Genomic DNA, 65166 nt, shown 5'->3' on the forward strand with positions numbered 1-65166 from the left:
ACAAATAAATAAATAAGTATATAAATAAATAAATAAATTACAGAAATTATATTATTGAAGGAAACAATGAAGGAATTGACAAAGTGATCGAAATAAAGATTACTTTTTTGCTGTTACTATGATACAACTGTTAGTTATTAGAGTGACATCGGATAACTTTGATAGGGCTTTAAGTCTGAATGTCGATACTTGATCTTCTACCAACTGTCATCAATATAACCTCTCTTTCATGTAAGAACACCAGCTATAAAGAGGTTTCCTTTCAAAATGAAGCAACGCCAGATAACTCAACTTGGTGTGTATTTTAGTCAGTTTTTATTGTATTCTAAATACCAATCGGCCCATAGACATTATCAAAGCACTGATAGTGCTTTATTGAGAGTTCAAAATGACTTTTTACGTGCCCTTGACAGTCATAAAGAAGTCATTCTCTCATTGCTTTATTTGACAGCAGAGTTCGATATACTATCAATCACAAGGTATTGTTGTATTGTTTAGAACACAGGTTTGGTATTAAGGGAAAGGCACTTGCCCGGTTTGAATCGTATTTATCTGATAGAATTCAGACTGTATGTATTGATGGTGTATTGTCAGAACCAAGTGATCTTGATTGTGGCGTTCCTCAGGGAAGTGGACTGGACCCGATACTTGTCAAACTGTATGCGGCACCATTACAGGACATAATAATTGAACATGCACTTGATCTAATGTTATTTGCCGATGACACGCAGCTGTATCTGACATGTGAGTGTGCTACTCGTCATTCATGGTTGAACACTGCATTGATGATATTCGCCAATGGATGATTGATAATCGGTTGGTTTTGAATGATGCCAAAACAGAAGTTGTTCACTTTCGTTCAAAGTTCAAGAAAACTGTCGATTTTCCATCTCTTCGAGTTGGGACCATTGATGTTACCACGTCTAAATCCGTTCGTGATCTTGGTGTTCATTTAAATCGCTGTGCAGATATGAGTACTCATATTTGAAATTATGTCAGTCTCTGTTGTCTATTTATTGTTAAGAACACGTATATTAAAATGCAGGTACTTTCTGACACCCATAGGCATAAACTCAGATCACATGAAACCTCTGTGTCAAATGTATCAACAGAAACATTATTTTTTTCTTTATAGAGCAGTACAAAGATTACAGTGAACTTGTGCTACTGCACAATATTTAGGATTTATGACACAGCCCATATTCTACATGTCTTTTATGTCTATCTGTCGCTGAATTTCCTTGTCATAAAGTGTAGCGAATAGTTTTAGACAAGCAATGACTTAGCAAGCCAATGCTTACAAAATATGATAACTGTAATATTTCTTTCATGTAGTTTCTGGGATAAAATATGAAAAGTAAGCATAATTTTACTATAAAAATTAACGTTATGTCTTCATTATTTTATCATACTGAACACGGAACAGTCGTCACAATTACCCATATTTTATGTAATATGCTCTGTACGTAATAAATGCCATTGAAGAAAAATTGAAGTCATATCTAGTGATTGGGTTTGTTGCGTAAACATGAGCCGCTGTTTTTAGTTTGAGTGCATGTATGCTTTAGTGTGTTCTTATAGAGTGGTATAGTGCATTATCGTTAGAAGATTAACGCACACACTGTGAATTCCAAGTTCTTATGTCAGTTATTTTATCTAGACAATAAATGATGACGTCATTCAAAATCACCGGAATAAACTTGCGCATAAAAGTTGGTCAGTTCGAAGTGATTTAATATCTGTACTCTCTTCCATGAAGTCTATTGACCTTATGTTATATTGTGCAAAGATATATAAAGATCAGCTTTAGTCAATTACCACCCCCCCCCTCTTCATTCAATGAACCGGTCCCTCGCGGGTGGAGGGACTGTAAATAAACAAATCCGGGATTCCATTTTGTTATAGAGGGCGTCGTGTTAAGGTAAGTACAGTTTTAAATTTGCAGAGTTAATCCAACTGCTTCGATCATGTTCATTGATACGCCAAACCCGTGCCATGGTGCACCGAACAATCAAGTCATTCAGGCACGAAATAGAATTGTTTATCGGTTTTTACATTCGTGTACCGGTATAATGTATACGGTATTAACATAGGGTTCGTTTCACTTCTGATCTATGATGAGGATAAGGAGCTAGACCTGCTGAGCTTCATTAACACATATTGACGTAAATGCATATTTTCCATGTTATCCGAGCCGTTTCTCATTTAGTCGTCGCAATTATGTAACATGTTAAAGCAAGTTAAATACAAATACATGTATATCGTGAAAAACGGATGAGACATTAACATTGAAGACCTAATGTAAATTCGCACAAAGGACTCATCAGTTTGTACAGCCGGGGGAGGGGGCTGATGGATCAATGGAGATAACCCTGTATTTGACCTGATGATGGGGAGTCACCGTGTAATGGGGGTAAGTGTGTTTTTACACTATCATCTCACAATTGTATAAAATTAATTAAACTAGCCGCGAATTGCATCATCCAGTCATAGTTTTGGGCGCGCCCTTCGGGACGTAACGTTACAGTATCAGAGATAAACATATGAGAGATATCTGATTTTTGTAACTTGAAGGTTTGTTTGCTAAGCATCATAACAGATTCAAATTGCATAATTCAATTGCAGTTTGACGTGCCGTTTTATTTTTTTTCAAGAGGTGTTAGCTAAATTTCGATGTCCCAAGCACGACAAAACAGCACAATATCCATCATTGAATTCAGGACGGGTCACGGTCATGTGACTTTTCACAGAAAATACGTTTGCTGTTTTCGTGAGCATTTTTATTGGATAGATTTGCGATTTAACATGCATTCTGCTTAGCAGTTGTTCCGACATTACAGGCGTATATATGTAAGAATGTTTTGTACACATGGAAATCTGTTGATTATCTGTTGAATGTCCGCGGTGAATAATGCAGTGTAACCGAAACTAATGAAGTGTTCATCTTTTTTTTTCAATACGATGGATCGAGGAGCAGCCACATTATGCCAGTGACTATATGATAATTCGCCAGTCAAACTGGACGTGCTTAACCCCAATTAAAGTTGACACGGACATTCATGGAATGTGTATTTAATTGTGCTGCAATTTTTCAAGTTATGCTAGTTAATTTCCTTAAGGGCCTTCTACAAGTCGAGAGTTCGTCATCGATACAGCAGACATTCAGCTCAGTGTGCTTGCTAGTAGATCGCACTTGTTATTCCAGTGATCAACTCGATTGAAATATGATCGTGAGATTTTGTAACTAGTAGTACAATCGCCAATTTATTCATCAAGTCATCAAAAGAAATACCTCTGTAAACCTGATAATTATCATAATCTATACACATCGGCAAGTTATCTCTAAAAATGGATCCACTAGAAGATATTTTGTGTATCCATGAATGTCTGATTCAAGACTATTCAGGGATATTTTCGATCCCTTCTGAGTAAAAATGTATCTTCAGTAAACAAAACACAACCTTTCTAAGGAGATGTTTTGCATATCCAGAAAAAAAACCGGGATACAATACTATCATCGGATATTTTCGACCCATTCAGAGTAAAGCGGGATACAAATGCGGTATACATACATACATCCATACATACATACATCCATACATTCCTGCATACATACATACATACATACATACATACATACATACATACATACATACATACTGTATATTGTGTGTAGAGGTGTGTGTGTGTGTGTGTGTGTGTGTGTGTGTGTGTTTGTGTGTACGTGTATGTGAGATGCATATAAATGCTAATAAGTAAATCAGTGTGCGTAATCACGTAAACATATGTGAATTCCAAGAACAGATTGTAATACACTACATTCGATTGAATTGTTCCTGTATGGAAGACCGGTCATGACATGCGACATGCGAGTTTTTAAACTGCGATCTGCGGTCAGGGTTAGGTTTTATCTGGTAAAAAGTTAGGGTTAGGGTTAGGGGTTAGGGTTAGGGTTAGGGGTAAGGGTAGGAATTGGGCTTAGGGTTAGGGTGAGGGGTTAGGGTTAGGGTTAGGGTAGGGTTAGTGTTAGGGTTAGTGTTAGGGTTAGGGTTAGGTCGCAGATCACAGTTTAAAGACGCAGGTCGCATGTCGCAGGTCGTGACCGGTCTTCCATATTCCTGTCATATTAAGAAAATATAAATAAAAGTAATCATTGTATAGGACTCGGACTCATATCTTCTTCATCCGAAAATAGCTTGCAAGGTTAGGGGTTAGGGTTAGGGGTAGGGGTAGGAATTGGGCTTAGGGTTAGGGGTAGGGGTAGGAGTTGGGGTTAGGGTTAGGGTTAGGGTAGGGGTAGGAGCTAGGGTTAGGGTGAAGGGTTAGGGTTAGGGTTAGGGTAGGGTTAGGGTTAGGGTTAGGGTTAGGTCGCAGATCACAGTTTAAAGACACAGGTCGCATGTCGCAGGTCGTGGCCTGTCTTCCATATTACTGTCATATTAAGAAAATATAAATAAAAGCAATCATTGTATAGGACTCGGACTCATATCTTCTTCATCCGAAAATAGCTTGCAAGGTTAGGGTTAGGGTTAGGGGTAGGAATTGGGCTTAGGGTTTGGGTTAGGGTTAGGGGTAGGAGTTGGGGTTAAGGGTAGGGGTAGGGGTAGGGGTAGGAATTGGGCTTAGGGTAGGGTTAGGGGTAGGGGTAGGAGTTGGGGCTAGGGTAGGGGTAGGGGTAGGGGTAGGAGTTAGGGTTAGGGTTAGGGTGAGAGGTTAGGAATTACACGTGCTGTGTTTTCATTTTCGCCTGATAATCCCTTGTCATGCAAGGCCTGGTTACTGTGAAAGTAGTCTTTTGTTGTTGTGTGATATTATTATTGCCCTTTATTTGACCTCTGTCTCTCTCTCTCTCTTTTTCACTGTCTGTCTGTCTGTCTGTCTGTCTGTTCGTCTGTCTGTCTGTTTGTCTCTCACTCAGACAAACCATAAACATACATGTTTTGTTTAGATGATCTTTGGAGCCAATTTTTAAAAAACCAAATACTCCATATGCTACTAAATGAGCCCCAAAAATCTATTAAAAAGGTTTGAGATTCCAAGTATCTGTCCCTGCAACGCACAGTGAAAAAAAAAACATCCCAAGTTACAGCTACTGTACCTATTCTTTATTTTATTTTATTTACAATAATGTTACATACATTAACAGTTGTCAGGTGACTTCGGCAAAGGTCGAACACACAAACTCAAAACGCGACCTGTTATACGAGTTTACTGTAAATTAAATGATGTCTTCTGTGTATGTCATAGAGTTTCATACAGGAATGTTCCTTTTATCAGCTATAATAATCGCCTATCATAAGACAAATTATAATATTTGATTTTTTTCCTAAAATTACGTTTGCTGATTTGAGTTGATATATATTTTCAGTCGTAGTTGCACGTTGAGAGTCTAGCATAGCATAGAGATATTCTTAAAGACCACAGACGTGTCCGAGGTTTGATTGTCAATGTTTAGGGTATGGACAGCTAATGCAAAGAAATTAACCTTAACGGTGATCGAGCCACTAAATTGTTTACTAACAATTTTCGTTATTTTTCTCTAACAGTTAGACTTAAATGTGAGGATGAGATTACGACCAAAAATCAATATGTCACCAGATTGATTTGGCAGCCTAGAAGGATTTGAAATACACCCACTTTATCCCATTTGAATGACAGAAATTATGAATCTCCCGTAAGCGTTGCCCAACCCGATATATTTACTTTCAGTTCCTTTCTAGAAATGCTGCACTTGTGTTAATTACTTGTGAACCACATTGAATAATAAATGAAAGTTTTAGCTATTTCTCCGCTGAAAATGTGCATAAGATTTTAAATTATCACTTTCAAAACAACAGTTAAAACTCTAGCAAATTTAAATGTAATGACCACACCTTATCCATGCTTTGTAGAATTATTTAGATTTCGAATCCAACAATTTTGTTTATTTTCATATAAATTATCGTTCAGATATTGCACATAATATGCATCAAATAAAAATTTACAATGCTACATCGATTAACATCACCCCTCCCCATATGTGAAATGGGAAAAATCACAATTTGATGAAAAATATGTCCCTTTTAAATTATTTTGTCGTGATTTTTAGAATACTTTGTAAATATATCAACATTCAAACATTTAAAACTTACAACTCGAAAAGCTAAGACAGTATGTTGTATGAAGATAAGTTCCCATCAAAACCACGGTGTAATTTTCACAGTGAGCACGGTCCCGTATAGTGGACGCGCGCGTCGTAGAGTGCGCGTTTTTTGTTTGCCGCTATGATGACGTAGCAAGTGACTCGATCACCCTTAAAGACAATCATTTGTGATAATGACGGTGTCTCGGCATGGAAATTTTGCCAAGATAAAGACAACATTAGAAACACTAGAAAACCCTAAGTTTTGGTTGATTGCTTTCGACTGATAATTAACATTCATTATCTATTGTCTTAAAACCAAATAAATATACTTTTTTCACGACTTAGAACAACAGCAGGACGTAACTTTACCCACGTGTCGTGTTTCATTGTTTAGCCGCCGTGCACGGAATATTCAGTGATCAGATCCGGATTATAAGCAAATGTCCAGGGCTGGATGGTGGAATTATTTTCACTTTTTATTTATTGCAAAACGAGTCTCTTCGTGAATGTACGGAACTTTCGTTTTCAATATTTTATCAACCATTCAAACACGAACATTTGCGGCGTAGGGCTGCCATATTTTCAGAGGTGGAAAATGTATCTCGTAGTCTGGATAATATTATTATGGTTGATAAAGTTATAGGTATTTGTAGGCAACATTCGATGTCGCGACTACGTTGCTATCGTAACAATCTTGATATCGTGACCAGCGCCGTGCTTCATAGTGCTCAGCTCAGTGTATATAATACTAAAAAAAATACAATTTGACAAAATTGCTTGAATTTAGGAAAATAACGCAGATTTTTTCAGATACAAAAACTAACCATGATGTGAATTGACCCATTTTGCTGACTACTCACAGGTACTCTTGCAAGGTTGGTTGTTAAATATGCAGCGTTAAAGGCAAAACCTAATCTTTTTTTATCACTTTCAATTGTTTAGAGAACTAGATGTAACTGCCCACTTGCAATGAGCAAACATAGAATAAGAACTGTGTGTTTACTCCAACGGTATATAGACGGCTTACATAGTACTCGCTCAAATTTGACTAGATGAAGCAGACATTATCACAATGATAAAAGGGAATGGAGAGACCATTGACAAAGCTGAAGTAGCTAGATATATTACGACGCTTGTTAGTGTGTCCCCGTGTGTCCTCCTGTTTGTGTCTTCCTGTTTGTGTCTGCCTCTCTCTCTCTCTCTCTCTCTCTCTCTCTCTCTCTCTCTCTCTCTCTCTCTCTCTCTCTCTCTCTCTCTCTCTCATTGCAAATCTACAATAACACTGATCATAATATGGAAACTTTCGATTTGGTGGTAGCTTTTTCTATTCTAAGATGATGACGTCACCATACTTTTGACAACATAAAGGATTCCATAAATTGTAAATACAGCAGCCCGATAGGACAAGGAAATGCGTTGAGATATCTTCTGGCCCGAGCCAAACTATCGTAGAAATCAACATGCAAAACTACAGCAACTTTTACTTTATTCACGTTGTATAAAAAAATTATTCTTTCGATTTGTAAATATCCCACAAAATATGCACTTCTTGTTACTATTACCTAAAATATACCAAGTATTCACAGGCGATTGCAAGAATCTTCTCTAGGGTTAAGATAGTACGCGTCTTGAAATTGGAAGTGTTCAACTTTTCTTCAAACTTTCGGTAAATAAACATTCAACCATTCCATTTGGAAATCAAGAATAAAAAATCAGTGGTCGCCGTACAAAATCTGGTTCTAGAGAAATACATTACGAATTATTTACTAACACTTGAAATTCAAAATGGCCGCCACCCTTGTATCAACTCTATGGAGAAAATTCCGATGAAAACTAGATTCATTCTATGAGTTAAAATGAGCTCACAAGTGGTAGACCAAAACAGAATTTTAAAAGTTTAAGAGTCCAAATATATGTCCGCATTCTATCTCAAAGTACTTATTGATTACTTTCGACATGTAAGCCTTGTGAAAGTCGTGTCACTGGTGACAAGGAACTCAAAACGAATGCTGGAAACACAAGTAGTGTGGCGTTAGACTAGAATACTTGTAACGAACATAAGCAGCGCTTTGCCATGATTGTTCTGGATATGACATCGGATATTCTCGTGAATTTTTTAAAAATCAACTCTGTGAACTTTCATGGGGCTTTGCCTGTGCAATTACTTCACTACAAGTTTCAATATCTATTAAAGCTACCACCAATCCATCAATGGAGAGTGGAAAAGGTTGGGATTATAGACAACAATATGGTAACACTATATAGTCGTTTGTGTTTCACAATGAGGTGGACACTGCAACTTAATCGATTGAAATCTACTTGTATTGGGATTAGGATAAGGTATGTGTATTACAAGTTCTTGTTTGTAATGGTAACAAACCCATACAAGTATTTCTCAAAAATAAAGAAATGCATTGCATGATTTTCAAAAGTTCAGAATTCAACACTGCCCTCACCGGCAGATAGTCAAATCACTCACGGTACCACTTAGGCTTAGATACAGTAACACACGTATTAACGTACTCAGTTGCTCGCTCGCGTTTTAGTTCACTTACACACTTTTAACTTACGAACTGCAATTTTACAAACACCAGCTGGAGATAACATATATTTCTTTATTGGTTACGTCATTCATTCAGATTGAAAATATACAAAAATCAGAAGTTTTTATACTGTTGAAACATTTTCACACATACGATGTCAACACTTCTGTTTCCACTGTTAATGAGTGCTAAATCGGTTTAATGTGTGTAAATGGTGTTCTTTTAGATGAACACGTTCACATGGACTGTATTTCACTGTGTTTTATAAGTAATACACTATTTTAACCGAGATTTTGATTCTGTGTCATTCAGTGCGATATCAAAGTAATGGTCCTGTAATTTTAGTCCAGAGATGACTGTGGTAGTCAACATCTACAAACACGTCCTCAGAGATTCTACCTTTTCCATACTACTTTCCAATTCCCTTTCACCTTTGCTTACGTTACTAATGTCTCCTGTGTCAAGTTTTTGAAGATTAAACAAATACATAACTTGGAAGTACAGAGGTGTTCCTTTTTGTACAACTGTAATTTATAAGACATTGTCAGAGTGAGAACAAATGTATGTTTGCGAATAAAGTTTTGTGCTCGCAACAAGGACCTTGTTATTTACTTTGATTGATTCTAAATGATGGATGGGGGTGATGTAAGCTCTTTGCAATGAAATATATAGAAATATACTTCGTTCAACCTATTAATGAAAGTGAAAACGAGAAATGTCGGGCGCAAGCAGTCATGGATCACCTCTCCTGCCATACATTTCCAAAACTTAGTACTTTCTACAAGTATTTCTTAATACCTGTAGACCTGGTTCAAATATGAATGACTTGTTGTATAGAGTACTTGTACATTATCGACTGTTTTTTCATCTTCAATGGACCTGTCAGATCTCCGGTTCAATCACTGTAATGCGTGCTATGTTCTATGATTAATGCCATGACTTGCGTGTCCACACACATATAATTGAATACTTATAGCGAGACATAACAATCCTTACAACCATTGACTTTTTGACGATCAGCTTCAAATCATGCAAGTGTTATGATTTAAGCCGTTGACAGTACCTGATGTAAATTGACTAACTTTAATATGTACTCTTATTAACGAAATTATATTTTAAAAGACACGAAAAATAGAGTCAACAGCCTTTTAAATTTACGTGTAACGTGCATAACATTATACTAGAGCGACGTTGGTTTGGTCGGAAATGTGAGCGTTCCCGTACATTACTGAATCTTTAAGGCGTTACGATAACAGAAGCAGAAACTATTGCCAATAATATAAATTGTCACATGATGCGTTTGACGCGTAGTACCTGAATGACGTCATTGCGAACGCCCTCAACGGATCGAGAATGTGGGACTTACGCACTTTCGTTTTGTTCTCCAGGAATGCACTAATTTTTAAAACAGACTATGACAGTATCTGTACATGCTTGCGAATCGCACTGAAATAAAAGCAAAATATCAATCACTGCCTCCGGCTGCTGATGGTAGAAATTATATTTATCAACGGTTATCGAAATCCGCTTTCATCTAAAGTCTATTGAGCATTTGAAAAATAATGAGAAAAATCCCGTTCAGGTAAGTACGTTAAAGAGCACGCAAAAATAGATGATCGTGTCTATAAGAAGCATTTTCCGTTTATTTGCAAGATGTTTGTGTCGAGACGCAGTTTTTCTTCCTTATAGACACGATCATGAGGCTTTGTTTCTTACGATCATCAAACATAGCAAATAATGTTACTGTTAATTTCTCATCGGGCAAGCAAATTTGCTTTAATGTGTATCGGCACACTCGTCTTCCTTATAGCCAAAGGCATGATACTTTGCAATTTTAAAGTTCTGAATCTCCATCAAAGATCGGCGGAGATTGTCAAAATGCAATGACTGCAGCAGGAAAATATAAAAATGGGAAAGAAGAGGGGAGAGAAGAGAAAAATTACAAATTATCGGACAGAATGAAAAAGAAAAAAAAATTTCTCCCGAGTATGGTTCGAACACACTCGCTGCGGATAGGCGTGCGGTCCCGCAGCCCACGTACCCTATCTCCCTGCGCCACAGTAGAAGGCTTTGTAGAAGAGAGACAACAAGCTTTGTAATTATAAGAATGTCTCCTGTGTCAAGTTTTTGAAGATTAAACAAATACATAACTTGGAAGTACAGAGGTGTTCCTTTTTGTACAACTGTAATTTATAAGACATTGTCAGAGTGAGAACAAATGTATGTTTGCGAATAAAGTTTTGTGCTCGCTACAAGGAGCTTGTTATTTACTTTGATTGATTCTAAATGATGGATGGGGGTAATGTAAGCTCTTTGCAGTGAAATATATAGAGATATACATGTACTTCGTTCAACCTATTAATGAAAGTGAAAAGGAGAAATGTCGAGCGCAAGCAGTCATGGATCACCTCTCCTGCCATACATTTCCAAAACTTAGTACTTTCTACAAGTATTTCTTAATACCGGTAGACCTGGTTCAAATATGAATGACTTGTTGTATAGAGTACTTGTACATTAGGACTGGACATAAATTACAGGGGGGGGGTGGGCCGGTGTTTTTCGAAAAACCGCTGCGTAAAAAATAGTGACCCTTCAAAAGTTCATGCACAAAAATTAGTGACCCTCCCCCTTATCCGTGCATGAAAATAAGTGACCCTCCCCTGTTACTCAATACCACCCCAAAAAACCCGCAATGTGTTAAAGACCCCCTTCTGACTTGCTATACTTTTTAAGTCGCCCTCCCGAAAGGAAGGCAAAATTTGGCCGATATAACGCTTGTCCAATAATCGCAATCATACCAATCCGTAATCCAATAACACTAGGTCAAAAAATATCAAATCATATGTGTGTGATAATTCATGTTAATGTACTTTGCTTGAAGTGGCAGGTAAAAAGTGCATGCCTGTACAAAAAATGTAATTTTTCGATTTTATCGATAATGTTGATTCACTATACATGTAGTCGTCTATAAGAAAACTACGAACGTGTATTTTCCAGTATAAAACTAGCTATATCTGTTCATATACAGATGTTTAATAACTGATATAGATATACTTGATTAGCATGGGTTGTTTACAAGTGCACATGTGAACAAGATATTTGATTTTGGAATTTCTCTCAAAATGTTGATCCACTATACATGGGAGTCTATGACAAAACTATACATGGGAGTCTATGACAAAACTGTCAAAACATTTTCAGAATTAAAAATTTGCACTATTTGTGCATATATGGACCCTGAATAATTGACATAATTGTGCTTGATTAGAAGAGGGTGGTAAAATGTGCATCTGTGTACAAAAACTTTGTTTTTGGAATTTCGCATAAAATGTTGATCCACTATACATGGGAGTCTATGACAAAACTGTAAAAAAAAATTTTCAGAATTAAAAATATGCACTATTTGTGTATATATGACCCTGAATAATTGACATAATTGTGCTTGATTAGAAGAGGGTGGTAACACGTGCATCTGTGTACAATAACTTTGTTTTTGGAATTTCGCATGAAATGTGGATCCATTATACATTGTAGTCTATGAAGAAACTATGAATAATTTTTTTAAATACAAAACTTGGCAAATCTGTGTATTTATGTATGCTTGATTACTGATATTTATGTTCTTGATTAGACTAGAGTGGTTACAAGTCCATGTGTGTGCAAGAAATTTGATTTTGGAATTTCACCGAAATGTTGATTCACTATACATGGCTGTCTATGGTGAAACCCTATGAATAAATTTTTTCCAATACAAAAATAGGTAAATCTGTGCATTTATGTACACTCAATTATTAGTACTAATGTTCATGTTTAGACTAGAGTGGTTTCAAGTCAATGGTTGTGCAAGAAATTTGATTTTGGCATATCACTTAAATGTCGATTCACTATACATGGCAGTCTATGATGAAACTGTGAATAATTTTTTTCCAATACAAAAATAGGTAAATCTGTGCATTTATGTACACTTGATTATTGGTATTAATGTTCATGATTAGACTAGAGTAGTTTCAAGTCAATGGGTGTGCAAGAAATTTGATTTTGGAATTTCACTGAAATGTCCATTCACTATACATGGCAGTCTATGATGAAACTATGAATAATTTTTTTCAAATACAAAAATAGGTAAATCTGTGCATTTATGTACACTCAATTATTGGTACTAATGTTCATGATTAGACTAGAGTGGTTTCAAGTCAATGGTTGTGCAAGAAATTTGATTTTGGCATATCACTTAAATGTCGATTCACTATACATGGCAGTCTATGATGAAACTATGAATAATTTTTTTTCAATACAAAAATAGGAAAATCTGTGCATTTATGTACACTTGATTATTGGTATTAATGTTCATGATTAGACTAGAGTAGTTTCAAGTCAATGGGTGTGCAAGAAATTTGATTTTGGAATTTCACTGAAATGTCCATTCACTATACATGGCAGTCTATGATGAAACTATGAATAATTTTTTTCCAATACAAAACTTGGTAAACCTGTGCATTTATGTACACCTAATCATTAGTACTAATATTCATGATTAGACTAGAGTGGTTTCAAGTCAATGGTTGTGTAAGAAATTTGATTTTGGAATTTCACCAAAATGTTGATTCACTATACATTGTAGGCTATGAGGAAACTACAAATAACTCATAGGTTATCTGATCCTAAATTGTTATTCAAAAGTTGTTCGACCTGAAGCTTCCAGTTGTTATTGATGACACTATGCACTATTCTGAACAGTTTGTATTCTGTCAATGTCCTCAAAAAATTAAAAAATTTACATACAGCGACATGAACGTTTGACACCGACCTATACCCAATGTATTGTCAATGTGAGAACGATGTCAAATAAGTAATCTCCCAAATGTTTATTGAAAGAGTCATTACAGGGGACAGTTATGCACAATAGTGTTGAATAAGTAGAAATCATGATAACTTAAATCAATGTGGCTGCTTGGATCATCAACACATTGTTTATTATACCTGAAATTTGCGCCCGAAGGGCGCGCCGAAAATGGTAATGGCAGAAAATGAAAGTGCCAGGAGGTATTTTTTCTTTTTTCAGTATTCCATAACGTGCACATGCAATTTCAGCTTTGATGCATGAAAAAAGGTGACCCTCCCCCATGGGCTTGCACAAAATTTTATGACCCTTCAAAATGCTTGCGCGAAAAATGGCGACCCACCCCCAAAAAACACCGGCCCACCCCCCCCCTGTAATTTGTGTCCAGTCCCTTATCGACTGTTTTTTCATCTTCAATGCACCTGTCAGACTTCCGGTTCAATCACTGTAATGCGTGCTATGTTCTATGATTAATGCCATGACTTGCGTGCCCACACACACATAAATTGAATACTTATAGCGAGACATAACAATCCTTACAACCGTTGACTTTTTGACGATCAGCTTCAAATCATGCAAGTGTTATGATTTAAGCCGTTGACAGTACCTAATGTAATTGACTAACTTTAATATGCACTCTTATTAACGAAATTATATTTTAAAAGACACGAAATATAGAGTCAACAGCCTTATAAATTTACGTGTAACGTGTATAACATGATACTAGAGCGACGTTGGTTTGGTCGGAAATGTGAGCGTTCCCGTACATTACTGAATCTTTTAGGCGTTACGATACCAGAAGTAGAAACTATTGCCTATTGTCGCATGATGCGTTTGACGCGTATACCTGAATGACGTCATCGCGAACGCCCTCAACGGATCGAGAATGTGGGACTTACGCACTTTCGTTTTGTTCTCCAGGAATGCACTAATTCTTAAAACAGACTATGACAGTATCTGTACATGCTTGCGAATCGCACTGAAATAAAAGCAAAATATCAATTACTGCCTCCGGCTGCTGGTGGTAGAAATTATATTTATCAACGGTTATCGAAATCCGCTGTCATCTAAATTCTATTGAGCATTTGAAAAATAATGAGAATAATCCAGTTCAGGTAAGTACGTTAAAGAGCACGCAAAAATAAATGATCGTGTCTATAAGAAGCATTTTCCGTTTATTTGCAAGATGGTTGTGTCGATACGCAGTTTTTCTTGCTTGTAGACACGATCATGAGGCTTTGTTTCTTACGATCATCAAACATAGCAAATAATGTTACCGTTAATTTCTCATCGGGCAAGCAAATTTACTTTAATGTGTATCGGCACACTTGTCTTCCTTATAGCCAAAGGCATGATACTTTGCAATTTTAAAGTTCTGAATCTCCATCAAAGATCGGCGGGAAAGAAGAGGGGAGAGAAGAGAAAAATTACAAATTATCGGACAGAATGAAAAAGAAAAAAAAAGTTTCTCCCGAGTATGGTTCGAACACACTCGCTGCAGATGGGCGCGTGGTCCCGCAGCCCACGTACCCTATCTCCCTGCGCCACAGTAGAAGGCGTTTTAGAAGAGAGACAACAAGCTTTATACTTATAAGAAGTGTTGTTTCATGTTTGAAGTTGCAGTTTTGTTTGTTATGGTCTCTAATTCACTTTTTGGGCAGTTGGAGTCTCCAAAACGTTAAATAGCGAGATCGCGAACACGATTTCATTGGTTGTTTGTTATGAAACGGCGATTGGATTTTGGCAAGAGATGTCAGCAATTCAATTGGATTATGGATTTATTATTTTGTCTGATTATCTTAATGTATCTTGGAAAGAATGAAAAATAAGACAAAATGAGGTGCAGCCCGCATGGCAGATAACTTTAATAACTGAAGCTTCATTGGCTTCAGTGTCAAAGCCTGAGCGTAATAGTGATGGTAAGTCGCTAGATTACAGGTTGGTAGTACCTGGAAGACTGAAGCCAGTCATTTTGGACGAACTTTATGGTGCGTAGTTAGTAGGACACTTTGGGGTTAATGAGACGAAAGACGGAATTAGACACAAGTATTATTGGAGAGGCGTAAGTGTAGACGTCAAAGCTTGGTGTCGCAAAATATGCAGATAGAAAGAAACCCATCAGAAGAGCATGTCATCTTTACATCTGAACACAGCAACAATAGACGCTTACTTAACCTGGGATGCAGTAGAGCTTATTGACTGTATTACAGATTTTTTCTCTTTCCCCTTTAAAACACAGTAGTCAGATTTTCTCATTCTCATTGTTTTTGTAAATGATAATTATTTGTTTTAATATTTTGTTAGTATAAAAACTAATTACTTTAATTCACTCGTGTGTCTGGATTATTTTGCATGGACAAAAGCTGGTAGCATCGATCACGTTCAGAGTTGTGTCTCCCAACTTACCAAGGGACAGTCGAGACCAAGGCCTTCCAAATTAATTAGCATGTCCCTTAAATATAATTAGGGTCCTTGTATATGTCAGAAACTCTTAGTTAAAACCAAGTTTTTATCTCGCTCGATCATATATATATATATATATATATATATATATATATATATATATATATATATATATATATATATATATATATATATACACACGGCAAGTTTTTCAATCAGATTCGAACCCACAACATACGGCATCAGTCGCCTAGCTGAGAGGCCACAGACAGAACCGCTCGGCTAAATCTCCACTCCCAAAAAAGAGTGGTTCAATAGCCGGCTAAGTTGTTACATTTTTCTGACTGAGACCGCTCAACACGTTGTAGAGTTCGTGAAGCACTCACGCACGCATGCTCACTATCATACATCGCACATACACACTTTTATATCGAAGCGAAGAAACGAATTTCATCGCTTTAACTGGGCGGACGATAACCTCGGGGACAATTCTGTCCACCAGCAGTGTTACCAACCCAAGGTAGAAAATACGGCAAGTTTTTCAATCGGATTCGAACCCACAACATACGGCATCAGTCGCCTAGCTGAGAGGCCACAGACAGAACCGCTCGGTATATATATATATATATATATATATATATATATATATATATATATATATATATATATATATATATATATATATATATATATATATATATATATATATATATATATATAAAGTATACAGATGTCCTCGTGGGAAATTACAGTGCTCGATGCTAAAGCAGAGCGTTATAAATATTTTATATTATAAATATTACATATACATGATGTTATATATAATATTATATATATACATATACATACATACATACATACATACATACATACATACATACATACATACATATATATATATATATATATATATATATATATATATATATATATATATATATATATATATATATATATATATATATGTGTGTGTGTGTGTGTGTTTGTGAGATCCAAAGTTGAGTGTGAGATTAATAAATGAATAAAACGTTGAAAAAGCACGGTGTTTTTGTAGCGATGTCGTATTTATTTTTGATGTGCATGTTACGTACGTCTAATTATAATTAGAGCCTGATCACGTAAATCTTCAGAGAGTGATAAAATCTACTAAGGTCAGTGTCTTTGAAAATTGCAAGATAAAACTGAAATGTTTTCAATATATAGCACAAGAAATTAGATGAATGTTTTCGAAACTTGATAAAAACACTGAATGATGAGAAGCTTTTGAAAACCTAATAAGTGATGCAAGAATATAAGTGGATCTGACAAAACATTACATTGCAAAGCTTGAATTGGGAAAAAATTGCCCAGCATACAGAAAAGAACATACCTAATTGTATTAGCGGGCGGTTTAAAAAGGTATAAAAGGGGAACAAAGGAAAAACCGAATTATACATTGGGGTGGAGAGCGTGGAAGGCGCGTCATGGGGAATCGCAAAGGAGTGTGGGAAAACGTTTATTGGCTGATGTTTAATCCTTGTAATGTGACAGTCTTAAATTTACGCATCAAGAGAATGTCAAGTTGATTGTAAGTTTGTCATCTTGTTTATTTACTGTATGACGTCTGTGATTGAAACATCATCGACCCCGTGCTCGTTATCAATGTAATGCTAAAGGAGTATCTTGTTTGTGACGTATCGCAGAAAGATGGTTATAAAGCGAAGCCTGAGTATAGTCTCGGTCTCAACGATATACATTTTAGTTCAGCGTCTGCAAGAAATTGCTGAAAATGTATAATTGCTTTTCATGTAATCTTGTTTCTGATAGAATATAAAACTTTCAGTTTTGTACGAAAGTTTTGTTTGTTTTCGCTGTGCTTCGCAGTCGTTGCAATCCCTAAGTGATCTACACTTCAAAAAACTGACTTCTTTTTAAACTGTCGTGAACTAACAGATCCTCCAAGTTTGTAATGGGGCGATATGCCATGATTGGCCGGGTGGAGACCGGTACAAAAGCCCAAGAGACACAATACCAGTGCCTTGATTTCAATTCAGCTCATTCCCATCACAGACGTAACTTTAATCTCATTCTACATGATTAATTTATTAACCCCGTCTTATTAGAGATGTGACCAGGGGTCACGGTCATTGGACAGGTCCAACCCAGGCTATGCCTGTCATTGAAAACAAAATCAATTCTAGGTAGTTACTTTCGCACATATCAGAAAATCCCTTCTACTTCACTGACTCATGCAAGCTTTTCTATATTTTTTATTTAACCACATATTAATTGTTGTTAAAATGTTGGTTGCGTCACCCAGCCACATTATATTTCACAGAGGCTCTGAAAAGTCAATGACCTTTCAAAACGCCCTCTAGAGATGCAGGCGGCTTGCTTCAAATTAATTTGCGTGCGTGCATAACAAAAAAAAAAAAATAGAAGTTGCGCTTTCACAAATACGCACATCCTTTATGAGTCCAGTCAAAGTTGACCTATTACTCACAATGGTTGTGTAAACTCTACCAATATATTTGTTGAAGACGCCAGCCGTCATACTGTTTACGAGCGTATTGCCTAAATAATAGAAAAGTGAACGACTGCAAATTCATTGGTTAGGTTTTATGACAACTGATCATACTAAACTAATGATGTTCTAAAGTCTTTCGTCGTCAGTTTGTTAGAAAGTTTGAGAAAATTTGGACGATTTTTGTATAAATTTCAGCAAAAGTTTTAGAAGCGCTATTGGTTTACATTCAACAAGTAGGAGCATGGAAGCCGATCTTCATAATTTTATTAATGATGTAATAATTATTTGAGATGTGGATATAAGTGCTATACAGCCTTTATTTAATTACGATATTTTTACCAGAGGAAAAGAGTATTGAAACTGTAGAATGGAAATAGCATTGGAACGAAATGTTCTTGGCTCAGAGACATTGCCATGCTCATCGGTTTTGATAAACCTGTTGCAAGTTCAAGTGAACGGTGATTATGGTTCGAAGAAGAGCACTACCGTTTCATTGAAGTGGTGGTATTTAATTTAAGTGAACTAAATTCGTTTTCGTCGTGCGTTTGTGAGGGAAAATATTATGCATATGCAAATTTATTGATCAGGTGTTCTACCGTACAATGCAGTGAATGTCAATGAGGTTCCGAACGGCGGGTCATCGTTTGCAAGGCTTGCATTTGGTAAATATAGCGTTGCGTACACTCCTCTTTCCTTTGTTTGGCTCTGGTCTGCTTTTATAACACAAAATGAAATGTTCCATAGGCCGACAAATACATTACGCTGGCATTTTCTTTGTTTGTGAGTTTACATCGACAAGATTGAAGATGCGATCTGTTCATTTTATGGATAACAAAGTACAAATGCTACGATACATCATGGGTGAATGAGGGTGTTGCTTCAGGTCAGCCTTGGTGTTATAAAAACATCAATGTATTTAAAATATAGCGTTTTAATAATAATACATAATGCATACATAAACTAAAATAGAAAAAGAATTCAAATCGCAATAAATAAGGATCGCAATGTTTTGGTAACATTGTAAATTTCTCCATTTTAGTAGTTTTGTCACATTTATACTGACTAGCCTAATCAAGAGGAAATACAATCAATACTCATGCTCGTTTAGCCAATACTCTCAAATTTTATCCCTCCAACGGCAATCAAGTAGATATTCATCATATCCCTACACTTAAAAGCAAATTGCCGAATTTGTTGATCAAATGGCGACAGTCCGGACCCGCCGAATCTTTTAACCAGGCCACTACCTTGATGTTCACCCTTGACCCTAGCCGGGGACATAATCACGCCGCCAACGCCTGTCGAGATTGGTTGGATTTTCACATAAAAAAGTCAAATTTTATTAACTTTTTCGCTGACATGACGATCAAGGGCAGTCCTAAATTATATGTCTAGTGCCTGGCATGACAGTCACAGTAAGTCAACGTTCATGCGGCACTTGACAAGCTTTAAATCCGACCTTCCTTAATGAAGAATTAAAATTTTGCTGATCTTTCGTCTTTACCCCAAAATTCACCCTTATTAGGCCTTTGAGAGCGGTTTTCGAAAGAAAGTGCGTCTGGGACACTTTAAAGGGATAACCTTTACTTGTACGGGGAGAGGGCGATGATCTTCGAAGTTCAACAGTTACTACACCGTTGCTTCCACTCCAACCATGTCTACAAAAATACCTCGTGGCCAACAAAATTAAGCTGTTTCAAAGTGCGCTGTCTGTATTTTGAAAAAAAACCAAGCCATTTGACACTTGTTATAAAATCAAAATATTAAATCGAAATAAATTAAAAGAGTCAGTCCAAGGTTTTATTAAGCTGTGGGCTATCACGTGATTTACAAAACGAAAGTTGTGTCAAGAATTAGAGATTAATTTTCTATCATATGAAGTACATCAATTTATTAGATGACGTGAATAAATGACAACCAATTCCAAATCAATTCCCACTTATATCATTCGAATTTTCAAGTTTCAAGTTAGCGTGTATAGAAAGGTTACTACAATTACACTACAAACCCATTATGGAAATAGTTTGGTTGTTATCAAAAAGTGTTCTCGACGCCAAAACAAAAGAGACGAATTTTCTTTCGGTTCAGAAATCAGGTCAAATGAATTATTGTTGGTAAAACAATGATATGTTAATTTCCTGAACAGATGTTCTACCGTACCAGTGAGAAGCGAAGTTCAACGAAGGGTCACTGTTTGTTACGCTTATGTAATAGCATAGCGTCCACGTACTTTTACCTCTCCGACGTTTGTTGTCAGATTTGACTTTGTTTAAATCTACTATCATTATGATCCACCATGTAGCGTCCCCGATATTTTAGAAGCGATATATTGAGTTGTTTGGCTCTTGATCTTCTTTTTATGGAACCGCATACTGCAAACCGCATACCTTATTTACTTACAATACATTCAGGCAGTCATTTAAGTGAGTCAATCGTTAAAACATAAACAGTCCCAATGACCATGTATCACTTTCTTGATTCAAAACACTGGTAACTTTCTGGGTTGTTGACTAGGACGAGCACCACCAATGTTGGCAGATTGTTGCTGCAGTTTTGAATGAAAACATATTCGCCATAATCTTATATTTGGTATAAGATAGTAATATTCTAGTGTATATTTCATTCTTAGATCAGTATAATGTGGACAGACTAGTAGATAAACGAAATTCGATTTCTATAAAAATGTTGTTACTTGTACAGACTTATTGGTCTTCATTTACACCATCATATCTGCCCCATTCAATGTTCAGAGAATGTGAAGAAATACGAGATGAAGTTAGATACTTTTTAAAAATACGTGTCATTATAATACTCAAATATTTTTTAGGACAAAGAGTGGTTTTTAATAGAGAGTAGGTTGATAATCTTTCAAAACTGACAGGTAAATCTTGTCATGCCAATTTTGGTTGTCTATGTCTCGACAACGTTCTTTAAATTTTGGCAACAACCGTTCTTCATTTCCAACCCCTCGGTTAAACCTACTTTCAGCGAACCCATATGTGAACAGAATGCTTTTTAAGCTCAAAGCCCAACTTTTTTATAATTTTCTGCCATTTAGCATTGCACCTTATAGGCATGATATACATATCTGTTGTTGTTCATTTCAAAATGCGCAACCAGTATTTTACAATGTTAAGCAATCTCACAGTCCTAATCGTGAATCTCCCAAGTTCACCTCTAGCCGCAGCGTCAATAACATTTTTCTTTTGTCTAAGAAATCGCTTGCAAAACTTAACATGTACTTTTTCAATATTATTTCCTTCAATGGCACCCTAAATTTCACTGCCATAATATAAAATAAGCAGAATTTTCGCATCGAAAATTTTAAAACAAACATGTATGGCTTCATTCCTAATAGTTTGTAGCAAAACTCTGCATATTTGATTATTGTGGAATTGATCCAACTTTTCTGTTTGTTGCGAACAGTAGAACTTGTCTAGTCTCCATTCGTCGTTGAGGTACTACGAGACTATGGAAAAAATTGTGAAAATTGAAGACAATTAGGCCAGGAGAATTCATGGTGACGGCCTTTATGTGTAAACTGTTAAGTCTGCCCGGGATATTACTTCAGTGATTATCCTCTGATTATCCAAGACGTACCTGCTGCGGTTTTTTTAGATAAATGTAAATGGGGATGCAGATAACAATAGTCTGTTCACATTTATTTTACGTCATTTCATGTCCTCTACAAAATCATTATTTTAAAGTACTGCAAATCACATGGCAAATTTATTAAGCAACGGTTACTAAAATCGTTTTATTCACTAACCGTATCGTAGGTATGTCGCTTGCGGTAACCAGTCTTTTGGTGGCGCTATATCATAAATCTGCAAATTAGTGAAGTATGCCAGTATTGCACCAAAGGAGTCTGCGTATATTGTTTGTAGTCCTGTATAATTTAATTCAATTATAGATTTTCGATCTATTTCACTATTATTCCTCGTTGATGATTATGTACATAATTTAGTGTTGCAACGCGGCAATATAATAGTTTTGTTTTGAGATTGATAAAAGAGATTTATAACCAAGAGAGAGAGAGAGAGAGAGAGAGAGAGAGAGAGAGAGAGAGAGAGAGAGAGAGAGATTTACTGCAGAGTCGCAAAACTCTGCATATTACGATAAAAATTTCCCGCGAAAAATTGCTCCAACCTCCCTGTGTGTTACGAACACTCGTCCGTCATCGAGGCTCAATTGAACTATGAAAAAACTCCTGAAATTGAAGAAGAACGCGCGAATAGAATTGAGGTTGATGACTTATTTTTTTAAATTTGAAATGTGCCCTAAATATGACTTCAGCTGTGTACGACGAAGTTCATATATATTCTACTCTTAATGTAACATACGCCTCTAAAGTGAAAGACTTAAACTTTTGCTCAAACTTTACTCAAATAAAGTTTCGACCATTCTCCTACCAAAGCGCTTGCAAACTTACAAAACGTGCCGAAAAGATAATTCATACCCCTGAATACCAAAATTCAGACCTCTACCTGTATTGGTTAGCCCACAATTAGATATTTGCATATTTATGAGGTAAAGGATGTGGTACCGTTAGGTGGTTCCTCCATTAAATATGCAGGCAGTAGCACTTTGTGTTTACTGGTTTATTGGCGTATTTGTGAATTTGGGCCAAAGGTCATCAGGGTGACTTGACTTTTCGGCAAAACACTTTGTTTCCATATTTAGCCCTATATACCGAAATTCAGGCCTCAGTTCTCATTGCTAGCCCAGAACTACACATGCGAATATTTCAAAAGTTACAGTATGTGGCACCGTGAATCCCGTATAAGGGCAAATATGAAAGGTGTAGAACCTATTGTTACTGATTTATAGGCATGTTTGCGTACTCTAGGTGAAAGGTCATGTGGTAAAGCATAGACCTTAGTCTATGGGTAAAGTGATATTTTGTTCAAATAACTTTTTTCCCATGGTTATCCCTGTATACCAAAATTCAGATCTCTAGCAATAATGACTAGCCCTAAATTAGATATGCACATAATAAATGAGGTACAAGATGTGGAGTCATAAGGCTCTCCGTCATACAAAATATAAATGGTGTAGAACTAGTGGTTACTGATTTACAGATATATTAACATATTTGGCCCAAAGGCATCGAGGTCGTGTGACAATTTGTTACAAAAGCTTTCCTCTCATAGTTATCCCTGTGTACCAAAAATCAGACCTCAATCTCTTTTGGCTAGCCCAAAAATAGATATGCGCATATATAATGAAGTACAGAAAGTGGCACCATAAGGTATCCAATCATACTGACTATTAAGGATATAACGTTTGTGGTAACTAACTTATCGGTATACCTTGATATTTTAGGTCAAAGGCCAACGACGTCACCAATATCTTTGAAAGAAAAAACTACCATCCCATAGTTATGCCTGTGTATTAAATTAAGACCTCTAGGTAAATTGGCTCGCCCAGAATTAGATATGTCCAAAATTAATGAGGCACAAGATGTGGCGCCATAAGGCCCATCCATCCAATTACTTATTTACAGTTGTAAGCTTATATTGATATTTGAGGGTAATGATCATAGAGGTCACGTGACATTTTGTAAAAAAAGTTTTCCTTCCATGGTTATCCCTGTGTACTAAAATTCAGACCTCTTGCTCTATTGGCTAGCCAAGAATTTGATATATGCATACTTAATGAGGAACAGGATCTTTCTGGTCAAGTGACATTTTGTAAAAAACATTCGCTCCCATATTTATCCCTGTGTACCAAAAAATCATACCTCTAGCTCTATAGGCACCCCCAGATTTAGATTTGTGCATAATTAACGAGGTACAGGAAAAGTTCTGTCAAACGATATTTTGTTAAAAGCAATTCCTCCCACACATATCCTTGTACACCAAAAATCAGACCTCAAGCTCCAATGTCAAGCCAAGAATTAGGTATGTGCATAATAAATGGTGTACAGGAAGAGGCCGGTCATATGACATTTTCTCAAAAATATATGTTGCCATACTTATCCATTTGTACCAAAAATCTGTCCTCTAGCTCTATTTGCTTTCCAACAATTAGATATGTGCATAATTAATGTGGTACAGGAAGTGACATATCACATGGCATTTGTTAAAAACTTTCCTCCCATAGTTATCCTTGTTTACCAAAATTCGGACCTCTAGTTCTATTGGCCAGCCCAGAATTAGATATGCACATAATTAATGAGGTACAGGATGTTGCACAATTCACCGACGTCACATGGCACTGTCAAAATAATTTGTTTGCATTGTTATCAAAATTCAGCTTTTCACTGTATTGGCAAACCCAAAATTACATATGCGCATAATTAACGAGGAACAGGAAGGGGCTGGTCATATGACATTTGTCAAAAAATTTCCTCCCATACTTATCCTTGTATACCAAACTTCAGACCTATAGCTCTATTTCCAAGCCCAAACATCATATATGTGCATAATTAATGATTTACAGGTATCTGGTCATGTGACATTTTCTCAAAAAATATTGTTGCCATACTTACCCCTTGATACCAAATTCTGATCGCTAGCTCTATTGGCTTGCCCAGAATTAGTTATGTGCATAATTAATTAGGTAGGGTATATACATATATACATGTGAGGTCAAAGGTGAACAGCACCCCCCCAAAAAAAATATATTTGTATACATATATGTATATATATATATATATATATATATATATATATATAACACAGTGGTGAATGACAAGTGGCCCATGCGGGACTCGAACCCACACCCCCCGTAGACATAACGGACGCTCTACCAACTGAGCTAATGGATCATTCGATACAATGTGGGCGGTCCTGAGTCTTAGATGGGGCTTTTTCATTCTGTTGTGCGTGGATGGCGAGTAAACGGCTAAACTCATCACCTAACCTTTCTGCCTACGGATCCCGCGGGATTCTACAGGGCCTCGCACACAAGTCACCAACTTAGGAATTAGTTATTGGTAATGAGGATCAATCTTATGAATGATGCAAAGCCAGAACACGTATATTCTGATGGAAAGTAATAATAAGCAGTTTTATTAAATTTAACAACATGATTTTACAAAGAGAAAAAGCAAGCAGGAAAGAAAAGTATACTTCACGTAAAATTATCGCTTTTGAAGACAGCCTGCTGTGACATCCACTACATAAACTGTCAAGTTTGTTCCCCCTGTGGTTTCAGTGGAATCGCCACCACTTCAGTTAACTTCCGCTCAATTTGCATAATACCCTCAGCGCTGCCGACGAGGTCGCATTACCAGTAAGCAAGACACCGATGACAGGTAAGGAGACGATATATTTTTAGTGAAGTCATATGGAACGTAATAAATTATCCCGGGACCTCATATCAATCACAGAAAACAAGGCATGTGTATACATTATTCGAATGGGCTATTCTTTACAGATTTATATCAATCGCAGGCTGGGAGTTCGGAAATAGCCAAGCTGTGCGATTTTTCCAAACAACAACAAGGGAGAGCATATGTCGTCATTGAATGAAGAAAAGGGGACAACGTCTTGGTCTCCTACAAGATCTCAATCGCCGCAAACGAGCTCGGGTCACAGACAGTCCGCAACACTTTGGCTATGCTCAGGTGTACAAATGGTCCCAATTCACAAGTTGTCATCTCAGGCTGGGATATCGGAAATAGACAAGCTGTCTGATGTTTGTAAACAATAAGAAGTGAGAGCGCATGTCGGCCCGGAAGGAGGACGGCGTCTTGGTCTTCTTCAATACGTCAATCACAACAAACTAGCTGGGGTCACAGACAGTCCACACCACTTTGTCTATGCTCGGGTGTACAAATGGCCCGAGAGTAGTACACTGGTACGATAGCTGGCGGCTCGAACATATGGAAGAGATAGGAGAAAACAATACAAACAAAAGATACGACAACAATAAATAAAAACATGACAAGCGCATGTGCCTTACTGGCTTTTATGACCAGCATGTTGTGAAAATTATCTTTCATATAATTACTTGCAATCCGCCGTTTTTCATTCACAGATATGGACTTGAGTACCGGACACTCAACACTTCAACGTGGATACAAGGATTTCAGCACAAGTGCGTCATTATTTTCATTTCTTAAATATTTTGAATTAATTATTTATGAAACTAATTCAATTTGTTGTTTTTCATTCACAGTTATGGACTTGAGTAAGGGCCACTCAATGCTTCAACATGGATGCAAGGATTTTGGTAAAAGTGAGTCATTATTTTCATTTCACGAATATTTTTAATTAATTATTTATGAAACTAATTCAATTTGTTGTTTTTCATTCACAGATATGGACTTGAGTATGGGCCTCTCAACGCTTCAACATGGATGGAAGGATTTTGCCATAAGTGAGTCATTATTTTCATTTCATGAATATTTTTTATTAATTATTCATGAAAGAAATTCAGTTTATTTGATTCTGTTGTTTTTCATTCACAGATATGGACTTGAGTATGGGCCACTCAACGCTTCAACATGGATGCAAGGATTTTGGCAAAAGTGAGTCATTATTTTCATTTAATGAATATTTTAAATTAATTATTTATGAAACTAATTCAATTTGTTGTTTTTCATTCACAGATATGGACTTGAGTATGGGCTGCTCAAAGCTTCAATATGGATGCAAGGATTTCTGCACAAGTGAGTCATTATTTTCATTTCATGAATATAATTAATTAATTATTTATAAAACTAATTCAATTTGTTGTTTTTCATTCACAGATATGGACTTGAGTATGGGCCACTCAACCCTTTAACAAGGATGCAAGGATTTCAGCACAAGTGAGTCATTATTAGTCCCCACGGACACCGTCCGGGGGACTTACAGGTTTGGTCATGTCCGTGCGTCCGTCCATGTGTGCATGCATGCGTCCGTCCGTCTGTTCACGCAGATATCTCAGACATGCCCTGGTCAATTTCTTTCAAACTTTGCACAAGGATCGTACCCTACGCCATACAGATGCACGTCGATTTGTTTCACAATGCGATCAAATTTTGCCGTGTTAGAGAACTTTTTAGTTTACATCTCCATAGACTCCCATGTATAAGGCATTTCTCCATAGACTCCCATGTATAAGTCAGTTCTGCATAGAATCCCATGTATAAGGCCAAGTAAAATAAAAATTTAGTTTCTCATGGTATTCATATTGCAAAAAGGATGCAGTGACACAGTTTTTAGGCCTAGGATGAAGTCCAGGGGGCTTATAGATTGGGTCATGTCCTTCCGTTCACGCATATATCTCAGATATTTTGACAAAATGTCACGTGACCTCAATGACCTTTGACGTGAAATATACATATTTGTCAATAACTCAGTAACCACAAGTGCTACACCCTTCATATATGGTATGATGGGACACCTTATGACGCCACATATTGTATTTCATTAATTATGCACATATCTAATTTTGAGCGAGCCAATAGAGCTAGAGGTCTGATTTTTGGTATATAGGGATAACTTAGCAATACAATATTTTTGACAAAATGTAACGTGACCTCGATGACCTATGACCTCAAATATACACATTTGTCCATAACTTAGTAACCACAAGTGCTACAACCTTCATATATGGTATGATGGGACACCTTACGACGCCACATATTGCATATCATTAATTATGCACATATCTAATTTTGAGCGAGCCAATAGAGCTAGGGGTCTGATTTTTGGTATATAGGGATAACTTAAGTGCTACACCCTTCATGTATAGTATGATGGAACACCTTACGACGCCACATACTGTACCTCATTAATTATGTGCATATCTAATTTTGAGCAAGCCAATAGAGCTAGAGGTCTAATTTTTGGTATATAGGGATAACTTAGCAATACAATTTTTTTTGACAAAATGTCACATGACCTCGATGACCTTTGACCTGAAATATACATATTTGTCCATAACTCAGTAACCACAAGTGCTACACCCTTCATATTTGGTATGATGGAAGACCTATGATGCCACATACTGTACCTCATTAATTATGCACATATCTAATTCTGAGCAAGCCAATAGAGCTGGATGTCTGATTTTTGGTATGTAGGGATAACTATTGGAAAGAAATTTTTTGACCAAATGTCATGTGACCTCTATGACCTTTTACCTAAAATATACGTTTATGTAAATAAATAAGTAACCACAAGTGCTATGTCCTTTATATTTAGTAGAATGGGAGACCTTATGACAACACACGCTTTACCTCATTAATTATGCACATATCTAATTCTGGGCAAGCGAATAGAGCTGGAGGTCTGATTTTTGGCATATAGGGATTAATAAGCAATACAATTTTGTTTTCTCAAAATGTCACGTGCCCTCGATGACCTTTGACCTTGATTATACATATATATGCATAACTCAGTAACCACAAGTTCTATACCCTCCAATTTTGATAGGATATTAGACCTTAAGATGTCACATCTTGTACCTCATTTATTATGCACATATGTATTTCTTGGCTGGCCAATACAGCTAGAGGTCTGATCTTTTTTCCCAATTTAGAACCATAACTTAGACAGGCCTCATGTGTTTCAAATTGGGAACAACGACATAGACCTATGTGCCCATAGATCTCAACATATACACTCTAGTTATACTTCTAAATGACCACATTTCCCTGCCCCATCAAGACTAATACTCCTATTACAAGTGGGGACTATGTCATTATCAATGACTTGTTTTAATTTAATGAATATTTTTTATTAATTATTCATGAAAGGAATTCAGTTTATTTGATTCTGTTGTTTTTAATTCACAGATATGGACTTGAGTATGGGCCACTCAACGCTTCAATATGGATGCAAAGATTTCTGCACAAGTGAGTCATTTTTTTTATTTAATGAATTTTTTTTATTAATTATTCATGATGGAAATTACAGTTTATTTGATTCTGTTGTTTTTCATTCACAGATATGGACTTGAGTATGGGCCTCTCAACGCTTCAACATGGATGCAAGGATTTTGGCAAAAGTGAGTCATTATTTTCATTTAATGAATATTTTTAATTAATTATTCATGAAAGAAATTCAGTTTATTTGATTCTGTAGTTTTTCATTCACAGATATGGACTTGAGTATTGGCCACTCAACGCTTCAACATGGACGCAAGGATTTTGGCAAAAGTGAGTCATTATTTTCATTTAATGAATATTTTTAATTAATCATTCATGAAAGAAATTTAGTTTATTTGATTCTGTTGTTTTCATTCACAGATATGGACTTGAGTATTGGCTGCTCAACGCTTCAACATGGATGCAAGGATTTCTGCACAAGTGAGTCATTATTTTCAATTCATGAATATTTTTAATTAATTATTTATGAAACTAATTTAATTTGTTGTTTTTCATTCACAGACATTGACTTGAGTATGGGCCACTCAACACTTCAACATGGATGCAAGGATTTTGGCAAAAGTGAGTCATTATTTTCATTTAATGAATGTTTTTAATTAATTATTCATGAAAGAAATTCAGTTTATTTGATTCTGTTGTTTTTCATTCACAGATATGGACTTGAGTATGGGCAACTCAACGCTTCAACATGGATGCAAGGATTTCTGTATAAGTGAGTCCTATTTTCATTTCATGAATATTTTAAATTAATTATTTATGAAAATAAGTCAATTTGTTGTTTTTTCATTCACAGATATGGACTTGAGTATGGGCCTCTCAACGCTTCAACATGGATGGAAGGATTTTGCAATAAGTGAGTCATTATTTTCATTTAATGAATAATTTTAATTAATTATTCATGAAAGAAATTCAGTTTATTTGATTCTGCTGTTTTTCATTCACAGATATGGACTTGAGTATGGGCCACTCAATGCTTCAATATGGATGCAAAGATTTCTGCACAAGTGAGTCATTATTTTCATTTCATTAATATTTTTAATTGATTATTTATGAAAGAAATTCAGTTTATTTGATTCTGCTGTTTTCATTCACAGATATGGACTTGAGTATGGGCAACTCAACGCTTCATTATGGATGCAAGGATGTTGGCAAAAGTGAGTCATTATTTTCATTTAATGAATATTTTTAATTAATTATTCATGAAAGAAATTCAGTTTATTTGATTCTGCTGTTTTTCATTCACAGATATGTACTTGAGTATGGGCAACTCAACGCTTCAACATGGATGCAAGGATTTTGGCAAAAGTGAGTCATTATTTTCAATTCATGAATATTTTTAATTAATTATTTATGAAACTAACTCAATTTGTTGTTTTTTCATTCACAGATATTGACTTGAGTATGGGCCACTCAATGTGTCAACATGGATGGAAGGATTTTGCCATGAGTGAGTCATTATTTTCATTTAATGAATATTTTTAATTAATTATTAATGAAAGAAATTCAGTTTATTTGATTCTGCTGTTTTTCATTCACAGATATGGACTTGAGTATGGGCAACTCAACGCTTCAACATGGATGCAAGGATTTCTACACAAGTGAGTCATTATTTTCAATTCATGAATATTTTTAATTAATTATTTATGAAACTAAATCAATTGGTTGTTGTTCATTCACAGATATGGACTTGAGTATGGGTAACTCAACGCTTCAACATTGATGCAAGGATTTCTGCAAAAGTGAGTCATTATTTTCATTTAATGAATATTTTTAATTAATTATTCATGAAAGAAATTCAGTTTATTTGATTCTGCTGTTTTTCATTCACAGATATGGACTTGAGTATGGGCCACTCAAAGCTTCAACATGGATGCAAGGATTTCTGTATAAGTGAGTCATATTTTCAATTCATGAATATTTTAAATTAATTATTTATGAAACTAATTCAATTTGTTGTTTTTTCATTCACACATACGGACTTGAGTATGGGCCTCTCAACGTTTCAACATGGATGCAAGGATTTTGCCATATTAGTGAGTCATTATTTCATTTAATGAATATTTTTGATTAATTATTCATGAAAGAAATTCAGTTTATTTGATTCTGCTGTTTTTCATTCACAGATATGGACTTGAGTATGGGCCACTCAACGCTTCAACATGGATGCAAGGATTTTGGCAAAAGTGAGTCATTATTTTCATCTCATGAATATTTTGAATTAATTATTTATGAAACTAATTCAATTTGTTGTTTTTCATTCACAGATATGGACTTGAGTATGGACCACTCAATGCTTCAACATGGATGCAAGGATTTCTGCACAAGTGAGTCATTATTTTCATTTAATGAATATTTATAATTAATTATTCATGAAAGAAATTTAGTTTATTTGATTCTGTTGTTTTTCATTCACAGATATGGACTTGAGTATGGGCCTCTCAACGCTTCAACATGGATGCAAGGATTTCTGCACAAGTGAGTCATTATTTTCATTTAATGAATATTTTAAATTAATTATTTATGAAACTAATTCAATTTGTTGTTTTTCATTCACAGATATGGACTTGAGTATGGGCCTCTCAACGTTTCAACATGGATGCAAGGATTTTGCCATATTAGTGAGTCATTATTTTCATTAATGAATATTTTAAATTAATTATTTATGAAACTAATTCAATTTGTTGTTTTTCATTCACAGATATGGACTTGAGTATGGGCCTCTCAACGTTTCAACATTGATGGAAGGATTTTGCCATAAGTGAGTCATTATTTTCATTTAATGAATATTTTTAATTAATTATTCATGAAAAGAATTTCAGTTTATTTGATTCTGTTGTTTTTCATTCACAGATATCGACTTGAGTATGGGCCTCTGAACGCTTCAACATGGATGCAAAGATTTCTGCACAAGTAGGTCTCTATTTTTATTTCATGAATATTGTTTAATTAATAATTTAAGAAACTAATTCAATTTGTTGTTTTTCATTCACAGATATGGACTTGAGTATGGGCCACTCAATGCTTCAACATGAATGCAAGGATTTTGGCAAAAGTGAGTCATTATTTTCATTTCATGAATATTTTAATTAATTATTCATGAAAGAAATTCAGTTTATTTGATTCTGCTGTTTTTCATTCACAGATATGGACTTGAGTATGGGCAACTCATTATGCTTCAACATGGATGCAAGGATTTTGGCAAAAGTGAGTCATTATTTTCATTTAATGAATATTTTTAATTAATTATTCATGAAAGAAACTCAGTTTATTTGATTCTGCTGTTTATCATTCACAGATATGGACTTTAGTATGGGCCACTCAACGCTTCAACATGGATGGAAGGATTTTGGCAAAAGTGAGTCATTATTTTCATTTCATGAATATTTTTTTATTAATCATTCATGAAAGAAATTCAGTTTATTTGATTCTGCTGTTTTTCATGCACAGATATGGACTTGAGTATGGGCTGCTCATCGCTTCAACATGGATGCAAGGATTTCTGCACAAGTGAGTCATTATTTTCATTTAATGAATATTTTTAATTAATTATTTATGAAACTAATTCAATCTGTTGTTTTTTCATTCACAGATATGGACTTGAGTATGGGCTGTTAAACGCTTCAACATGGATGCAAGGATTTCTACACAAGTGAGTCATTATTTTTAATTCATGAATATTTTAATTAATTATTTATGAAACTAATTCAATTTGTTGTTGTTCATTCACAGATATGGACTTGAGAATGGGCCACTCAAAGCTTCAACATGGATGCAAGGATATCTGCACAAGTGAGTCATTATTTCATTTAATGAATATTTTTAATTAATTATTCATGAAAGAAACTCAGTTTATTTGATTCTGTTGTTTTTTATTCACAGATATGGACTGAGTATGGGCAACTCAACGCTTCAACATGGATGCAAGGATTTTGGCAAAAGTGAGTCATTATTTTCATTTAATGAATATTTTTAATTAATTATTCATGAAAGAAATTCAGTTTATTTGATTCTGCTGTTTTTCATTCACAGATATGTACTTGAGTATGGGCAACTCAACGCTTCAACATGGATGCAAGGATTTTGGCAAAAGTGAGTCATTATTTTCAATTCATGAATATTTTTAATTAATTATTTATGAAACTAACTCAATTTGTTGTTTTTTCATTCACAGATATTGACTTGAGTATGGGCCACTCAATGTTTCAACATGGATGGAAGGATTTTCCCATGAGTGAGTCATTATTTTCATTTAATGAATATTTTTAATTAATTATTCATGTAAGAAATTCAGTTTATTTGATTCTGCTGTTTTTCATTCACAGATATGGACTTGAGTATGGGCAACTCAACGCTTCAACATGGATGCAAGGATTTCTACACAAGTGAGTCATTATTTTCAATCCATGAATATTTTTAATTAATTATTTATGAAACTAAATCAATTGGTTGTTGTTCATTCACAGATATGGACTTGAGTATGGGTAACTCAACGCTTCAACATTGATGCAAGGATTTCTGCAAAAGTGAGTCATTATTTTCATTTAATGAATATTTATAATTAATTATTCATGAAAGAAATTCAGTTTATTTGATTCTGCTGTTTTTCATTCACAGATATGGACTTGAGTATGGGCCACTCAAAGCTTCAACATGGATGCAAGGATTTCTGTATAAGTGAGTCATATTTTCAATTCATGAATATTTTAAATTAATTATTTATGAAACTAATTCAATTTGTTGTTTTTTCATTCACACATACGGACTTGAGTATGGGCCTCTCAACGTTTCAACATGGATGCAAGGATTTTGCCATATTAGTGAGTCATTATTTTCATTTAATGAATATTTTTGATTAATTATTCATGAAAGAAATTCAGTTTATTTGATTCTGCTGTTTTTCATTCACAGATATGGACTTGAGTATGGGCCACTCAACGCTTCAACATGGATGCAAGGATTTTGGCAAAAGTGAGTCATTATTTTCATCTCATGAATATTTTGAATTAATTATTTATGAAACTAATTCAATTTGTTGTTTTTCATTCACAGATATGGACTTGAGTATGGACCACTCAATGCTTCAACATGGATGCAAGGATTTCTGCACAAGTGAGTCATTATTTTCATTTAATGAATATTTATAATTAATTATTCATGAAAGAAATTTAGTTTATTTGATTCTGTTGTTTTTCATTCACAGATATGGACTTGAGTATGGGCCTCTCAACGCTTCAACATGGATGCAAGGATTTCTGCACAAGTGAGTCATTATTTTCAATTCATGAATATTTTAAATTAATTATTTATGAAACTAATTCAATTTGTTGTTTTTCATTCACAGATATGGACTTGAGTATGGGCCTCTCAACGTTTCAACATGGATGCAAGGATTTTGCCATAAGTGAGTCATTATTTTCAATTCATGAATATTTTAAATTAATTATTTATGAAACTAATTCAATTTGTTGTTTTTCATTCACAGATATGGACTTGAGTATGGGCCTCTCAACGTTTCAACATTGATGGAAGGATTTTGCCATAAGTGAGTCATTATTTTCATTTAATGAATATTTTTAATTAATTATTCATGAAAAGAATTTCAGTTTATTTGATTCTGTTGTTTTTCATTCACAGATATCGACTTGAGTATGGGCCTCTGAACGCTTCAACATGGATGCAAAGATTTCTGCACAAGTAGGTCTCTATTTTTATTTCATGAATATTGTTTAATTAATAATTTAAGAAACTAATTCAATTTGTTGTTTTTCATTCACAGATATGGACTTGAGTATGGGCCACTCAATGCTTCAACATGGATGCAAGGATTTTGGCAAAAGTGAGTCATTATTTTCATTTCATGAATATTTTTAATTAATTATTCATGAAAGAAATTCAGTTTATTTGATTCTGCTGTTTTTCATTCACAGATATGGACTTGAGTATGGGCAACTCATTATGCTTCAACATGGATGCAAGGATTTTGGCAAAAGTGAGTCATTATTTTCATTTAATGAATATTTTTAATTAATTATTCATGAAAGAAACTCAGTTTATTTGATTCTGCTGTTTATCATTCACAGATATGGACTTTAGTATGGGCCACTCAACGCTTCAACATGGATGGAAGGATTTTGGCAAAAGTGAGTCATTATTTTCATTTCATGAATATTTTTTATTAATCATTCATGAAAGAAATTCAGTTTATTTGATTCTGCTGTTTTTCATGCACAGATATGGACTTGAGTATGGGCTGCTCATCGCTTCAACATGGATGCAAGGATTTCTGCACAAGTGAGTCATTATTTTCATTTAATGAATATTTTTAATTAATTATTTATGAAACTAATTCAATCTGTTGTTTTTTCATTCACAGATATGGACTTGAGTATGGGCTGTTAAACGCTTCAACATGGATGCAAGGATTTCTACACAAGTGAGTCATTATTTTCAATTCATGAATATTTTTAATTAATTATTTATGAAACTAATTCAATTTGTTGTTGTTCATTCACAGATATGGACTTGAGAATGGGCCACTCAAAGCTTCAACATGGATGCAAGGATATCTGCACAAGTGAGTCATTATTTTCATTTAATGAATATTTTTAATTAATTATTCATGAAAGAAACTCAGTTTATTTGATTCTGTTGTTTTTCATTCCCAGATATGGACTTGAGTATTGGCAACTCAACGCTTCAACATGGATGCAAGGATTTTGGCAAAAGTGAGTCATTATTTTCATTTAATGAATATTTTTAATTAATTATTCATGAAAGAAATTCAGTTTATTTGATTCTGTTGTTTTTTATTCACAGATATGGACTTGAGTATGGGCCACTCAACGCTTCAACATGGTTGCATGGATTTCTGCACAAGTGAGTCATTATTTTCATTTCACGAATATTTTTAATTAATTATTTATAAAACTAATTCAATTTGTTGTTGTTCATTCACAGATATGGACTTGAGTATGGGCCACTCAACGCTTCAACATGGATGCAAGGATATCTGCACAAGTGAGTCATTATTTTCAATTCATGAATATTTTTAATTAATTATTTATGAAACTAATTCAATTTGTTGATTTTCATTCACAGATATGGACTTGAGTATGGGCCACTCAACGCTTCAAAATTGATGCAAGGATTTTGGCAAAAGTGAGTCATTATTTTCATTTAATGAATATTTTTAATTAATTATTCATGAAAGAAATTCAGTTTATTTGATTCTGCTGTTTTTTCATTCACAGATATGGACTTGAGTATGGGCCTCTCAACGCTTCAACATGGATGCAAGGATTTCTGCACAAGTGAGTCATTATTTTCATTTCATGAATATTTTTAATTAATTATTTATCAAACTAATTCAATTTGTTGTTGTTCATTCACAGATATGGACTTGAGTATGGGCCACTCAACGCTTCAACATGGATGCAAGGATATCTGCACAAGTGAGTCATTATTTTCATTTAATGAATATTTTTAATTAATTATTCATGATAGAAATATAGTTTATTTGATTCTGTTGTTTTTCATCCACAGATATTGACTTGAGTATAGGCCACTCAATGCTTCAACATGGATGCAAGGATTTTGGCAAAAGTGAGTCATTATTTTCATTTCACGAATATTTTTAATTAAACATTCATAAAAGGAATTCAGTTTATTTGATTCTGTTGTTTTCATTCACAGATATGGACTTGAGTATGGGCCACTCAACGCTTCAACATGGATGCAAGGATTTTGGCAAAAGTGAGTCATTATTTTCATTTAATGAATATTTTTAATTATACATTCATAAAAGAAATTCAGTTTATTTGATTCTGTTGTTTTCATTCACAGATATGGACTTGAGTATGGGCCACTCAAAGCTTCAACATGGATGCAAGGATTTCCGCAAAAGTGAGTCATTATTTTCATTTAATGAATATTTTTAATTAATTATTCATGAAAGAAATTCAGTTCATTTTATACTGCTGTTTTTCATTCACAGATATGGACTTAAGTATGGGCCACTCAATGCTTCAACATGGATGCAAGGATTTTGGCAAAAGTGAGTCATTCTTTTCATTTAATGAATATTTTTTATTAATCATTCATGATAGAAATTTAGTTTATTTGATTCTGTTGTTTTTCACGCACAGATATGGACTTGAGTATGGGTTGCTCAACGCTTCAACATGGATGCAAGGATTTCTGCACAAGTGAGTCATTATTTTCATTTAATGAATATTTTTAATTAATTATTTATGAAACTAATTCAATCTGTTGTTTTTTCATTCACAGATATGGACTTGAGTATGGGCCACTCAACGCTTCAACATGGATGGAAGGATTTTGCCATAAGTGAGTCATTATTTTCATTTAATGAATATTTTTAATTAATTATTCATGAAAGAAATTCAGTTTATTTTATACTGCTGTTTTTCATTCACAGATATGGACTTGAGTATGGGCCACTCAACGCTTCAACATGGATGCAAGGATTTCTGCACAAGTGAGTCATTATTTTCAATTCATGAATATTTTGAATTAATTATTTATGAAACTAATTCAATTTCTTGTTTTTCATTCACAGATATGGACTTGAGTATGGGCTGCTCAACGCTTCAACATGGATGCAAGGATTTCTGCACAAGTGAGTCATTATTTTCAATTCATGAATATTTTGAATTAATTATTTATGAAACTAATTCAATTTCTTGTTTTTCATTCACAGATATGGACTTGAGTATGGGTAACTCAACGCTTCAACATGGACGCAAGGATTTTGGCAAAAGTGAGTCATTTTTTTCATTTAATGAATATTTTTAATTAATTATTCATGAAAGAAATTCAGTTTATTTGATTCTGTTGTTTTTTCATTCACAGATATAGACTTGAGTATGGGCCTCTCAACGCTTCAACATGGATGCAAGGATTTCTGCACAAGTGGGTCATTATTTTCAATTCATGAATATTTTTAATTAATTATTTATGAAACTAATTCAATTTGTTGTTGTTCATCCACAGATATGGACTTGAGTATGGGCCACTCAACGCTTCAACATGGATGCAAGGATTTCTGCACAAGTGAGTCATTATTTTCCGTTCATGAATATTTTTAATTAATTATTCATAAAAGAAATTAAATTTTTTTGATTCTGTTGATTTTATTCATTGATATGGACTTGAGGATTGGCCACTCAATGCTTGAATATGTCTTTTTTATTTTTTCATGCAGACTTGCCAATAATGGAATGGAGAAGCTCAAGAAACATGCCAGAGTTGTGGGATTCCTTTTAGGTATTGGTATATACAGATTGCGGATATGGTATTACAAAGAAGATTGTGTGCAGAACACTGTGACTCAGGTGACTGACATGACCATATAGGAATACGCTGTGAACTACAGAGACATGGAATACAAATTAAAGTCAGCAGTGACAATGACCATAAGCAGTACCATGGAATGCAGTACAATACTACCGTGGCACAAAGCCAGCATGCAATATCAACGGTTGTGCAAGGAATGTACCATATTAGGAAAAGGCATATACTGTAGTGTTGAAACAGAATACATCTGATAAACCTCTCCACCTCCTGATGCAGGACATGTTTGTACAGACCAACATCTATTGACTGCTGTTACTTAACCAACAACAGCTATGATTCAAGGAGACAACCAGTAAACCAGGAAGTCACAGCATCAACCAAATGGAAGAATTGTGTGAAAGCGTGAGAAATATAATGAATATGTGTGAAATTGATATCAGCACACACAGAGTCAAAAGGGCAGAATAATCCCTGACTCACTTTGAATAGGTACAAGTTGGATAGTCCACCCCGACTTGTTAGTAGTTAGTATTTTGATACATTATCATATTTCTGTATTAGACAAAGAGTAGATAAAAATTATGAAAATACTGTGAATGGTATGAACTTTGTGAAATGTGAACAGAGCAACATCAATTGACTGTCACAAAACATCATCAGCTGACAAAAGTCAACCATAAAGCTACAATTTTGCCAAAGGAGAGGAATGTGTAAAAGTCTGAGGAATACACCGGTTATGTGTGAAATTGATATCAACATGCACAGAGTCATAAGGGCAGAATAATCCCTGACTCACTTTGAATAGGTTCAAGTTGGATAGTCCACCCCAACTTGTTTGTAGTTAGCCATTTGAAATATAATCATAAGTATATAGAGAGTTAGTAATGAAAATACTACTTTAATGATATGCGGACACTGTGAACAGATGAAGATGAGAACTTGGACTCTGAACTCACTTATGATGCACATTTTTGTTTGATCTTGATGTATCAGAGTTTATCTTATTTGCATATTTTCGGGAACTTTATCAAACATTCATAAAAATAGCCTGAACCTTGATTTCTGTCTTGTTATCATTAACAATACCACATTATCAACATTCATAACTGTGTACTTAATAAACATGATATCAAATGACATTCTTTGTCTGTACTTTATGATAATCACTTAAACAAGTGACCAAGTGGCAAATATAGCTCCACTTTGACATTTGACTCAGCATGTATGAGAAATGTTTGGCCTAAATTCTCCAAAATTTTGAAAAAACAAAATATATCAAAACATAAATAATAAATAAATAAGGTGCAGAATGTGGTTTGTCACGTGACTTTTTGTCAAAAAAACCATCCTTCCATACCTTCACTTCATACCAAAAATCAGACCTCTAGCTCTATTGGCACGCCCAGAATTAGATATGTGCATAATTAACGAGGTACAGGAAATGGCTGGTCATGTGACATTTTGTAGAAAACCTTCCTCCCAACATATCCTTCTATACCAAAAATCAGACCTCTGGCTCTATTTTCAAGCCAAAAATTTGATATGTGCATAATTAATGAGGTACAGAAAGTGGCTGATCTTGTGACATGTGCTTAAAAAAATGTGTTGTCATACCCCTGTATACCAAAAATCAGACCTATAGCTCCATTGCCAAGCCCACAATTAGATGTGATCATAATCAATGGGGTACAGTATGATATGAAGGTCAAAAGTATGATGTGAGGGTCAAAGGTCAACAGCAACCCCGAAATTTAGATTGCAATTTGGTCCCATAGCTGACATTATTCAATTGACAACAGCCCTCTCGGACTCACATTGGCTAGAAAAGAGATATGACCATAGCTTTAATCAGAGGAACAGGACAGGTCAAAGGTCATTGGAAAATGTGAAAAATAATACTATAAAAATCTTTTCATAAACTTGATATGTCCTTTGACTTGGAAATGTGGCATGAAGGAGCCTTGCCCTATGGTCTATCAATGTTGACCGAATTTTGATTGATTACTTTTTGTGCAAATGAGCTTGCTTTAAAAGTTTGCCACTGGGTCATGTGATCAGTCGGTATGGTAACAAAATGAACTGAACAATGTGGTCTTTGAGATTTACTCATGTGCCAAATTGCAAGTCATTTGACGCAAGGGTCTTCGAATTAGGCCATGATACTTTAAAGTAGGTCAAAAGTCATTCAGGGTCGTCCAAAAATTGTGAAAAAAAATATTTTAGTCCAATACTGAACCTTCAAATTGATGACAGCTGTCGAGTTCATCACGAAAAACATTATCAGCCGACTCATCACAACAAATAGTTTCTCTTTTTAGCTGATTTTGTGTTATGGCATAATCCTCCGGCTTGCTGCCCGCAACTTTGCTAAGATACACATTTGCGATACAATGAGGAGGAGGTTATCAAATACAATTTTTTTTCAGTAAAATTGGTGCAACGTTTTGATGATCATTATTCATGAACCCTCCTTCAAAATATCAAGATACACATTTTTATCGATGACATTCATTGAAATGGCTGGCAGACACCGCAATTCTTGGTTTTAATCACTCAAACTGCTCACATATTGGACCCAAATTGGGATTACAGTGTGTGTACAACAGTAAAAAAACGCTGTGCGCACTCAATACGAGGAAGCGCTACCTTCTTTCTCTCACAAACAGGATTCGTAGTCTGGTTCCCTGACCCATTTCCCCGGTAGAGGGCGTGGGGAAATATAGGGACCCTATATTTCCCCACGCCCTCTACCGGGGAAATGGGTCAGGGAACCAGACTAACAGGATTCGGTGATTTTGTGTTATGGCGCCACCATGCGGCTGACTACCTTAAGACTGAGAAACGAGATGCACTATTGAATACAAAATCACGCAAAGAAACGATCGCCTCTCTGCATATGTTACTTTTCCTTTAGCATTCAGTAAATGAATATTTCTTTCCAGCGATGAGTAAACGAAAACTGCATCTACAGTTCCATTACACTATCGTGAAATCCAAATTGTCCAATAGAATCGATTCGGCAGCCATGCTTGATATAGTAACGAAAACAATTTTTTCTGTCAAACAGTTCGCTAAATTTAAATTTAATTTAGCTTGAAAGAAAAATCATGAAAATAATGGCTAAAATCTTACATTCTACTAGCGCGATTGTTTAGCATGAGTAAATCCGCCGCGGCCCCGCGGCCACATTTAAATTGCAACTAGGAGATTACTTAGTTGTTAAAACTTCGTTGCGCGAGTGTGGCAAATGTTTTTAAAGCAGGGTTCTGCGATCAATATATATCGATGTCATTGATTGAAATCGGTGGCAGACACCGCAATCCTTTGTTTCATTTTCGGTAAACCTTTACAAATTGGATTAGGATTGCTTTTGTCCTGTACAACAGTAAAAACAAAATATGCGTGAAGAAGCACTGCCTTGCTTCTCCGATTTGATAATTTTGCGTTATGGCGCCACCATGCGGCTGGATGTCAGAGACGCGCGATGCAATATTACGAGAACCCGTTTATTGAATACAAAGATTTTTTTAGCAAAATAAGCTTAAAGTTTTTGGCCAGTCAGTGTTACCATTCTAATAACATTCAGTGGTTGGATACTTCTTTCGAAAGCTGAGTAAAATCGCATCATAGTTCCTATATCGCGGTAACCCGTACTCCGAGCTGCAGTTGAAGATCAAATGAGAGAGGCCGTACTTTTACTTTATAATCGCTGACAGACACCGCAACCGTTTGTTTCACACAATGTAAATCTATTTAAATTGGGCCCTAACAGAATTCACAATTGTCATGTACAAAAGTGGAAAAAAACGTTATGTTTTGACTCATCACGACGAAGCGATGCCTTGCTTACGGGCCGTGGATATTTAAAACAGGCGCACGGTAAACGCAATTTCTGTTTTAGGGGAGAATCATATATTTAACGGAAATAATTTTTCAGTCAAAGAGTTCGCTAAATTCAAACTTCTTTTAGTTTGAAAGAAAAATCATAAGAATAATACAAAAAGATACAGCAAGTGGGGCTCCGGTATAAGCCATCAACTTACGTCCTACTTGCACGATTATGCACCACAGCCACATTTCTGTTTCAAGTAGGAGATTACAAAGTTGTTAAAACTTCGTTGCGCGAGTGTGGCAAATGTTTAAAAGAGGTTCTGGGGTCACGCTTCATAACTATATCAAGATTAGTCGCATATCATTAAAATCTATTTTATCGGGGGAATGGTGAAAAGTACAGGCAATGAGGCTTTAAGTAGTAGCATAGGAGACTATGCCATCGACAGAATGCAGTGCCTTCTGCAGTCATGTTATTAGGTACCCTGCTTCAACTTGCGATGTGCTTTCATGTTATCCAAGACTTATACAAAGATTGATAATCATATTTTACGAACTCTCGTTCAAAATATCAGTACAACTCATCCAGATCTTGGCATCGATGGATTAGATTAAAGTCGTTGGCAGACACCGCAATTCCGTATTTCTCTGTATACTAATCGATTTAAATGGGACCTTAAATGGATGACAGCTCTCAAGTTCATCACGTAAAACAATATGAGCAGACTCAGCGCGACGAAGGGTTTCTCTTTTTAGCTGATTTTGTGTCATGGCACAATCCTGCAGCTTGCTGCCCTCAATTTTGCTCGGACGCACGATGATACGATATAACGCAGAGGCGGTTATTGAATACAATTTTTTTCGGTAAAATTTGCCCGATGTTTTGAAAATTATGATCTATGAACACTCCTTGAATATTTCAAGAAACACATCTTTTATGGCCATTTACCATAGCCAATATATCGAGGCCATTGATTAAAGTGGGTGGCAGACACCGCAACTCTTTGTTTCATTGCGGTAAATCTGTACAAATTGGACCCTAATTGGGATTGCTTTTGTCCTGTACAACAGTTAAAACACGATAAGCGGACTAATCGTGACGAAGCACTACCTTGCTTCTCTGATTTGGTAATTTTGCGTTATGGCGCCACCATGCGGCCGGGTGTCCTCGACTTTACCGAGACAGGCGATGCAGTGTTACGAGAACGCGGCTATTGTATACAAAATTTCTTTTAGCAAAATAAGGGACTGGTCAGTTTCTTCAGCCTGGGGGGCCGGTGGATTCATGGGGGGGGGGGTCACCCTGTTTTTGACTTTGGTGATAGGGAGGGTCACCATGTTTTTGAAATACCCAATAGGGGGGGTCAGTGTGTTTTTGAATTTTGACACAGGCTCATCATTGCCTAAAATGCTAGTGTCAGCCACAAATTTCATCATTCAGTTGTATTTTTCGGCGCGCCCTTCGGGCGCGTACCTTTAATAATCAGTCATATTTTTCAGCACGCCCAACTTTAACATATCAAGCATACATACATCAGAGATATCTGTATGTTCAATATTTTTCAGCGTGCTCTTCAAGCTCATTACTTTAATATATTAGACATTTTTCAGCATGCCCTTCAGGTGCATGACTTTAATACACAAGGCATATATATCAGAGATATCAGGATGTTTCATATTTTTCGGCGCGCCCTTCGGGCGCCATACTTTGATAAATCAGAGATATCTTGATGTTTGCAAAGTGAAAGTGTACATTATGAAATCTGCATTTCATATGAAAAGGATGACAAATTCCTGATACTTTTCTGTTCTCTCTATGAGAATTCAGTATAAGAAAGCAACATGCACAAATATTTCACAATATATATTTGATACAGTGACTTATTTTAGAGATAGAAAAATGACAAGATATCTTTCCTTCTCATTGATGCAATTATTTTCCTTTGTGTCACAGGTTTTCTGTAGAAAGATGCTTTTTTATGAACAAAATAATAGTTAAAAAAGGCAGTTTTTGTCATTATTAGCTTTGCTTTTATGGTTTCAATGCTACAAGAAAAGGTCCTCTCAGACACCGTACACGCATCAGATTTGGCTAAAAAAGCTCTCTATGGCTCCTCAGGAGATTTAATTGGATGGTTGGCAAGTCTTAACACACATCAAAGTTTTTGATTCACTGCTTTTTCCTCTTTGATATTAATGATTGACATCCATTTCTGTACAACAGTTCAGGACATCTGGTTAAGCATAGAAAGTGTGAAATACATTCACAGCTCATTCAAAATACAGCTCAATCAAAATGTACTGTATTCAAACTTTAAGATTGACACTTTGAAATTCCTATCTTACAACTGACATGTTAACAATTTCATTAAAACATAGAATGACTATTTAAAATATAAATATATATGTAAAATGTAATATATATATATATATATATATATATATATATATATATATATATATATATATATATATATATATATATATATATATATATAATTTATGTCCACCTTTTGTTTTACCTATGTCGCGCGCCGGGGGGGGTCACCCTGTTTTCGAAATTTGGAATAGGGGGGTCACCCTGTTTTCAAAATTTGGAATAGGGGGGGTCAGCCACTTTTTGACGTCGGCAAAAAACAATCCACCGCCCCCCCCCCAGGCCGAAGAAACTGACCAGTCCCTAAGCTTTGAGTTTTTGTTCAGTCAGTGTTACCATTCTAATAACATTCAGTGGGTGGATAGTGGAAAGCTGAGTAAAAATCACTTTATAGCACAGTTAAACGTGCTCTGAGCTATAGATCAAATCATAGAGGCCATACTTCTAGTTCATAATCGCGGACATATCGCAATCGTTTGTTTCACACTATGTAAATCTATTTAAATTGGACCCTAACAGAAGCCACAATTGTCATATACAACAGTAAAAAACGTTAAGCGCTCCCTTCCTTACGGGCCGTGGATAATTAAAATAGGCGCACGGTAAACGCAATGTCTATTTTAGAGGAAATTCATATATTCAACGGAAACAATTTTTTTTTTCAGTTTAACAGTTCGCTAAAGTCAAACTTATTTTAGCTTGAAATAAAAATAATAAAAATAATGCTGAAAGATAAAGCAAGAGGGGCTCTAATATAAGCCATAAACTTAAATTCTAATTGCAGGATTGTTTAATATGAGTATGTCCGCCACAGCCACATTTAAGTTGCAACTAGGAGATTACTTAGTTGTTAAAACTTCGTTACGCGGGCGTGGCAAATGTTTAAAAGAGGTTCTGCGGTCATGCTTTATTAAGTACTTTAAGATTAGTTGCATTCCATGAAAATCTATTTGTTTAGGGGAATGAAAAAATGTACAGGCAATGGGGCTAAAATGGATGACAGCTGTCGAGTTCATCACGTAAAACGATATGAGCAGATTCAACGCGAAGATGGCTTTCTCTTTGTAGCTGATTTTGTGTAATGGCACAATCCATTTTTTTTTTGGTCTGTACAACAGTAAAAACAAGATATGCGGACTCATTGTGACCAAGTACTGCCTTGCTTCTCCAATTTGACAATTTTGTGTTATGGCGCCACCATGCGGCCGGTTGTCGTCAGCTTTGCCGAGACACGCGATGCAATATTCCGAGAATGCGGTTATTGAATACAAATATTTTTTTAGATAAATGAGCTTTGAGTTTTTGGTCTTTCAGTATTACCATTGTAATAACATTCGGTGGATGGATACTTGGACTCATACAGAATTCACAATTGTCATGTACAAATGTGGAAAACGTTTTCTGACTCATCACGACGAAGCGATGCTTTGCTTACGGGCCGTGGATATTTAAAACAGGCGCACGGTAAATGCAATTTATTTTTTAGGGGAGAATCATATATTTAACGAAAACAATTTTTTCAGTCAAGCGGTTCGCTAAAGACAAACTGATTTAAGCTTGAAAGAAAAATCATAAAATAATACTAAAAGATACAGCGAGTGGGCTCTGATATAAGCCATCAACTTAAATTCTACTTGCACGATTGTTTAACATAAGTATGTCCGCCATAGCCAGATTTTAGTTGCAACTAGGAGATTACATAGTTGTTAAAACTTTGTTGCGCGAACGTGGCAAATGTATAAAAGAGGTTCTGCGGCCATGTCATGTACTTCAAGATTAGTTACATTTCATTGCGGGGATGAAGAAAAGATACAGGCAATTGGCTTTAAGGAATAGAATACGACACTTTGCCATTGACAGAATGCATTGCAGTTATTGAATTCAAATTGTTCAATAAAATTGGCGCAATGTTTTGAAAACCATAATGTATGGAACATTCCCACAAAATTTCAAGAAACATATTTTGATAGTAATTTACCATAGCCAATACATTAATGCCAGTGATTAAAGTGGGTGACAGACACTGCAATTCTTTGTTTCATCACGATAAATCTTTACAAATCGGACCCGAATCAGGATTGTTTTTGTCCTGTAAAACAGTAAAAACAAGATGTGCTGACTCACCGTGACAAGTACTGCCTTGCTTCTCTAATTTGATAATTTTGCGTTATGGCGCCACCATGCGGCCGGTTGTCGTCAGCTTTGCCGAGACACGCGATGCAATATTCCGAGAACACGGTTATTGAATACAAATATTGTTTAGCAAAAAGAGCTTTGACTTTTTGGTCTATCAGTGTTACCTTTTAAATAACATTCAGCTAAGTAAAGATCGAATCATAGATGTCCTACTTCTAGTTTACAGTCGCTGGCAGACAGTGCGATTTATTCTACACTCAATGTTTTAAATTGGACGCAAATAGAAGTCACAATTGTCGTGTACAACAGTGAAAAACATGAATGTTCCGAGTCATCAAGATAAAGGGCTGCCTTGCTTATCCTTCATACAAGGCCAAAGTAATTAAATTCTTTGTTTTGCGTCCACTCTAAATGGGAAAAGGTACGCGTCTAAGCGGCTGAAAAACACACACAAGAAAATTAACGCAATGTAATTTGATTGCGGCAAATAAAAAAATTGTAACAAAATTTTAGTTCAGAAAAGCTAAGCGGTCATGTCCTAAAATTTCCTATTCAAATACATTGTGTGTGTTTTTCATGAAAACCTTAAAAACTTACACGGGTGGGGACGCAAAACAAAGAATTTAATTACTTTGGCCCAAGTAGTATTTGGTGATTTTGCGTTATGGCGCCACCATGCGGCCGATTGCCGCCAGCTTTACTGAGACTCGCGATGCAATATTACGAGAACGCACTATTCAATACAAAATCGCGTCAAAAACACTTTCGCCTCTTTGCATATGTTACTTTTCCCTTGTCATTCAGAAAATGAATATTTCTTTCCAGCGATGAGTAAACGAAAACTGCATCTACAGTTCATTTACACTATCGAGAAATCCAAATTGTCCAACTGAAGGATCGATTCTCGGTAGCCCTGCATGATAGGCCTAAAGTCAACGAAAACAAATTTTTCGGTCAAACAATTCGCAAAATTCGAATTAATTTTAACTTGAAATAAAAATCATGAAAAAAATGCTAAAAGATACAGCTTAATATGAGCCGTCATCTTACACTCTACTAGCGCGATTGTTTAACATGAGTATATCCGCCACAGCCACATTTGCAACTAGAAGAATACAAAGTTGTTAGAACTTCGTTGCGCGAGCGTGGCAATTGTTTAAAAGAGCTTCTGCGGTCACGCTTCAGTAGGTACATCAAGGTTAGTTGCATTTCACTCGGTGGGGGGGGGGGGTATGAAAAAAAAGATACAGGCACTTGGGTTTAAAGGAACAGCATACAAGACTTTGTCACTGACAGAATGCACTGCAGATACAACACAGAGGTGGTTATTGAATGCAATTTTTTCAGTAAAAACGGTGCGATGTTTTGAAAACCATAATGTATGAACACTCCTTGAAAATTTCAAGAAACACATAGGGCCTATTTATAGTAATTTACCATAGCCAATACATCTATGCTATTGATTAAATTCTTTGTTTCATCGCGGTAAATCTTTACAAATCGGACCCGAATCAGGATTGCTTTTGTCCTGTAAAACAGTAAAAACAAGATGTGCTGACTCATCGTGACAAGGTACTGCCTTGCTTCTCTAATTTGATAATTTTGCGTTATGGCGCCACCATGCGGCCGGTTGTCATCAGCTTTGCCCATAGACCTTAAAAACGTTTTTAAAGTCTATGCTTTGCCGAGACACGCGATGCAATATTCCGAGAACACGGTTATTGAATACAAATATTTTTTAGCAAAAAGAGCTTTGACTTTTTGGTCTGTCAGTGTTACCTTTTAAATAACATTCAGAAGTCACAAACAGAAGTCATAATTGTCTTGTAGCCTACAACAGTAAAAAACATGATGTTCCAAGTCACCAGGACAAAGGGCTGCCTTGCTTGTCTTTTGTACGAGTAGTATTTGGTGAATTTGCGTTATGGCGCCACCATGCGGCCGATTGCCACCAGCTTTACTGAGACTCGCGATGCAATATTACGAGAACGCACTATTCAATACAAAATCGCGACTAAAAAAACACTTTCAGCTCTTTGCATATGTTACTTTTCCTTTGTCATTCAGTAAATGAATATTTCTTTCCAGCGCTGAGTAAACGAAAACTGCATCTACAGTTCCATTACACTATCGAGAAATCCAAATTTTCCAATTGAAGGATCGATTCACGGCAGCCCTGCATGACATAATCAACAATAATTTTTGCTGACAAACAGTTCGCCGGCACTTCGGCCAAAGTCTATATTTTTTCTTGCAAGAAGAGTATATACAGTCTTTAAGATATAAACATTGATCCATAAGTCTGCTTCATACAATTTACATTCAATCACAACTGGAAACTAGTATGGATTGTGAAAAATACCAATGTAAAGACAAACATTTTATTATAAAAATAATAACACGATTGGAACTAATTTTGGATAATTGGATTTTCGTATTGTTTAAATTTCTCAAAAGTATTAGGTGCCATATAGATGAATGTTGCAATATTGCAAATTACACATAAAGCAAGTGTGTAATATAAAAGAAAAGCAGAGGAGATAACATTTGTAGATTAAATCGACATTACTTCATCATCAAATTATCAATAATTAGTTCCAATCGTGTTTAATGATAACTGCACTCCAATTCACATCGATTTAAAAAAATCCCATTCAGTATGCCCTGTGTGTGACAGCAGCTGTCATTCAAAATTAAGAAAAAGGATGTACTTGAACTTTAAAAAATCACAAAATCGTCCAATTGAGTTAAATTCAAATCTCGATTAAGCAATTCACTTGAATTTACTTGCGCGTTTGTCTTCACAAGTCTCTTTTTTCATAGTTCCATTGTACCTGGATGACGAAAGAGGACCAAACAAAGTACTTCTACTGTTCACTCAAAACGGGAAGGTTGGTGGAATTCCGATGTAAAATATTCATCAAATATGCGGATTTTCGACGCTGCTTTCTGGTGAATACGATCTGGGAAGAGAGCATTGTCACACACTTTTAGAAAGGAATAAAATTTCAATATCTCTTGAAAGAGAGATTATTGCATAAAAAATCAAACTTCTAACTCACCTGTTATGCACCATTATCAGCGGTAGAGCTACTAGAAGGGAGTTTTGCTATCGGCGGGATGTACCTCCTCTGTTAATCATGAACTTAACGGACTTTGTGCTCTGCCTTCTTGTTGTTCAAGACTTTCATAGCAATCGGTGATCATAATTTCTTTCTTCAAAAGTTTTCACACAATCAACAAAACGGTGCGGGGGCTGGAGGAATTCAGAGGTTTGGAAAAATTAGGGGGAGTAGAGGGTGGACCTTAAAGTTTTGCTCTACCTATAAGGGGCCTGAAATTCTTTTGGTTCCCTTTTACTTTTTAAATTTTCCTATTCCAAGGTTTGGCAGGTGATTCTATACAAAAATGAATGACAATCTATGACAATGCCATCCAATTCTTCTAATGTTAGTAATAATTAAACCAAATCTACAACAATTTTGTCACATTTCATGACTTTTATCTCCAGAAAATCTAAACGTATGATATTTTGAAAAAAAAACCTAGTAACGGAGCAGAAGCTACAATTGTTGACAGGTTTTTTAATATTTCTATACAATATATCAAATACAGTTTCTCGCTATCTCCCTACAACATGCTGAAACATACAATATTCAGTTTGTGAGCAAAGCCTGTAAGCTTATATATATGTATAGGGTGACAGTTGAATTAAAATTAAGAAAACAATTAAATTGTCAGTGATACAAATGCACGGTATACATAAACGAGCTGTGTTGGCAAGCTGAATTCTAGACAGTTCAACATGTTATAGGGATTAGAACAAGAACACAGTTGTATAAACTGAATAAAAACATCGTTAAAATTATCAAAGTTAATACAACTAAGCTTACAGCCTTGGTACTGCAGTGTCACTGTCACTGCATACTGGTAGTGACAGAGATAGCTTTGACTCTGATGTAGTTGAAGACAAGTTTGAGTAAAAATGACGCTCATGACAGTGAAATATACTTGTATACAAGAGAGCAACACCTAATATGGAAGACCAGTGCGTTTCACCTAGGTACCGCAACTCAGTGTATGAGACGGACACAATCCACGTACAAAACAAACGATAAGCTTGGGTGTCACGACACATTTGAAAGTCACCGACTCATTGATTAATTACAGTAAACCAGCATGGGGCAGCCGCTCTGTCTAGACTGAGAGATACATTTGATCTACAATGTGTGGCTTTTCAGTTAGTTTCTGTTGAGAATACCTTCACCTCTTGAACTCTTAGCTGAAATTGTAAAAGAAACAGTTACATTGTAGATCAAGTCTAGTCAACTGTTTATCTCTCAGTCTAGACAGCAGCTGCCCCCTGCTGGTTTACTGTAATTAATCGACAAGTCGGTGGCTTTGAAATGTGTCCGTGATACCCAAGCTAATCGTGTGTTTTGTACGTGGATTCTGTCCGTCTCATACGCTGAGTTGCGGTACCTAGGTGAAACGCACTGTAGTTATATGGAAGACCAGGAGACTTGAAAGTATTAGGAATTTCTGAATTCTGGCATTTGAGAGTAATCAAATATTAAAGAAAATAGATGGGGTCACCAAACTTGATTTTCTAGATTTTCATATTCTCACATCGTAAAATAACGCAAAAGTGGAAGTTTTGAACAGTAAAGACTCCAAAATTTCAGAGATTAAAACGTTTATTTTATGGAATATTTTAACCTTCCGGTATTGTCAATTTTAAGCAGCGTCTAAGTCATATATGTCTTGTACTTTTGACAAAATATTTTTACTATGTCACAGTTATCAGCTTTTCACAATTTGGCAAAATGTAGGCAGGATTTCACAATTTGCATACTCTTTCATGATCATCATTGTGCTCGTCAACATGTGCTATTGACCTGGCCAGAGTTGGATTAACTCAAATCGACTTAGACTGGTAAATCCAAAAAGTCCGCTGATGCATTTTAAAATGAATTAATATTTAAGAACTTGCCATAGGAATATGGCTCTACAAACTGCTAACAATAGGTAGTGTCGAACAGCTGCAAGCATAATTGCCCAAAACATGTTTATTTTTACTTTGCGTGTATCACTAATAAATAAGCGGCAATATGATAATTTTGGGAGGGGGACTTGCAAAATTTTGATCATATATACAGGAGGGCTTGAATTATTTTGAGGGTATTGCCGGGGATCTGAAAAAAGATAATATTTCAATCGCGATTACTCCACCACCCACCCCTACCCTTAATCGTTGTTTGGGAACGCGGCCTAAAGTTCAAATCATTGGGGCCATAGAAGTTTATATTCCCTGTCAGGTACTGCATTTTCATATTGAAGCCAAAGTAAGATAAAAAAATGCCGTAGTTGATCTGCAAACAAAATATGTTGACTCAAGGCACGGTTATAGAGAGACCGTGCTCATATTAATGACACGACTCTTTGAATCGCTGGCATGAATTACCCATTAGCAATATGACATTAAACTGGTCCAATAATCATTTCCATTCAAGGTAATACATTACCAGGTCCATGGGACATTTGAGATGTACAAATTTAAGTAGGACCATCCTGAACCACTGATAGTTAGTGGTGGTACCAGGTGTCCGGAATGGGTAAGCGTACCCTGCTAGCATGCTACACCCGTCAGGATTGGTCCCAAAATTGTCTAAATATTGTATGAAGTGATACAGTATATGAATCACTGTAAGTCAAAGCCGGGAATGCTGTCACTAATCATTTGAGTGACCGGAGTGTTATATTTGGCCACAATGTCATTATTTCGACCGTAGAACTTTTTGAAAGTCCTCACGAGTCTTTTGGATGTATATCCCTGTCTCACTAGTTTTGATACCAATAAGCTGTGTCTCATTTGAAAATCCGCGTAGGAATCACAAGCCCTACAATATCTGAGAAGTTGAGACACATGCACACCATAAGCAGGTGCAGATGGAATTATTACTTGATAAGTGGGGATAATTTATGATTTCGAAATCAAAATCATCCCTTTGTCATACAGCTTAGTGTGTAGCCCATTAGTACCCACTTGCAGGAACAAACGTTACATCATAGCGCCACCGTGAAAGCGGATGCGCAACATAAGAATGTGCCTAAAAGTGCCTGACGGGATTATCGAATATGCAGTTTTTCATAAGCTGCAATGATTTGATTCAACCCTCGAATGTCCAAACTCCTATTCAATCTTCAGTTTGCCATCGGTCACCCCATCAAAATTTTAAAAAGAATTATCTCGACAGCATATGCTATTCGCAACTCATTCAAAAAACATCAAAGACATGTTCGATTTCCACTGACGAGAATTACTCGCCGGCGAAAATTTTGTCTGCGATTGCTGCATGCTGGCCATTTTCTCTATTTCGTCGCAAAGCGAAGTTGTTCATGTATGAGATACTGGGAAGTGGCTGATAACGGTACGTCGTTCATGTGGAATAAATGACGTAATAATTTATATTGTATTATTTGAACAATTTAACACGATTTGAACTAATTAGGGATAATTGGATTTTCATAATTTTTAAATTTCTCAAAAGTTGTAGGTGCCAGATACTTTAATGTTGCAATAATACAAATTACTCATCAAAACAAGTGTGTAATGTAAAAAGAAAAGCAGATGAGATCACATTTTAAATCGACATTACTTACCATCCAATTATCCCACAACAGTTCCAATCGTGTTATTTAAACATCGATTTAGAGATAACCATGAGTGATTACATGAAACGATATTAGCTTTGATATTATTAGGTCAATGATTTGTGGATAGATAGAAAGCAACCGACTAGCTTCTTTATTCTAATATCATAGGTATAACACGGCAGGTGACTTATGTGATTATACTTTTCGGCCAATAGAAACAAATAACATTGTGTTTCTCTTCTTTATACTCTGTGTAATCGATCAGTGTTCCGGTAAACGCTAATTATGCAGACAAGAATTGATTTCTACGTAGAGGAAAGATCATTGACGCATTACAGCGTGTTATAGTTCGCAGGAAAACTTACTTTGTGTTCAAATAGGCCTGCCACAACATCATAATATACGTTACATGCAAACGCTTTCGTTCCGATGTGCAAATTAAACCATCAATATTTTACAACTTTTTAATTCGTTGAAAGTGTGACTCGTAGAATAAATATCCGTTGCGTGTAGTTTTATCTGTATGAAATCATTGACTGCATTGAATAATGGCGCCGTAACATAATACCTCAGTTTAATAATAGAATCATACAATGCCGTCGAAGTATATAATTGCTTATTTCTATCGATCACAGAATTTGTCTGTGTATCGATGGATACCTACTGCTAATCAATACAAGTATACCTTTCAGACATTTTTGAGCCTCCTCTGTCGCTGTCACTTTGCTTTCTGTCTATGCCTGTTGTCCGTCTGTTCACCAGTCTGTCTGCCTGTCTGTCTATCTGCTCGACTGGCTTCAATATATGTAAACTCTAATGAATCGGGATCGATCTCTTTCCTGTGTCACGTGACTAAAACCCCTTCCTTTGTTCTTCCGGACAAACTGTGGTCAAGTACTGAAAAATCTTTCCACAAAATCAACACTATTACATACTGTAGTCAACCGTAGTCCACTGAGTTGTATTTGAGTGACACTTCCGGTACCAGTCACCTGCATCTTAGCATGTCAAAGGGGGTTTAACAAACCAAACTTGTACGCACATTAAAGATGCGTTTTCCAAAACATCTCACAATATGTAGTTGAAAACAAATCAACCAACTAGGAATTAGAAAAGCCGAACATGTTTCAACTGGTCCACTACCCATTATTAGAAACTAATCGGTTTCTTCGGCAAGGGGATTCCTATGGGTCACTCTGTTTTTTACTTTGATAATGGAGGGTTCACCATGTTTTTGAAATGCTTAATAGAGGGTCAGTGAGTTGTTGAATCAGGACACGGGGTCATAATTGCAAAAATGCATCATTCTAGTAACGAATTGCATCATCCTATTAGAATTTGATGTATCATGGTCAATTATAGAGCACCGAGTTACTCCAACATGAGCAAGGATATCAGAAAAGCTACACACAATCAATGTCGGCTAATCTGCGCTGTACAAGTTAAACAAAAAATCTGAGTTGGTTTTAAAGTGTCGCCATCTAAACAAATACTATTTATCGAATTTCAACACCACCAAGAACTATATAACAATGGTACGTCCCAGCCGTATAAATGAAAGTAAATGAAAAAACTAGTCTGAATTGAAAATTGCCAGATGCATGAAACATATGTTACAGATGTTATTACTTTGAACTTGAAGTACTAGTAATTATTATTCACAACGCTCTACTTTTAGCATCGAGTACTATAGTTTCAAGCAAGGACACATCTATATATCTATCTATCTATCTATCTATCTGTCTGTCTGTCTATCTATCTATCTATCTATCTATCTATCTATCCATCTGTCTATCTATCTATCTATCTATCTTCAGTGTTGATTTGTCAGCAATTATATATATAGATATATCTATATATATATCTATATATATATGTACAACGTTGAGCCGCTAGACTCGCTTTTTAAGAGACTAGACTGGTTGTAATAGACGTACCAATAAGCGTACCAGTACGACCAGTATAGTCTCCTGACGAGCGAGACCAGCGGCTCATGAAACAACGTTGTAGAGGTAAAATTGTAAAATCATTTCTTTAGAAACTCTTATATATTTTGCTCTGCTTTTGTATTGGGTATTTTGTATTTGACCAGTCGAACCGCATGCTTAAATATATATATATATATATATATATATATATATATATATATATATATATATATATATATATATATATATATATTATATATATAAAATATATATGTGTGTGTGTATGAGATAGTGTATGTGTGTATATATATATATATATATATATATATATATATATATATATATATAGTAAAAAGTAGTTAAACACTTTAAATTCACTTGGATAGAAATAAATACAGCAATGATGTAAAGTAATGTCATGCAAGTGCAAGCAATAGATCATGATGGGTTCTCTATGATTGTGTCATATGAATGATGAAGATATGACATCAGCAGGATTAGTTTATAACAATTAATATACAGCAAAGAAATAACATCATCAAAATATCCTAGGTGTTCATCAGTTATTTACCAAGGCGACTGTTTCGGTGGTTTGAAAACAATACAGTCAACTGCCTTGGCTCCCCAAGCAGTACTGATCAGGTACCACCACACCTTAAGTTATTCTGAGTCTTATGTTATATATGATGTCTTTCGGTGTTACGTTGAATTTTTCAAAAAGTTGAGGATGTCTTGACATAGCTTTATGAAACTGTCTGATGATTTTAGGTTGTTGTCCTCCTTGAGACAACATCATATGTGTGTTTGTGTGTAAAATTTTTCACCTTTTTCGTTATTTTGGCTCGGTGGAAGGTCACCATCCTGTTTTCAACAGTTGGAATGGGATCAGCCATTTTTTAATGTTCGCCAAAAAAATACTCTACCCCCCCCTACCCCCCTTCCCGCAAAGAAGCTGACCAGTCCCTTACACCAACAAAATAAACAGCGAACAAGCCGGTCACTCTATTAACCGTGCATTACAACAATACGTTACTATGCATCACTACAATCATTCTGGTAGGCAGTGATGATATGTTAAACGTACATTACGAATGTATAGACTCACGGCAGATGTCTTGTTGACTCGTTGACCAAGAGGTGATGTGGATAGTTTCAAGACTCAGCAATACGACGATTGCTGTAAGAGTTGGTAACGCGAGACCACTTCAGTCGCTTTGCTGATTCGTATAGATATGTAGATACAGTTGACACAGCAGTCGGAAAATGTCCATGTTCCATTATGGTTGGTTGATTGGAGTGATAAGTTACAATCTATGCTGGGCAAATCATCTTCTGTAAGTTGTTGTACTGCATGCACCGACCCGAACGCAGAAGTGGACAAGAATTCCTGCCAAACAGTTTGTATCGTGTTTTCCTCTGGTGATGCTAAATCGTAACCACGACCTCGAAGAGCTGATTGAAAGAATTTTATGACAACCAGATGAAGCACTTACAATATGCAAAATACTTGACCTGTCAGCCGTCTCCCGGTCTGGTATCCCAGACCTAAATTATAACACAATGTGTACGTTTACAATACGCAGATGATATAAATGACAAGCACACTGGTGATATAATCCCTTTAATGAGTACCACGGAAACAGCAATAAGTGATAAAGTAAATCATCTTTTGGTAAAGTCTTTAATCAGAGAAAACAATAGCCATCAGATGCATTCAATTAGGTAGTCACAAGTATTACAGCGCCGCCAGACCACGATGAGAGAACAGTTCTCCTGGACCAACTAGTATCCAAACGCAAAAACGAATAATAAGATAAGATCTAAAACCTTCTTGAATGGCGCTCACATACGAGATGTATGCATTCAGAAAAATATTCTATTCCTGTAGTAAATAAACATGTCACAGACACTGTGCCAATATTTTGTCGTGCAAACCTTTTAGATCATACCTAAACGTCACTGTTTCTCAAACTCTGATTTTTTCGACTCTGCCGGTAACTACATTTTTATGCTTCGAAAAAGTAAAGATTGGAATCAGTTTAACACCTTACTGACTTCAGATAACATTCTCACTTTCATTATTAATTACGACGTCGTGTTCTCGGCCTTCACAAATCAAACAAATTCCCAAGTATAAGAGTAACTGTACCAAGACATGTTTCCTCTCCTGCAGTAGCTTCTTACTATTTTTACCCATTACCATTAAAACGGCTGTATTATTTCTTATTGTTAATCGCATATTTTGTTTTATCGCTGAATGAAGGCTGCTACTCGTCCAGCTCGATTGAAATTGAGAATGAGTGACATGACGGTCAGCAAATCTTTGTGATGCCGTTGATTAATATATTTCGAAGTCAGTCTTTCAGTTTGGCAAGCAGACTGATTATATTCTCGTTATATCTTAAGTTGGTGTTCTAAGCGGGGATACAAACGCATCTTTCATACATAAAACAAATGTGATAAAAATAAATGAGTAATCGAGACGAGAGACATACGTGGCTATAAGATGTAGGTCATAGCCATCCTGTAATTTATACTTCAATGCATAAAGAAATATCGGTATTGGTGCATTTGTTACATGAGTATAGACTTGACAATAACTAGACAAAATAATCAGACTTGCCGTTTTTGTTCCTGCAAAGTCAATGACACAAACAATGCAAGCTGAGATTAGTAACATTATGTTTTCTTATTAGACTTACTTTACATTCTAAAACATTGATCTTATCATTAAGAATTACAAGTTGGTCATAACACAAGCGTAAGGCAACTTGAACTTTTTAAAACTGAAACCATTCTTATGCCAACTGGGTCACGGTGACTTTTCAATTGCGTATGTGTCAAATATTATTTCACAATCAGAATCACGACTTTCAAAAAAAGCAGACGTTTATTCTTTACTTTTGCCGAGCTAGCAATTTCGGCAAGCAAGAATCGATCAACACCTGAACAGTTATGAAAGAGTTTACAGAGAGTACTTACTATGAATGAGGAGACTACTGATTGTAATGGCGGATGGTTCACCGATACCGCAGCTTGCGGTCCGACCACTTACATTTATGCGTGACGATTAATGCTGTAAATTTTAACCATATTGTCATATGATTTCAAAATGATGTTACTGTAAAGTACTATGAGGCCTGGCTTAATTCAAAAAGAATGCGAGTACATCGTACAGAAAGGGTATTGCCAAAGATGCGACAATACTAAAGCGTAGGAGTACATAAATTCCAGCAAGTTGTTGATAACCACATAATTATACATCTCTTTCACTAGAACTGTACAAGAAAGTCAAGTGTATTGCGTTTTCAGAATGTCCCGTCATGCATGTCGTGATCGAAAGATACGCAGTCATGCAAAATACTGATATCAGAAATAGCCGTATGCACTACATGCGTACTTAAAACATAATCCAACCAACTAAAACTACCATGAACTTCACTGACACTGATAAACGTAAAATTATCGTCTTTCATACCAAGCTTTTCAACGTCAGAAATGTGAAGATTGTTTTCACTACAAAAATACCAAGCTCTACCCCAAACATTGTACAAGTACCCACGGGTAGATTGACGTTGAAGTCCCCGAGGACAATAACATTAGAAGTATCAACTTCATTAATAATATTATTGATTTTTGGTAAATAGGCCACGAAACTATCATAATTGTCATTTGAACATATTGGTAAATAAGCTTAGATGCAAATAATAAATAAATTCGCTAAAGGTGCAATTTTTTCAGCACCAATGAGTTAAGTTTCATTCAGATACTTTATCGTGACATTTTGTCCCAAAGACTTACGCCACATGATAGCTACCTCACCAAACGGACGTCCAATTCGAATTCCCGAACTATCGTCCATGGCAGAAACACCACACGCATTGAAGTCCTGGTGAATGTTTGAAAGCAACGTGAGTTCCGCTTGGTTCAGCCGATGTTCTTCAAGGAGTATAATGTCATGAGAATCACTAAGTATTTTAACAGAGTCTATGGACGAGTTTATCCCGCGACAATTGTATGATGAAGGGCGTAGTGTCGTGCACAGTCCTAGTAAAATCTACGAATGCGAATTCCCTCTGGCCAGGTTGCAGGATCCCGAACTTGTTTATATTATCACGTGTCGTTTCGATCAAAACAGATAAACATGTATCAAACTTTGTCGAAATTTCGAACCCTTAATTGGCATTTCGAGATTGCTTTGAGGTAGAACACAGTCACTACATTTTACAAAAAAAAGAACAAAACCAGCAGGGACATACATCAAAATAACAGCTAATAGAGTTTTTTTATTGTGTGTTACAATGATTTTGGGAGTTAGGAATGGTAGAAATGTGCATTCATTACAATAATGTTACATAATCAGTATCGAATGTAAGTCAAGGCAGAGAAGCATTGAAAAAGAATAAATTGTCATCATGATTATGATAATTTATAAATTCACTGTGGTGTTTTTCAGCTTGCTTTGCACTACATGTGGCGTCCAATGTTAAATGTTAGCATATCTTTCATCAATTTTAAACCAAACGTCGGAATTGTGTCGGTGAACATTCCTTGAATATCCTTGTTATTGTTATTCATTATTTATACACTACGTCTCAGTGCTCTGAAATAAATAAAAAAAAAATTACGGATCACAAACAGGTGGCATAACAATCTCTAAAAAGACAAGTTTTCAAATGGCATTTAAAATATACAATCGAACAATCTCGTACAGTAATATCAAAAGGGAGTTCATTCCACAACATTTGGGCAGCAACTGAAAAAGCACGAAAGCCATGATTTGAAGCAGTGTACCTTGTATCACACCTAGTTAAAAGAACCTAATTTGATGAACGAAGAGTACGACGTGGTGTCTGTATGTCGATCAACGACCTCAAGTAATCTGGATAATTACCACTCAGAATTGTGAATGTAAGGAAGATTACTTTAAACTTAATCCTTTTCTTTACAGGTAACAATGAAGTTTAAAATGAACACGTGAAATATGCTCAAATTTTCTTGTGCCTGTAATTAGGCGTCCGGCGGCATTTTGGACTGACTGATTTTTTTATCTAGCTGGTAATTTTGAATTCCATAAAGGAGGCTGTTGCAATAATCCAGCCTGGGTGTTACAAAAGCATGTACTAATTTCTCTGTAGGTTTTTGCATCAATAAGCTTACGAATTTTTCAAAATTTATGCAAAGCGAAAATTGCATTTTTGCAATTTATACTATTAACTTGACTCGTCATGAAACCAGCTTTTTCACTGACGTTGGTGGAATTATATCAAACACGCTGACTCTAAGGGATTTCAGCTCAGTTGTTCCATCGTTTCGGAAACGTGACGAAAACTGAACCACCTCTGTTTTGCCATCGTTCAGAATTAGCATGTTAGACGTCATCCATCGACGTATATCATCTACACACTGTCCAACCTCTAATCTAACATCTTCGGAATTCTTACAAACTACAGGGACCTGAGAATCGTCTTCATATCACATGTAATCTGAACCATTGGCGGAAATGATATAATCAAGAGGAGTAGTGTAGACAGTTAAAAGTATGGAGAACCCCACACTGTAAGACAACAGCTTCTGAAGTGGTGCAATCAACAGACACACGTTGTAAACGACATGTTCGGAGCCACTGTAGGGCTAGACAAGATACACCAAAACGATATAATTATGCAGCAAAATCTCATGTTCAAGAGTATCAAAGGCTGCTGACAAGTCAATCATTATCATAATTACATCCTTATGACAGTTTTAGTAAAGTCATCACAACATTATTGTGAACACAGAGGAGAGAGGTTTCCGTGCTGTGATACATGTGATATGCTGATTGACACTTTGCATATAAATGTTTTTCTGACAAATAGCTTCTCAAATGATCTGCAACAGTACGATCTAAACATTTCGAAAAAGCATAAATTTGAAACAGGTTGATAATTTTGAAACACATTTTGATCAGGAGAAGGATTTTTTATGAAAGGCCAAACAAATGCCCGTTGAAAATGAAACATCAAAAAGATGAGCGATAAAAGGTGTAAGTTCATATGTGAATGTCTTTGAAACCTCTATGTGTAAAATATCCATAATACAACACTTTACAACATCACCTTCATTTACCGGATTGAAAGATACAAGTGAGATACAATGTAATGAAGCTAAAGATTGACTGTCCATGTCAAACCTACCCTTAGCTTTTCGAATTCCTCAGTTCATAAAACTACTACTGATTTTGTTCACAGGAATACTACTTGGATGTAATTTTCTAAGCTTCTTTCTTCGTACCGGTCATTTCATCGAATATTGCAAAAGGTTCTCTGAAATCCGCAGCATCAATCCGTGAACGATGGTATTCTGATTTTATTTCATCATCGAATCGATAATATTGTCACCGTTTGGCGATAAATATTTCGCGGTGAAAGACTAAATCCACCACGACGCCACTTTCGCTCATCTTGACGGACAGATTGGTTCATTATTGTACCATGGTGCTCTTGCTTTCAAAGTAACAGTCTTGGATGTTATCAGTGCTAATTTATCGAGAATATTGATGACAATTTTTCTCATATAATGTACAAAGATCATTCACGCCGTGAATTTGATGGCAATTCGCTAACGGCATAGATGTCGATTCCAGATCATTGACCGACCGAAAATTACGTTTACTGCGTGTAGCTTTCATATTGGGTGGTCGTGTTACATTCATATTAAAATACAAACAGATCTATCAGTCGACAAGCATCACCTGATCCCAGGTCGTTCGTTTGGAAATTGAAGTCACCAGCAATCAATAAATATCCAGATGATGGAATGACAATTTCTGGCAGATTCGAAAAATCTGACAGAAAATCGTTATTTGAAGTTGACTTTTCCTTTGATCATTTTTTTTGGTGGGGGGGGGGGGGTTGATAAACGACAATGACACGTAAAGTTCCACGTTGTTTCGCTGAAGAGAAAAAAGTTTAACTTTCGATAGTATGTTCCTCAAGTCTGTTCAATGAAACACGATGATAGAACATAAAATATTAAGCCATGACGACAACCAGATATGAACTGAATATGCTCACCAGGTTCATTAATAGTAGTGCGCTTCACAGAACAATAAGATATATGTTATCACTATATGAAGCAGGTTTTTTTCAACATTGCACAGTACTCTCAGATTTTAATCACTAATTACAAAACTTTATTTAATATGCAAATGAGCTGTTAATTAACTTGACACTGCTCAATGCTTTATGGGACAATTAGATATCCACCAGATCAACATTTGTAGCACGTTTTAATTTAATGCTGTAATTTTAGAGTAATGTCACTAATTACAAAGTTCATTAAATATGCAAATAATCCCTAAATTAACTTGACACTATTCAATGATTCATAGCACAATTGCATATTTATCAAATCAATATCTGTAGCACGTTTCACAAAATTTGGTGCCGTAATTTCAGAGTTATATACCTAATTATAAAGTTTATTAAATATGCAAATGAACCCTCAATTAACTTTACACTACTAAATACTTTACAACACAGTTAGATATCTGTCAGATCAGTATATGCAGCAGTTTTCATTACATTTGATGCAGTCATTTCGGAGTTATATGACTAATTATAAAACTTCATGAAATATGCAAATGAGCCAACTATTACCTTGACACTGTTCAATGCTTCTCAGTACAATTGGATATTTATGTTATCAACATCTGTAGCAAGTTTCATCAAATTTAACGCTGTAATTTTGGAGTAATATCACTAATTACAAAGTTCATTAAATATGCAAATAAACCCTTAATTAACTTCACACAAGTAAATGCTCTACACAACAATTAGATATCAGTCGGATCAGTATCTGCAGCAGATTTCATCACATTTGGTGCAGTTATTTTGGAGTTATATCACTAATTACAAAACTTCATAAAATATGCAAATGACCTATTTGTTAACTTGACACTGCCAAATGCTTCTCAGTACAATTAGATATTTATCAAAACAATATCTGTACCCAATTTCAAAGACTTGGGTGCCATAATTTCAGAGTTATATAACTAATTACAAATTTCATTAAATATGCAAATGAACCCTTAATTAATTTTACACTCTTTTATGGTTTACACAACAGTTAGATATCAGTCGGATCAATATCTGCAGCAGATTTCATCACATTTGGTCTAGTTATATTGGAGTTATATGACTAATTACAAAACTTCATAAAATGTGCAAATGACCTATTTATTAACTTGACACTGCCCGATGCTTCAAAATATAATTAGATATATATCAGATCAATATTTGTTGCAAGTATCATCAAGTTTGGTACAGGAATTTCAGAGTTATCTCACTAATAACAAAAGTTCATTAAATATGCAAATGAGAAGGTAATTGACATGACACTCACAGTACCATCATAATGTTCTGAGATTGTCATCTGTGAAAAGTTTCATGAAATTTTGTGCAGTATTTCTTGATATATATCTACTCTGCCATTCTGTCTCCATAGGGAAACCATCGTACGGAAAAATACGATATTGCATAACTTCAATAATATGCAAGCCACACTAACCAAAATCTAATCAGTTCTTGCAAGTAGCATATGGTACCTGTGTACCAAAACTGACTTGAATCCGTTCAGGCGTTTTTGAGTTATCGTGTAAACAGACAGACACACACACACACACAGACAGACAGACAGACATCGCTATGACAATAGCCCACGTGTTTACACACGTGAGCTAAAAATGAAATGTTGCGTTGTCCGGACTTCAATCCAACTATCAATAATAGACAGTACATACCTTCGGATTGTGTTGGAAAATCCAAACTTGTCTAAAGGTAATATGCGGCTCACAAGTGAAAGACAAACTTTTGCTCAAACTTTCCTCAACGAATCTTTCGACCATTCTCTTGACAAAACAAGAATAAAAATCAGGGTTATTGTGCAAACAAATTATCTAAAATTTCCCGATACTTGGAATTCAACATGGCTCCATCCCCGTGTTAACTCTAGGGGGCTCGATTTTCGGAAGACTAAGACAGTGAAAACTTTTCCTTCATCGAGAGCTATAATTTAGCCCCCCCACCCCCCAACAAGTGATCACAAGTTGTAGGTCAGAATAGACTTGACCGAGGCGCGTTCGACCTTGAACGTGATTCATTGAGTACAATAAGAGACTATGTTTACAGACAAACAAGAATTATACGAGCAAATTCACTAATAGTTATAACTACTAGAGTTATAACATTGCACTAGATTGATCAAACAGATTACTACCACAAAAATCAAGCTTTTGCCTCATCACTTTACCAATTGGAAAATAATATAATTTGCTCTCATAGACTTGTTTGTCAATAAACCTGAACTTGAAGATATAAAATACATATTGTCATGTTCGTGTTCACTTCGAAACTCTTATGATAATCTTTCAACAATTATCGCAACTCTCCATAAATTTTTCATGTTCCGTTTAAATGTACAAAGTGGTTCTTTTTTGAACGTTTTTCATGTGAATCTTGTTCGACATGAAAAGGAGTTTGTGTTGTTGTTGTTTGATATCTTGAAACACGGTCAAATGCAGTTTTCCGTTTCGTTGGCGAAATGTTTATTTGTGATAGGAAAGCAAGTCGGGATAGAAAAAATATGTATTGTTTAAAGGTCACAAACTAAACAATCTATTTGCATTCAGCAAAGCGG

General features: G+C 35.6%; 1 protein-coding gene and 2 long non-coding RNA genes across 3 annotated transcripts; 2 read left to right on the forward strand and 1 right to left on the reverse strand.

The window, feature by feature from the left end:
* The first annotated feature begins 29907 nt into the window (after nt 1–29907).
* Nucleotides 29908–30685, forward strand: LOC139132423 (uncharacterized). The gene is made up of 4 exons (XM_070698775.1): nt 29908–30097; nt 30189–30248; nt 30339–30398; nt 30490–30685. The coding sequence occupies exons 1-4, from the start codon at nt 30001–30003 to the stop codon at nt 30582–30584; spliced, it is 312 nt and encodes a 103-aa protein (XP_070554876.1). The 5' UTR covers nt 29908–30000; the 3' UTR covers nt 30585–30685.
* A 6703-nt stretch (nt 30686–37388) lies between these two features.
* LOC139132772 (uncharacterized) lies at nt 37389–39698 on the forward strand. Its single transcript, XR_011552427.1, has 4 exons — nt 37389–37590; nt 37823–38023; nt 38116–38316; nt 38468–39698. It is a non-coding gene; the product is annotated as an uncharacterized lncRNA (long non-coding RNA).
* Nucleotides 39699–49372: 9674 nt separating this feature from the next.
* On the reverse strand, nt 49373–56901 carry LOC139132424 (uncharacterized). The gene is made up of 3 exons (XR_011552285.1): nt 56573–56901; nt 49966–50159; nt 49373–49890 (listed from the first exon to the last, which is right to left on the reverse strand). It is a non-coding gene; the product is annotated as an uncharacterized lncRNA (long non-coding RNA).
* Between the last annotated feature and the right edge of the window lie 8265 nt (nt 56902–65166).

The sequence above is a fragment of the Ptychodera flava genome, chromosome 5, assembly GCF_041260155.1.
Source record: "Ptychodera flava strain L36383 chromosome 5, AS_Pfla_20210202, whole genome shotgun sequence".
Taxonomy (NCBI): Eukaryota; Metazoa; Hemichordata; class Enteropneusta; family Ptychoderidae; genus Ptychodera; species Ptychodera flava.

Coding starts and splice junctions, on each gene's coding strand:
- LOC139132423 (XM_070698775.1), top strand. CDS start 30,001: ATGAAAATAAGTCAATTTGTTGTTTTTTCATTCACAGATATGGACTTG. Junction 30,249..30,338: donor ATGCAAAGATTTCTGCACAA/GTGAGTCATTAT, acceptor TTTCATTCACAG/ATATGGACTTGAGTATGGGC. Junction 30,399..30,489: donor ATGCAAGGATGTTGGCAAAA/GTGAGTCATTAT, acceptor TTTCATTCACAG/ATATGTACTTGAGTATGGGC.